The 72,089-nt window shown below is 41.3% G+C and overlaps 2 protein-coding genes across 4 annotated transcripts; one reads left to right on the top strand and one right to left on the bottom strand.

The window, feature by feature from the left end:
* Positions 1 to 29,619: 29,619 nt before the first annotated feature.
* On the top strand, positions 29,620 to 41,563 carry LOC143488756 (globoside alpha-1,3-N-acetylgalactosaminyltransferase 1-like). Of its 3 annotated transcripts, XM_076987640.1 has the most exons (7): positions 29,620 to 29,708; positions 37,247 to 37,282; positions 37,410 to 37,454; positions 38,149 to 38,193; positions 39,830 to 39,862; positions 40,197 to 40,331; positions 40,637 to 41,563. In XM_076987640.1, the coding sequence occupies exons 1-7, from the start codon at positions 29,647 to 29,649 to the stop codon at positions 41,325 to 41,327; spliced, it is 1,047 nt and encodes a 348-aa protein (XP_076843755.1). In that variant the 5' UTR covers positions 29,620 to 29,646; the 3' UTR covers positions 41,328 to 41,563. The 3 variants fall into 3 exon arrangements, with proteins under 3 accessions (XP_076843755.1, XP_076843757.1, XP_076843756.1); XM_076987642.1 differs by lacking the exons at positions 29,620 to 29,708; positions 37,247 to 37,282 and having other exon boundaries at positions 37,417 to 37,454; positions 38,149 to 38,191; XM_076987641.1 differs by lacking the exons at positions 29,620 to 29,708; positions 37,247 to 37,282; positions 37,410 to 37,454 and having other exon boundaries at positions 37,886 to 38,191.
* Positions 41,564 to 52,622: 11,059 nt separating this feature from the next.
* Positions 52,623 to 56,626, bottom strand: LOC143488763 (uncharacterized). Its single transcript, XM_076987656.1, has 2 exons — positions 56,589 to 56,626; positions 52,623 to 54,524 (listed from the first exon to the last, which is right to left on the bottom strand). Exon 2 carries the CDS (start codon positions 54,496 to 54,498, stop codon positions 53,170 to 53,172), a length of 1,329 nt encoding a protein of 442 aa, XP_076843771.1. The 5' UTR covers positions 54,499 to 54,524; positions 56,589 to 56,626; the 3' UTR covers positions 52,623 to 53,169.
* Positions 56,627 to 72,089: the final 15,463 nt, after the last annotated feature.

Below are 72,089 nucleotides of genomic sequence, written 5' to 3'. Positions count from 1 at the left end.
TCTGTACGAATATAACCGTCTCCCACAAGGTTTGTGTAACAGCCCGGCGTCATTTATGAGAATGATGCTCAGCATCTTTGGTGATCTAAATTTTTCCAGTCTGCTATGCTACCTTGATGACTTGTTGGTGTTTGCACCCTCCGAAGGGGAGGCCCTGGAAAGGCTAGAAATAGTTTTCCGCCGTTTGAGAGCCAATAATTTAAAATTGGCGCAGAAAAAATGTCACTTCCTCAGACGGTCGGTGCAGTTTTTGGGTCATGTGGTGGATGCGAGTGGAGTCTCTGTTGATCAAGGGAAAATTGAGGTCATTTCCAACTTCCGGAAGGAAGATCTCATGGATTCAGATGGCTGCACCCCGTCACAGCGGAAAGTGCGCTCCTTCCTTGGCATGGTGTTATTTTACCAGCACTTCATCCCGGGGTGTTCTCAGATTGCCAAACCACTGTATGCACTGACAGCGGGTCAGAAGAGGAGAATTAGAGGATATGGAGGCGGTAAGGCTGGTACATATCGGGTGTTGTGTCCTCATGACTGGACTCCGGAGTGCGAAAGAGCATTTGAGGAGCTTAAGTCTGCGCTTTTGAACTGCGTGGTCCTGGCTCACCCTGATTTTGGGAGGCCTTTCATTCTTTCAACTGATGCTTCGCTGCAGGGGTTGGGTGCTGTTTTGTCACAGGTTCCACCTGGTGGAGACAAGGCAAGGCCTGTTGCCTTCGCCAGCAAGTCTCTCAGTCGCAGCCAAACAAAATACCCAGCACATAGGCTCGAATTTTTGGCCTTGAAATGGGCTGTGTGCGAAAAATTCAGCCACTGGCTTAAGGGCCACAAATTTACTGTGTGGACCGATAATAACCCCTTAACTTATATTTTGACCAAGCCAAAACTGGACGCCTGTGAGCAACGGTGGGTTTCCAAACTCGCCCCGTACTGTTTTGACATCAAATACGTCCCTGGCAGACACAATGTGGTTGCGGACGCACTGAGTAGAGTTCCTTTTGTGAAGCCTCTGTCCCAACGCCTCCTGTCAGAACCGTACTCTGCATTGCTTGATCAGGTCTGTGATGTGGGAGACGAGAATGTGCAGAGTGCGTTTCATTTAACCTGTCAGCCTCAATCCCTGGAAAATCCACCTGACTCGAATGCTGGTGAAGTCACCATGTCAGAAGGTGAAACCTCTGCCTTAATGTCTTCTGTTAGAGACTGGGATGCAGGTCCCTCACAGCGTGCTGCGTCTCTGGTTGATCACCTGTCATCAGTGGCTCCACCTAGTCAGGACGTTTTCTCTGAGTTGCCTTTGACTGATCTCCTTTCCCATCAGGAGTCAGATCCTGTTGTTTCCAGGGTAGCCTTCTATGTTGGGAGGCGACGCCGACCTTCAAGGCGTGAGCGTTGTGGTGAATGTGTGCAGACCCTTAGGATTCTGAAACAGTGGGATAAACTCACATTTTTGGATGGCATACTCTACCGAGTCACGAGAAACCCTATGACTAAACACAAGAGGTTCCAGTTTGTTGTACCTAACTCCCTGAAATCGCTGGTCCTGTCTGGTGTTCATGACAACGCGGGTCACCAAGGTCAACCACGCACACTCTCATTAGCTCGCCAGCGCTTCTTCTGGTATGATATGGAGAGGGATATTCGTGACCATGTAAGAAACTGTCACAGATGTGTTCTCAGTAAAACTTTAGAGCCTGCAGCAAGAGCCCCTTTGGAGAGTATTAAGACCTGCGCTCCATTGGAACTTGTATGCATTGATTTTTGGTCAGCTGAGGACAGCAACAACAAATCTGTAGATATTTTGGTGATCTCTGATCATTTCACTAAATTGGCACATGCGTTTCGATGTCAAGACCAAACTGCACGGACCGTTGCAAAGAAGCTTTGGGATGAATTTTTTTGTGTTTACGGTTTCCCTCAGCGCATTCACTCCGACCAGGGAGCAAACTTTGAGAGCGAGCTAATCGCGGAGCTCCTTAATTTGTGTGGTGTTCAGAAATCTCACACGACTCCTTACCACCCTATGGGCAATGGACAAACGGAGAGGTTTAACCGTTCTCTCGGTAACATGTTGCGGTCTTTACCTCCAGGATCTAAACAGAAATGGCCGCAGATGATTCAGTCGATGACGTTTGCATACAACTGCACTGCCCATGAGACCACCGGATTTGCACCATTCTATTTAATGTTCGGTAGGGTTCCCAGGTTACCGGTTGACCTCCTGTTTAAAAATGTCCTTCATGATAGCGACGTCTGTGATTATAACGCCTATGTTACATCTCTGGTGGATAATTTGCGTTCTGCCATGCTTTTAGCGCAGCGTAACAGCATGAAAGAACAGAAACAGCAGTCTGACCAGTATAACAAAAAGACCAAGGGTCTTCCTCTCTCTCTTGGGGATCAAGTACTGGTAGCTAACAAAGGGGTTAAGGGGAAACGGAAGCTTTCTGATAAGTGGGAGCCAGTTCTTTACACGGTGGTAGCCTCAAAGCCTAATCTGCACGTTTACAAGATCAGGGACCGAGAGGGAAATGAACGTGTGGTGCACCGCAACCTACTTCTTGATGTGAGCTTCTTGCCTGTCACCACAGACACAGACGGTTGTGACTTTCACCCTGCTGGTGATTTTGCTAGTGATGTAACTGGCTCTGATGCACGTGAGACTGAAGTGACTGTTGTGGACACTGGAGCAGCCACTGCTGCATCTTCTCTAGCCGCTTCTCCCTCTTGGTGCAGTAATGATGACCGCACAGCATCATGGGTTCAACAGCAACCTTCTGCTGTGTCGAGCTATACTGTGGAATCAGATTCCTGTCCTGAGTCCTGGTCCTCTGTCCCTGAAGGGCCAGTTGATTCAGATGCTACTGTAGATCACCTGCCTGTTCTCCACTTCATTCGTCCTTCTGACGAGCACAGCACCGACTTGAGTAGTAGGTTCACCTCACGTTTTGGTAGGGTGCTCAGACCTGTTTGCCGTTTGATAGAGTCTATGACTCAAAGAGAGTCGCTATTTGACACTGAGAATGTTCGCTCACCTTTAATGAATGTGTGAATTTTTATATATATTATTATTATTATTATTATTATTATTATTATTATTATATATACTCTTTTCTCCACCTGCTGTTTGATGGATAGTTGTTTGCTTGTTTTTTTCTCATGTGTTTTTATTTCCACTTTATTGGAGGACAGCTCCTCCTAGGATTTCCCAGTAATTGTATGTGACATGCATTTTGAGGTGTAAATGGCACCTCTTTGTGTCTATGGGGTATCTGGGGCCTTGCCGGGCGCCAGGCGGTCCTCAGGTCTCCTAGCCCTTCATTTGGGTAGCGTTTTGCTGACATATGTCACCGTTTTCTTACTGGTTCATGTAATATTGCTGAGTGTTTTTGTGCGTCTTGTGATTTTGTGTAATTCTGGGGGGTGAATGTAACCAGGTTGATCTGTCACTTGTATAATTACACAAAATGTACTGTATTTGTTTATCTGTTTATCTAGTTGTGAATATGTGGGATCCAGACTCCTCCCCTTTCTGTTTTCTTCTTTTGTGGTGTTTCCCCCCAAGTATAAATAGCGACCACCCATCTTAACTCCCCCCTTTTCATTTTAATATCGTGGGAGAGGTATGTCACTATTTGTTATCCACCCATTTTATTTCAGTTATGGTGGTGATGGGGAAATGTTTTACAAATCTGTTATTTGTGCTTCACTCACTTTTCTTCTATTATGTTTTTAGAGTGCTGGAGTGAGTTTGTCAGCATTGTTCAATGCACTTGTTGTGTATTAACAGGTATGTGCAGCAAGGCATGCGCGTTGCGCGCGCGGCCCTTTTCATTTTAATATCGTGGGAGAGAGTGCTGGAGTGAGTTTGTCAGCATTGTTCAATGCACTTGTTGTGTATTAACAGGAGTGGCTGATCGAATAAAAAGAAGATCGCCTACAAAGATTGCATGTGGCGGATAATTTTTACACAACGCAGAAACACACCGGTCACATTTAATCTACCCTCCTCACATCTGTTTAGATACTTTCAGATCAGGCACTGCGCTCGTTCCCTCTTCCCAGATGTTTTAAATCCTCCATCGACCCAAACATGGGAGGCTCTGTTGTCTCTCAATCCTTCATTGAAATCCTTTATATCCAAGATATATTTACGCCTGATGGACTGGGAAGGTTCACATGATAATAAATCGAAAACAGCCTGGGAGGGTGAATTAGGTCTTTCTGTCTCGGATCTATGGTGGGACAGGGCATGCCGTATGGGGCGTACTTGTACACCTTGTGCAAGATTTAAATTAATCCAATTCAATAACCTACACAGACTTCACAGATCAAAATCCCAGCTGTCAAAATTTTATCGCAATACAGTTCACGATCAATGTAACAAGTGTTTTATGTCTCCCTGTGATCTGAGCCACATGTTTTTTCACTGTCCCTCGTTGCAGAGGTTTTGGTCGAACTATTTTGATATCATGTCAAATGCTCTGGGTGTTAAGTTAGAAGTTTGTCCTCTGCTGGCAATTTTCGGCCTTCCGGCCCAATCATCCACCTACACCAGAAGTCAGTTAGAGATTCTAGCTTTTACATCCTTAATGGCTAGACGTCGTATTTTACTTTTGTGGAAATCTTCTAAACCACCGCCAACTTTATCATGGGTCCAAGATGTTATGTCTTCTCTCAAATTGGAAAAAATTGCTTGTACTCTAAAAGGTAATACTAATTCCTTTTTCTCCAAGTGGAATTTGTTTATGGCGTATGTGGATTCACTAACACTACCCACCAACTAAATATGAATGCAATCCCCCTTTTTTTTATATCAATTACTTTTAATTTTTGTGGTTTTGTTTTCTTTTGTTTGGTTGTTTTATTATTTCCCTATGTGTAGAAACGCATGTATAGACGATGATGTATATGTACCTTGGTATTGTCTTTTGTTATTGTGTGTGGGTGGGTGTGTGTGGGGTGTGGTGGGGGGGGTTATTTGTTTTGTTGTTAAATGTTATGTTAAATTGGGAGAAAACAACAAAATCTAAAGCAAGTACTGGAACATCAGTGTTATCATTTTGTGTGTCGTGATTGATGCTTTTGCCTTAAAAAAAAAAAAAAATCGAAAATCCAATTTTTAGGATACAATATTGTACTGCAAGGGGTTTCCATGGACCAGACCAAGGTGAAGGCGGTCGTGGAGTACCCTCAATCATGCACCAAAGAATTAAAGAGGTTTTTGGGCTTTGCTAATTTTTATCTGCGCTTTATTAGACAGATCAGTTTGGTAGCAGCCCCTCTCACTTCTTTATTGCAGGGAAACCCCCGTACTCTTACATAGAACCCCACAGCATAAGGTGCTTTTCTAGAACTCAAAAAACGTTTCACTACAGCTCCACAGTTACAACAATCGTACCCCTCCCTACCATTTGTGGTAGAGGTAGACACTTCAGAGTATAGCATAGGGGGAATCCTCTCCCAGTGACATGGCAGCCCTGCCAAGTTGTATCCCTGTGCTTTCTATTCACGGACACTCGTGTGCTGAGAGGTATTTTGACACTGGAAACTGGAAATTCTTGCTGTCAAATCAGCCCTGGAAGAGTGGCATCACTGGTTAGAGAGGGTCCTTCACCTGTTTCAGATCATTACGACCATAAAATCCTGGAATATATCAGATCTGCAAAGTGTCTCAATGCTAGACAAGCTAGATGGTCCTTCTTCTTTACACGATTCAACTACACAACAATTCAACTATCACCTTTCCCATTATTCCTCCTGCGATGATTGTAGCAATGTCCGGGGATTTAGCCCTATGCCACCCTTGGTAGATGTGACTTGTGTTAGCATTGCATTTTATTGAATATTTTTTAAATGAGATATGAATTAATATAACAATAACAGCAAAAATAATTGATATTCAATCAATCAATCAAATTTTATTTATATACCACTTTTTACAACAGTTGTTGTCACAAAGCAGCTTTACAAGTGCCGAGTCCTAGCCCCCAGTGAGCAAGCCAAGGGCGACAGTGGCAAGGAAAAACTCCCTAGTTTGTTGCATGAGAAAGAAACCTTGAGAGGAACCAAGATTTAGGGGGGGGGGGAAACCCATCCTCCTCTGGCCGACACTGGTCACCATGACAACAACAACAACAACAATTTAGACAGAAAGAAATAAAGAAAAGGAAAAGATGTAGTAATGTCCATCATGGTGTAGGCTTATCCGGTCAGGCAGTAGGTGGCTGGCACTGGATGAATCGCTTGTCTCTCCTCATCTCATTTTTCCTCGAGCAGGCGAGCAGCCATGTGGAGAAATGAAACAGGGAAAATTAGCTATGTATGAGGACATATACAGGACAGATGAAATTAAACACATTTCTGGAGTGTGGCAGCAACTCCGGCATTAAGGTAAACTATTACAGCCTGGCTGAAAAGGCAGAACCAGAAGGTAACATAGGCTTTGGGGCATTCTGAGACAATGGCATCCATCCACTGCACTGTCAACAAACTTGAGTGACCACGAGCAGTGACAGGACGACAGCACCAGCGCCCCAGTCTACCATAAAACCCTTCGTCTATGAACCCCTGGATCTGTACCTTTATCTAAGCGGGGATGTTAATTATCAAACGCTAAACCAAATAGGTGGGTTTTCAACCTAGACTTAAAGATTGTGACTGTGTCAGAGTCCCGTACGCATTTTGGAATGTTGTTCCAAAGCTGGGGGGCCTTATAAGAAAAGGCTCTTCCCCCTGCTGTTACCTTATTAATTTGTGGAACTAATATAAGACCAGCACCCTGTGATCTTAGTTGACATGGGGGTTCATAGTAGGAAATAAGTTCCTGGAGGTATTCAGGAGCAAGCCCGTGCAGTGCTTTATAAGTTAATAATAGAAATTTAAAATCAATACGAAATTTAACTGGGAGCCAATGCAGGGCTGATAGGACTGGTCTAATATGCTGAAATTTTCTAGTTCTGGTCAGAACTCTGGCTGCGGCATTTTGAACTATTTGAAGTTTATTTAGATTCCTATTTGAACATCCTGACAGTAGTGAATTGCAGTAGTCTAGTCTAGAGCTAACAAAGGCGTGCACCAATTTTTCGGCATCATCCTGTGATAATGCATTTCTTAACTTGGCAATGTTGCGGAGATGTAGAAAAGCTATCCTAGTAGTATTATCTATTATCACTAGTGTGTGTGTGTGTTCTGACTGCACAGATGGGTTAAAAGCGGAGGACAAATTTCGATTGGGGTGTAAAAATCACAATTGACAAAATATGGCACATTTACACATTTACATTTATGTATTTATCAAATGATAGGTCGGAGTCGAGTATGACGCCTAGGTTTTTGGCTACTGTGCCAGGTGTAATGGGATAGTCTGCAAGATTAAGCATTAGATCTGGAACTTTTTGTCTTGCGGCCTTAGGGCCCACAAGGAGAACTTCTGTTTTGTCCTCATTTAGTTGGAGGAAGTTTAGAGACATCCAGCATTTATTATCTCTTACACAGGCCTCAATTTTTCCTTTTTTTTTTTTTGTTTGCCTCAATTTTTCCTAAACTGAGTTTGTCGTCAGGTTTGGCTGATATGTAAAGTTGAGTGTCATCTGCATAGCAGTGAAAATTGACACTATGTTTCTTTATAACTGTGCCCAATGGTAGCATATATAATGTAAATAATAGTGATCCTAAGATGGAGCCTTGCGGGACCACATATTTAACTTTTGTACGTTTGGATGGAATATTATTGAGTTCTACAAACTGATGGCAATTTGTCAAGTAAGAGTAAAACCATGAAAGGGCTGTGCCTGAGACTCCAACCCAGCGTTCTAACCGCTTTAGCAAGATCCTATGATCAATTGTGTCAAAAGCTGCACTAAGATCAAGAAGCACTAACAGTGATACATAGCCTTGATCTGAAGCAAGGAGGAGATAATTTGTTACTTTGACTAATGCTGTTTCAGTACTGTGATGGGGCCTAAAACCAGATTGGAACTTTTCAAATATGTGATTCCTATGCAGATATAGGCATAATTGCAGGGCAACAGCTTTTTCTATAATCTTAGATATAAATGATGTGTTCGAAATGGGTCTATAATTAGATAGGACAGTCGGATCAAGATTTGGTTTCTTGATCAGAAGTTTAATAACAGCTAATTTACATGATTTGGGCATGTGACCTATTGTAATTGATGAGTTAACTATAGTTAGAAGAGGTTCAGTTACAGCTGGTAATACCTCTTTTAATAACTTTGAGGGAACTGAGTCTAGTGTGCAGGTAGTACAATTTAAGGAATAAATTATTTTCTCTAATTCTGATTGTGGGAGTGGATGAAAAGCATCACGTTTTTCTCCAGGTATGTAATTTAAATCAATATCAACCAAACCAGATGACATACCAGTTGTGTTGCTAATAAAAGGTTTTATATTTTGTCTAATATTCTCTTTAGAAATAGTATTAAAAAGAAATCTAGAATTGTTTTTATTTTCTCTATCAGTGAGGCTAAGTATGCTGAGCGTGCTTTAGTGAGAGCCCGTTTGTACTCAATAATGCTATCCTTCCAGGCACAGTGGAATACTTCTAACTTAGTAGATCGCCATTACCGCTCTAATTTACGTGCTATTTGTTTTATGTTTCTAGTTTGGTCAGTGTACCACGGGTCAAGCTTTATGGATCTAGCCTTTTTATATTTTAGTGGAGCTACTATATCTAGAGCTGATCTACAGGTATGCATAAAGCAGGATATTGCTGATGTATAATGGGTTTTTTTTTTTGTGATTTTTTTTTTCTGGTGTGGAGCCCTAGTTTAGCCAACTAGCTACTTTGTTTGCCTACTAGCTATCTAGCTTGTGAAGCTAACGCTAGCTGGCAGGTAGGAATATAACATTAGCATACAGCAAAAATATCAATTAAATTCACTAGCTATCTAGTTCAATGATTCATCATAAAGTGACTAATTTCAACTCGTTTCCATAATTTTATGCATGTGAGCGATATGACTGATTTATTTATCTAATGAAGCTCAGTCAATGGACCTGCTCACTTTCTGAAATGTCATTTTATGACGCAAAAGTAGTATTTTTGACAGTGAGGGAGTTTACTGAGTATAAAAGGTCCAGCAAAGTCCCATTATTACTGTAAATGACGACAACAAGCATGAATTTTGAAAGCATTGTACTTTTTGAAGACAGACTTGTATCCCACTACACAGCAATGTTCCTAATTTCTGTGTAGCCCTTGATGACATACAATCCAGAGCTTAGTGATGGTGGGTGAGGTGAGATGAGGTGAGGTGAGCGAGACATCGAGAAGAGAGCAGTGTGTAGTCAGCTGGTTTGCGTAGATTTGCATAGATAAGTCTCACATACATGCACAAAGTCTACATTCTTATCACATTATGCACCTGGGAAATTTCCCTTTAATGCCTGAAAGAGTCAAAACAGTAACCCTCTCTCACTTCTCACCTCTCTCACTTGTCATTGGTCTCTCTCTCTCTCTTTCTCTCTCTCTCTCTCTCTCTCTCTCTCTCTCTCTCTCTCTCTCTCTCTCTCTCTCTCTCTCTCCTCGCTCCTCCAGCCCTCCTCGCTCTCGTCATTGCCTGCTACACGGCGTTGCTATGCCTACCCCACTCTGCTGCAATTCACCACGGGTAACGTCGTGTGGAAGCCAGTATGTTATTAACTAGCCAGTATGTTAACTATTCTTAGCCGGACACTACGTTGCCCGCAATGCATTGCGCACAAAATGTCAAACCATTTCTGTCTGGTGATACATGATTGAAGCGGTACCACAGAGAATACAGGAGGGAGGAACGTTCTCTTGTTGCGTTTCAAAAGAGAAAACAGATGTCACTCAGTTTCAATGGAAAACAAATTCCAACGTTCATTTACAGTGATGTCTGACATTCATGACACATAATGTGAACTAATTGTTGCGTTCAGTTCAACGTTCACGAGAAAACGAGCGTGTTCAATGAACGCGTTCTTTTGAACTCATTCACGCACAACACTGATTTGTATCCCACGAGTGACAAGTCAAGAGAGAGACGCCAGTTGCACACTGACACTGCTGAGGGTCTAACTCATCATGTGATCCCTCCGCCACACGGTTCACACTACTGAAACGTGAAAAAATAAGTCTGCGTTGCCGTAAAGATGGAGCAGTCTAAGCCAGGCTTTAAACAAACTACGAAAATGTAAAGGTGGTAGCTTTCCAGTTGTTTTTCCCCTGTATTTTGTCATTTTGTTATGCCACTATGTGGCTTTGTAATCATATTATTGCTGGAAGTAATATTGTCCATATGACAATAAAAGCTGTCATATACATTACGTGCCATGTATAGATTCATAAACAGCATATATATATATATATATATATATATATATATATATATATATATATATATATATATATATATACAGGGATGCAAATAACTGGTACGCAGGTATGCATGCGCGACAAAAATTAGCAACGCGTACTGCCACTTGGGTCACTACCGCACTCTTGCGTATTGACAATCCCTCCTGAAATATTTCACATGACTGCTCAAGTCGCCAGTGTACATCAGTAAATGTTGGTAATTATAGTCAAACATGTCTAAGAAGAAACAGACAACAGTAAGCAGCTTCTTTGGAGTTTCGCCCCCAACTAAGGAACAGCAACTGGAGCCAGAGCCGAAGAAAAGACTTTTTTCGGAGAAGTGGCTGCAAGAAGTGCCGTGGCTTGAGGCTAATGATGAGCGAACAGAAATGTGGTGCAAGATTTGCCGTGCCCATCCACAGCTAGCAGACAAAACAGGTGCATTTTATAAAGGGTACTGGGAAGTACAAAAGGGGGGAATTGTGATGGAAAATTCCATGTTGCCATTTTACTGATAGACATTTTTTGACAGAATGAGGAAGTCAAGGGACCCAACAAGAGGGTGGAGAAATACAAAGACAGGAATATTAATGAATTTCGGTTCTGTCTGTAAATGGCCTAGCCCTCAACATATGCAAAATGTGAAAAAGACTAAAGTGTTTGGTGATGGGACAACCTGCTTGTGTCTGTCGCTTTCACGAAATTCTCTGAGTGCTTGAAACTGTCCTTGAAAGACCCTGGATGTTGTAAAGGAGAATTTCCATGACAAAGACAAAATATTTTAAACAAGATAGTGTATTTGAAATGTATTCATGCATTTCAGGTATGTGTACACTTTTACAGGTGAATAGGGTCAATGGGGTGAACAGGTTTAGTGAACCTGTCACACTGCTTCTGCAGGTAACAAGACTGGTCACAACAACATGTGATTGTAAGATGTCAGTTGTGTAGGAGAGATGGCAGTCCCACCAGGATTTCGCGGGCCTTTTTTGTGATTGTTGCGGGCTAAAATGTTTGATGTTGTGGGTGTTTTTCAAAAAAATTGCGATGGAAGTTGCGGTGTGTTTTTGCTTTTTTGTGAGTAGATTACAATAGGGAGTAAATGTTGTATGGTTTCCTCTATTTAGTAGTCCATTTTAATTATCTATTTACCTATTTATTCAGGGTTGCCAACTTTTCAAGATCGCTTGAAGTGAGATTTGAACCTGGAGGGGGTGGCGAACATTAATTGTTGACGGGGAGGCGGGGTTAGCGAACGTAAGTTGTTAGCGGGCGGCCTGTAAAATGGACACAAATTAAGTATTATATCGAGATCGATCGCCAGTGGTTGGCGCCAGAGCGAACTAGTAACTCATAGATATGGATCAGAGATAAATAAACTTTCTCAGTTTAAAGTTTAAACTTATAAACTTTATCTCAGACCCTCGCCACTTGCGTGCGCTGCAGTGACTTCGCGGGCTACCGTTGCATTGTGGGGAATGTAGTGTTTGTGCGTGCAAAACACCATCGGGCGGCTGTGGCCTGCGGGCCGGTTCTAATAGTAATTAAATATCATCCAGGGGGCCATAGATAATCAATTCGCGGGTCGGATCTGGACAGTTTATCCCCGCTTTCATGTAGTGTACTGGGATACTGCTTTTCCCGATCTTTTTGCCGTTATTTTCGTCGCTCATGCTGCTTTCAGTCTGCTCCTCTTGAACGTATATACGGAAGTAAGGCGGGAGTTTGTCAACGTCACATCAATACGACATCAGTGATTGGTCAAATTTGCGGGAAAGTTGCGGTGATTGGCTGAAGTTGCAACACCGCCCTGAATTCGTGGGGTTTGCTTGAAGTTGCGTTGAAGTTGCAAATTGCAACATCGCGACTTTCTGGAGGGTCTGAGATGGGAATCACTTTTCACAACCAGTTGATGTGCATGTCTAAGCTCATCATTGTGAAGTGATGAAAATGTATTTTTTAGATAGGTGGACATGTTTGGCCATGTTTTACAGCACACCTTCCTTTAACTTATGTTTTGCTTATTTTACAACAGGCATGAAAATCGGTCAGGGGTCAAAAAGGTGAGAAGACGGGGGGGGGGGGGGGTGCTGCTGATATGGTGACAGGTGACTTGGGGGGGGGGGGGGGGGGTGCGCGCGCTAGTGTACGGCAACAGGTGATGCCACAGGGGTACGGCGATAGTACGGCCATAATAGTAAAATAGTAAAAATACCAATATTAAAGCAATACTGAAACGTGGCTATTGGAATGTAGACTGCGGATTAGTTTACTGCTCACTTTAGACCCTCGGGGACGCTAGCGAACTCCAGGCCAAGCGAGTAGTAGCTACATTTTGTGAATGTATTGTCTATGTATCTGTCTGTTAATGTGCTGTGTGATCTCATGATTTGTATTGTGTTTAAAGGAAATGGAAGAACAGAGTGAAGACCCTCAGGCCTCCACGTCCAGAGAACAAGTAAGTAGTAGTTATGCAGTTCAACATATAATAAATGTTGATGTCACTCCTCTCCACTAGAGGGCGCCGCTCTTGTATTAAGTGCTGGCGTTCTGACAGCCAAGTAAGAAATATGGCAAGACGGCTCATGTGGCTGAGACGGCTAAACAACTAGCATATTTAAATGCAGTTAAAATTGCACACAAAAGTTAAAATAACATTGCCCCAACATTGTAAGTGATTCGGTTTTATATTAATCATCTGTTAGTTTCTGTGTTATTCTGCCTGAGTGTTTTATATGAGATACGTCGCTGTATTTAATTAGAATGTCTGTGAAATGTACGAGTTTGGTTTAAGTTTGTGTTTAGATATGTAACGACCTCATATTATGTGTATTTATTTGTATTATTCTGAATATTATATTTTCATTCATTTACAGTTTAACCAGCGATTATAGTTAATGCTGTGTATAACCAGAGGGCAATAAAAAACAAGAAACAAACCACAACAACGAAGTTTATGTTATTCGTAACATAAAGTTAAACACGCGGGTGCATCATGTCGAACCTAGAAGAGTCTGAGGGAGAAGTAGACCTTGTGACAGTGAGGAGGAAGCGAGGACAAGCTAAAGCAGCCATAACTAAAATGATAACAGCTGCAAATGTACATATGAGAGAAAATGAGCCTGAAAGTTTGAAGGCAGCACTGGAGAGCCTCGACCTAGCTGTCACTCAATTCCAGGAGATACACAGGCTTTATCATGATAGGCTCGTTGATGACAATGACAAAGAAGAATCAGAAGCCTACGAGAAGGTAATCTTGATGAGTGTTCACGATGTGCGTCACGATGCTCTAAGCTGGCTGCAAGAAGTAAACACTCCTGGTGAAATTGACACCATAGATCCAAATTATCCAGTCAAGGAAGCTCCAGATAACATAGATGATGACAACCCCATGTCAGCTGAGCTAGAAAACCTACGTGCCTTACGAGAGAAAGAACGAGAGAAATTTGAACTACTGCTTAAGCGCAATGCAGAGGAGTTAGAACTGGAACTCCAGCGCATGCATCACAAAGCAGAGCTAGACGCACAGATGTTGCACAACCAACAAAAGATACAAGCTACAACAAATCTTTATTCTACACCCAAGGCTGGCAAGAGCCCATTAACAATGCGACCATCACTGTCACCGACATCGGAAGATTCGATCTCACAACTGCTTGAATTGTCAAGGCTGCAGTGTCAAGCCCAAGTAGACACTCTCAGGCTCCCACCAACTAATCTAATTAAGTTCAATGGTGACCCCCTTCAGTACTGGAAGTTCATTAGACTTTTCACCACAATGGTGGACAAAGAGTCTGTTGCTGCAGAAGAGAAGTTAACTCGTCTACACCAGTACACTGAAGGGAAACCTCAAGATGCTATTAGTCACTGCTTATACAATCCCAATCCCAGTGCAGGGTTCCAGGAAGCAATGGAACGGCTGAGAACAAGATTCGGAAATCCTCATACCATCTCCCAGGCTTGGGTTGAGAAGGTTTTGAACTTTAAAGAGATAAGAGATAATGTGCAACTGAAAGATTTTGCAGACCAACTGAGAGGCTGCAAGGAAACACTTTCTGCCATGAAGTGTGAGGAGGAGCTCAGTGGTCGCCGCACATTAGTTGAAATAATCAGCAAACTACCACCAGATCTTAGATCCAAATGGTTGAATATAAACTACGATATCACTAAGGCGGGACGTCTACCAAAACTCGAGGACATTGTCAACTTTGTTGAGACAGAGGCTGAGAAGAGAGCTGATCCAGTCTTTGGTAGCATAGTGAATTACAAGAAGCAGGATAAACCAGGCAATATTATGTTACACAACAAAGGATCAAAGAAACCTCATCCAAACTACTCTGCAAATGTTAAGGCAGCTGCAGTTCAAGAGAGCAAGTCTACACCTACCAAACGGCCAGCTAATTTGAAATGTCTGAAGTGTTCAGAGCCCCACTTCTTGAACCAGTGCCCAGCTTTTCGATCACTGACCGTGCCCGAACGCCTCATGTTTGTTCAGGAGAAACGCCTGTGTCAAAACTGCTTCATGATGGGGCATAGGGCTGAGGAATGCACACGAAATTGGGTATGCAATGTACCAGGTTGTGGACAGAAACATAACAAATGGCTACACCCAAACCACACTAACAAGCAAAATGCAACAGCAAGTCAGAATGCCACAGGTGACAACAAAACGACTCAACAAAAACAACCTACCCAATCACCTAATGTCACTTGTGGATTTGCTGGTGCCGGAAATGGTAAAGTTTGCTTACCTATTGTTCCTGTGGTAGTTAGAGGCAAGGCCAGCAACATTAGTTCTGTCACCTATGCATTACTTGATCCTGGAGCAAACACAAGCTTGGTGTCAGAAGAGCTCACAAAGAAACTCAAAGTTAAAGGTAAACCTTCAAGGCTGGATCTTGATACTGTAGGAGGCAGCCAAGAAGGTATATTCACTCGGTGTGTGAACCTTGAGATAGACTCTCTGTATGATGGCAACATGTATACACTCAATGGTGTGAGAACACTAAGTAAGTTAAACATAGGTCTCAGCTGCCTCGCCACACCTGACGAGGTTGCTAAATGGGATCACTTAGCAGACATTCCTATTCCTAGTGTCAACTCAGATGATGTGCACCTTGTCATTGGACAGGATGCTCCACGCCTTCTCAGAGCTGAGGAATATCGTGTAGGTAGAGACGATGATCCATACGCCACAAGAACAGTGCTTGGTTGGGCTATAAATGGGCCAATTGATCATAAGGAAAGTGGTAAGAAGGTCAAAGCCTATTTCCTCAAATCTGATCACATTCTGCAAATGCAGGTAGAAAGGTTTTGGAAACTTGATGACCCCACTCAAAAGGACGATCTATCAATCAACGACCAGAAGGTGATTAAAGAGTGGGAGAATTCAGTCTCTAAAGATGGCTGACACTACATCTTAGACATACCCTTTAAGGACAAATCAGTAGCACTGCCAAACAACATCAACTTGGCAGGACACAGACTACAACTCCTGAAACGTAGACTGACAAAAAATGCAGACTTGCGAATGAAGTATGTGGAGGCAATGAAGTCAACCATCGACAATGGCTATGCAGAAGAAGTCCCAGCTTCATTCTCTGACCGTGACGATGGCAAGGTATGGTACCTCCCGCATCATCCGGTGATTCATCCTCGTAAACCAGGAAAGGTACGGGTTGTCTTTGACTGTGCAGCTAATTACGATGGAGTATCGCTTAATGATGTTGTTCACCAGGGACCAGACCTAACGAACAAATTAATAACTGTGCTAATTCGGTTCAGACAAGGTCCTGTTGCTATAATGGCAGACATCGAAGGCATGTTCAACCAGGTTTATGTAACGCCAGACCACAGAGACATTCTGCGGTTCCTGTGGTGGAGAGACCATGATCAATGCAATGACGTAGTTACTTACCGTATGACATCTCATCTCTTTGGTGGAGTGTGGTCTCCAAGTGCAGCAAGTTTTGCTTTAAGAAAATGTGCATCTGACAATGTGCAGTTGTATGATGCAGACACCGTCTCCACTGTTGAGAAAAACTTCTATGTGGATGATTGTCTGAAATCTTCTGACTCACCTCAACAAGCCATCCATCTAGCAGCACAGCTGATCGACCTACTCAAGCAAGGAGGTTTTCACCTGACCAAATGGACAAGCAATTCTGCAGAGGTCCTAAAGTCTATACCAGAGCATGAACATGCAAATCACTCACCGTCGCTGGACCTGGACCGAGATCCATTAATGGAGAGAGCTCTGGGCGTGTTATGGGACATAAAAAATGACCAGCTCACATTTAGTGTGAATGTAAAAGACAAACCCAACACAAAAAGAGGTCTGTTGAGCACAATAAGCTCAGTCTATGACCCCCTGGGATTAGTGGGTCCATTTATTCTGAGAGGAAAGGGACTATTCCAGGCACTGTGTCGTATTAAGATAGGCTGGGATGAAACCATCCCCAGTGAGATTGCTGAGCAATGGGGCCGGTGGTTGGATGACTTGCCAAAACTATGCAAGCTGGAAGTTCCTCGATGTCTCAGACCGACAGTCTACATTGTACCTTCAGTCACAATGCAGCTCCATCACTTCAGCAACGCGTCTGAGTTGGGATATGGTGCTGTCTCCTATCTCAGGCTTGTTAACCATAACGACATGCACTGTAACATCATCATGTCCAGGAACAGACTGGCTCCAGTCAAGACAACCACCATCCCACGACTAGAACTGGCAGCTGCAGTGGTAGCAGCACAGCTCGATCAGAAAATCCGCCAAAGCTTTGAGCTGCCCTTACTGGATTCTGTCTTCTGGACTGATAGCACCATTGTGCTGCATTACCTGAGAAACGAAGATAAAAGGTATCAAACCTTTGTCGCAAATAGAGTTTCACAGATCCGTGAAGTCTCAACAGCCTCACAATGGAGGTATGTCTGCACAGAATACAACCCTGCAGATGATGTTTCTAGAGGATTATCAGCTGAAGAACTTGCAAGCAATGAGCATTGGCTCAAAGGCCCTGCTTTCCTTTGGCAGAAGGAAGAGTTTTGGCCTCTCCAGCCTGAGCTAGGTAGCTTACCTCCAGAAGCAGAGGTCAAGAAGTCAAGTCAGACGTATACAGTCTCATGCAAGGTTACTACTCATTCAGCAACTGATTGTTTCATCCAAAAGTATGCCTCCTGGTACAAACTCAAGCGGGCTGTGGCATTGATCTTACGAGTGAAGGATATTCTGTTGAAAAGGACAACAACCAAACTATGTGAACCTATATCTCTTAATGACCTGAAGCGGGCAGAGATTTCCATCATTGACTATGTTCAACGCTCCCAGATCAATAGTTCACTGAGGCTCGATAACTTGAAAAGGTTAGTACCAGTACACCTTAGTGATGGACTACTTCGAGTCGGAGGCAGACTCAACAATGCTCCAATACCGGAAGCGGCAAAGCACCCAGTGATCTTGACACAGAAGCATCATGTCTGTGAGCTCATCATATGGCACTACCACAAACTCACAGGTCATTCAGGAGCTGAAAGGGTCCTCTCTGAAATTAGGCAATCCTTCTGGATAGTCAGAGGACGAACTACAGTAAAACAAGTTTTAGCACGGTGCGTACCTTGCAAAAGGCACAGAGCTCCAACCAGTACTCAGTATATGGCCGACCTACCAGTTGATCGTGTGACACCAAGTCAACCACCTTTCACCAGCGTTGGAGTTGATTACTTCGGCCCCATTAACATCAGAAGGGGACGCAGTGAGGTGAAGAGGTACGGCTGCTTGTTCACTTGCCTAACTACCAGAGCCATTCATTTAGAGGTATCGCACAGCTTGGATACAGATTCTTTCATAAATGCTCTACAGCGCTTCATGGCTCGCAGGGGAACACCTCAACTGATACGCTCAGACAACGGATCAAATTTTGTTGGTGCCCGTAGCGAATTAAAGAAGGCGCTAGATGAATGGAATCAAAATAGGATTGAAGAACATCTGCTCCAAAGAGAAACACAATGGAAGTTCAACCCCCCAGCAGCCTCACACATGGGAGGAGTCTGGGAGAGGCAAATCCGTACTGTGCGCTCAATCCTGTTGGGTCTTACTGGTCAACAGTCTCTGGATGATGAAGGGTTAATGACACTCTTCTGCATCATTGAAAAAATTGTCAACGGACGACCACTAACAAAGGTGTCAGAGGACCCAAGAGATGGTCAGCCTCTGACTCCCAATGATTTACTTTTGCTAAGACCTGAGTGTTCTTTACCCCCTGGTCACTTTGTGAAGCAGGATCTGTACCGTTGGCGCTGGCGTCAGGTCCAGTACATGGCGGACATTTTCTGGACTTGGTGGATGAAAGAGTATTTACCTAGTTTACAGCAGAGACAGAAGTGGACCCACCATTCCAGAAATTATCAAGTAGGTGATCTTGTACTAGTCCTTCATGAATCAACACCTCGCAGTCAGTGGCCTCTCGGCTTGGTCATTGATGTCAATGCTGGAGCTGATGGACTGGTACGTTCAGTACAAGTAAAGACACAAACAGGTATTTATACTCGCCCCATCCACAAACTATGTTTGCTGGAAGGAAATATGGATGGGTAGGCTCTGCAGACTCTCAACTTGTGTTTCACATGGACTGTTGCAATGGCTGTTAGCATTGTATTTAAGATTGATAGTTGTTGCTCTTCTCAATGTCTTGTTCTGTAGTCGTTCACCAATTTTATTTGGATGACCATCTGTTGAGGTCATCGGGGCCGGGATGTTGGTGTCACTCCTCTCCACTAGAGGGCGCCGCTCTTGTATTAAGTGCTGCCGTTCTGACAGCCAAGTAAGAAATACGGCAAGACGGCTCATGTGGCTGAGACGGCTAAACAACTAGCATATTTAAATGCAGTTAAAATTGCACACAAAAGTTAAAATAACATTGCCCCAACGTGGTAAGTGATTCGGTTTTATATTAATCATCTGTTAGTTTCTGTGTTATTCTGCCTGAGTGTTTTATATGAGATACGTCGCTGTATTTAATTAGAATGTCTGTGAAATGTACGAGTTTGGTTTAAGTTTGTGTTTAGATATGTAACGACCTCATATTATGTGTATTTATTTGTATTATTCTGAATATTATATTTTCATTCATTTACAGTTTAACCAGCGATTATAGTTAATGCTGTGTATAACCAGAGGGCAATAAAAAACAAGAAACAAACCACAACAACGAAGTTTATGTTATTCGTAACAATAAATACTTCTCAATCTTGACTATACTTCTGTCTTGAAGGAATCCGAGATTCGGGAGATCTACAAAATGTACTTTTGTCTATTGTAATATGTCTATTTATCCAAGAAATAGAATGTAAAAAAGCAGATCTGCAATACAAAACAAAAATAAAATAAATACGGAAATTGGAGCTTGAAATAAAGAAAATGGAGAAAGATGTGAGTATTTGCAAAAATGTCTCACTTTAATATGCTTGTTTTTGCAAGTAAATCAAAGTTTCTTCTGTCCACAGCGTCAGCAAGACAATCAAAAAATTTCTCTTTCCAAAAAATTTCTCTTTTCCACATATTTTTGTGTTAATAATATATTGTGTTAATGAACCAATACAAACAAAATATTCCATTAACCAAAGTAAGTGTTTGCACACATGTCCCTCACAGCTCTACCATCCATGTGGTCTGACATTATAATGTTGTCTTCCTGTTGCTCCAACTGCACTCTTGGCATCGCTTCTTTCTGCAGTATTGCCACATTGTGCAAAACTGCACAGGCTGCTACAATATCACAGGCTCTCTCAGGGGTGACTGAGATGGCACAAGCAGTTAAATCTGTTCTTTGACTGTCCAAATGCCATCTCAATGCATGCCCTTGTCTTGGAATGTGCACGATTGAACCTCCTCTCTGCATCTGTTGTAGGGTCTGCATATGGGGTAAGGAGAAAAGGTTGGCAGGGGTAACACCTATCCCCAAGCAGTAAGCCAGGAAAAGCACCTACGATTGTAAGGAGTAGAGTTAAACACTGAGGGCAAATCTGCACTATTTTGTGTGGTTGGAGTATTTAATGTAATATAATTCATATGGTTTTATCTGCAATAGTACAAGTACTAAACAAAATATAGTATTGATTCAGAAATTTACTTTCTCACCTCAAAATCAGTTTTTACATGCTAGTATCTGCATGTGCCTGTTAGCCTTGATATTCACCATGTGGGATCAGGGAGGAATTGGGTAAATACTGAAATGATCATATGACTCCTATCTTATTCGTGGTCAGTGGAACTGATGGTGTTACAACTCTCCCCATGTTACAACCATACCCCGTCTCCCTTATTACATTTCATACAAACAATGAATATTGTATGTTAAACAATACAAGGTACCCTTCACATTGACATTTATTGAGTTGTTATTTTCACTGAGAACCTTATACTCTTGATTGAAAGTGACCTTTGGATCTGGTTATGTGAGTCTCTTTCTTTGTTTCTTTGATTTATGAACTAATGTTGTCCTTTATTCTTCAGGTCCTTAGGACAATGTCCTTGAGTCTTTGAAGAAAAAATTCAAAGTTTCTAGTTTGGTCAGTGTACCACGGGTCAAGCTTTTTGGATCTAGCCTTTTTATATATTTATCTATATTTATATCTAGAGCTGATCTACAGGTATGCTACAGGTATATTAAAATTGCTAAGTATATAACATGTACCATGACATTAAGCAGGAGATTGCTGATGTATAATGGGTTTTTTTTTGAGATTTTTTTTTCTGGTGTGGAGCCCTAGTTTAGCCAACTAGCTACTTTGTTTGCCTACTAGCTATCTAGCTTGTGAAGCTAACGCTAGCTGGCAGGTAGGAATATAACATTAGCATACAGCAAAAATATCAATTAGATTCACTAGCTATCTAGTTCAATGATCATAAACTGACAAATTTCAACTCGTTTCCATAATTTTATGCATGTGAGCGATATGACTGATTTATTTATCTAATGAAGCTCAGTCAATGGACCTGCTCACTTTCTGAAATGTCATTTTATGACGCAAAAGTAGTATTTTTGACAGTGAGGGAGTTTACTGAGTATAAAAGGTCCAGCAAAGTCCCATTATTACTGTAAATGACGACGACAAGCATGAAACTTGAAAGCATTGTACTTTTTGAAGACAGACTTGTATCCCACTACACAGCAATGTTCCTAATTTCTGTTTAGCCCTTGATGACATACAATCCAGAGCTTAGTGATGGTGGATGAGGTGAGGTGAGATGAGGTGAAGTGAGGTGAGCGAGACATCGAGAAGAGAGCAGTGTGTAGTCAGCTGGTTTGCGTAGATTTGCATAGATAAGTCTCACATACATGCACAAAGTCTACATTCTTATCACATTATGCACCTGGGAAATTTCCCTTTAATGCCTGAAAGAGTCAAAACAGTAACCCTCTCTCACTTGTCATTGGTCTCAGTGGCGCAAAAAGGGGGTATGCAGCGTATGCGACGCATAGGGGCGCTGCACTAGAGGGGGCGCCAAATCGATGCCAGAAAATTATTTGCCGAGTTGGTGGGGGTGGGGGGCATACCTGTCAAGTGTCCCGTTCTGGCCGGGACAGTCCCGTATTTTACCGCTCTGTCCTGGCGACGTCCCGTATTTTAATTTTCCCGTATTTGTCCCGTATTTTCAGTTTTCAATTTTTATTTTAAAGCATTCATGTGCCGCTCCAAACAGAATTCTGTCACTAGCCTCGCGAGAACTGCTACCCAGACTACTGCAGGTAGCAGTTCTCGCGAGGCTAGTGACAGAATTCTGTTTGGCGCAACACATGAATGCTTTAAAAAATATATAAATTAAAACTCGCGGGTTTAGTGTCGACAGTGGGAGCAAACGTGGAACAACAAACCAGGATTTAACGAGAGAAGGCAGTCCTGCCTAAAAAGCTAAGCGTACGTGTAAGTACCTTGACGAATGCGACAGGGAATTTATTTTCCTAAAGAGGAGCATGAAGGGGCACAGCTACTCATTCTGTAAGATATGTAGCTGTGATTTTAGCAGTGGTGGACAGTAACTAAGTAAATGTAATTCGTTACTGTACTTAAGTAACATTTCCATGTATCTGTACTTTACTCAAGTACTTTTATTTGGTAAGACTTTATACTTTTACTTCACTACATTTCAAAGCGAAAATTTATACTTTTCACTTCGTTACATTTACAGAAACATCTCGTTCCTTTTTCATTTTTAAATCAACGTTTAATAAAATACCGAAAGGTAAAAGTGTACCATGTCACAGACTATAACCAATCAGCGCTCAGTAAGAGATTAAGATTTGTACGCTAAATGGCTGAGTATCTGACATGGCTGCAACAGATGTCTTCCCCCAACACCCCTGGCCTTATTTAGCCGAAGTGTTTGTATTCCTCGAAAAGAAGAATTATTCGTATTCCTCCTCTGCATTCCGAAGAACACATCGCTGTCATCATTTATGAACTCGCTGTCAAACTTGAAAAAACACATCGAAGTAAGTTCACCATTAGATTAGTAGGTTTATATACCCCGGTTAATTATATCACATTGAAGCACACTACATTTAACAGATGCTTTTATCCAAAGTAGTGTGCTAGTACCCGAATTGCAATCTGTGGAGATGCTAAGCGCCAGTTTAACACAGGAGACTCCCACATCAAACGTTAAAGCCGGGGACACATACACGCGAATTTGGCCAAGCAAAGCGAACTTCGCAATTTATTCCTATGAGGGAGGCGAAGGCAAGTAAATATGGGCGAAGCAAAATTATTAAAATTATTATTTAAATTATTATCAGGGTTGGGGGGGCGGGGTGGCGGCATGTGTGTAAAATGTTGGCGGGGGGTGGGGGGTGGCGGCGAGTGTAAATTGTTGGACACAAATTAAGTATTATGTCACGATCGATCGCCAGTGGTTGGCGCCACAGCGAACTAGTAACTCATTGAATCATAGATGTAGATCAGAGGTAAATAAACTACATTTTTTTTCAGTGTGAGAAATCGGATGTATGTGAAGTGTTGTGCGAGTGAAAACGGTCTCTGGTAAAGACAGTCAATGCGTGTGTCTCATGCTCATTGCGTGAGAGTTGGCAACTCTGATTATTATTATATTAATTATTCGGCCAAGTTTAATATTATGAGTTCAGTAGCTTCTAACTTCCCTGTCCCGCCATGTGGTGGACAACATAGAACCTCAGAAAAAGTCCCCCAAGCTAGGACTGAAGTGGCTGGTTCGAAATTACTGTTTGGTGGTGAATTATGTTTTCATATTAAACGGTTTGTCCACTTGTCTACCTTTCTAGTGTGAATTATTAATATGGATAAAGTTTGGAGATGAATGTTGTGAGGATAATATAGGCTAGTTTTGTGTATTTTGTGTTTGCTAGGCAAATGTAAGGCACTGTTTCCTGTTCACTTTTTGATCGAGTAGGCCTAGGGGTTTTGATGTGATGCTAAGAAAAAAAAGGTTTTTACTTTTACTTTTAATACTTAAGTATTTTTGAAGGCAGATACTTTTGTACTTCTACTCAAGTAAAAAATTGAGGTGAATACTTTTACTTTTACTTGAGTAATATTCAATGCAAGGTAACTGTACTTTTACTCAAGTACATAATTGGTGTACTTCGTCCACCACTGGATTTTAGTGTCTCTCATGGGGGAAGGAACGATGTCCGTCAGCACGAACAATCTGCCAAGCACAAACGCGGGCTAAAGGCACAGAAGTATGCCCAGGAGATGTCCCCATTTGTAGCTAGAAATACCACTAGAAATTTTTTATTTTTTTATTCATTTGTAGTTCAAAACATATTTGGGGTGTTTTTTCTTCACTTTTGCCACTCCAAAGATGTTTTCGTTTCTCCTACAGCCTCGATTGCGGCTATATGCAAATAACTGATTATGCAAATTAGGCGATGACGTCATATACGGGAACTGTCCCGTATTTTTAAATACAAAACTTGACAGGTATGGTGGGGGGTGGAGTGTGGGGGCGCTGATAGTATGTTTGCATACACCTCAGAAAGTATGTAGTTGGGGGGGCGCTGATAGAATGTTTGCATACACCTCAGAAAGTATGTAGTTGCAACCCTGATTGGTCTCTCTCTCTCTCTCTCTCTCTCTCTCTCTCTCTCTCTCTCTCTCTCTCTCTCTCTCTCTCTCTCCGCTCCTCCAGCCCTCCTCGCTCTCGTCGTTGCCTGCTACGCGGCGTTGCTATGCCTACCCCACTCTGCTGCAATTCACCACGGGTAACGTCGTGTGGAAGCCAGTATGTTATTAACTAGCCAGTATGTTAACTATTCTTAGCCGGACACTACGTTGCCCGCAATGCATTGCGCACACAATGTCAAACCATTTCTGTCTGGTGATACATGATTGAAGCGGTACCACAGAGAATACAGGAGGGAGGAACGTTCTCTTGTTGCGTTTCCAAAGAGAAAACAGATGTCACTCAGTTTCAATGGAAAACAAATTCCAACGTTCATTTACAGTGATGTCTGCCATTCATGACACATAATGTGAACTAATTGTTGCGTTCAGTTCAACGTTCACGAGAAAACGAGCGTGTTCAATGAACGCGTTCTTTTGAACTCATTCACGCACAACACTGATTTGTATCCCACGAGTGACAAGTCAAGAGAGAGACGCCAGTTGCACACTGACACTGCTGAGGGTCTAACTCATCATGTGATCCCTCCGCCACACGGTTCACACTACTGAAACGTGAAAATATAAGTCAGCATTGCCGTAAAGATGGAGCAGTCTAAGCCAGGGTCTATACAAACTACGAAATGTAAAGGTGGTAGCTTTCCAGTTGTTTTTCCCCTGTATTTTGTCATTTTGTTATGCCACTATGTGGCTTTGTAATCATATTATTGCTGGAAGTAATATTGTCCATATGACAATAAAAGCTGTAGATTCATAAACAGCATATATATATATATATATATATATATACAGAGCCAGAGTGGCTAATCGGGAGATTCGGGAGGATTCCCGATGGGCCGGCTCATGTCAATCTCTAGTTTGGGCCGATTGGGAGGGAAAAATAATTTTAGGCTGAATTTGGGCATGAAACTCCCGGGCTGAAAAAGTGTCCCACTCCGGCCCTGTATATATATATATATATATTAGGGGTGGGACGCGATTAAAAAAATTAATCGAATTAATCGGAAGCTTTGTAATTAATTAATCGAAATTAATCGCATTTTAATCGCATTTCAGTATTTAACATGAGAAATATTAATTTAAGTTTGAATGATGAATGAATCAATGAACATAATCAAACTTCAACATCTTGTTTATTTTTCCACCAGTCTACTACACAGACCAATATATGAGTGCAGAAAACAGTTCAGAACATTGGAAATTCTGACCAAAAATGTTGTTTAATTTTGGGAGTTTTGCTCAGGATATTGGAAGAATTGAAGTAAATCAGAAGATGTTTTTTAATACCATTTTAGATGGTATACTTTTCTTAAATTTCCCAGGCCTCTGCCACAGGCATCTCCATAGTGCCTAGAAGTGGTCTTCTCTATGCTCAAAGCAAATGACTGGATCTTCCATTCATCATCTATAATATGAGCTGTCACACCAAGATCATTCTTGTTGCTAACAGAGGTCCAGTGATCCCCAGTCAGAGCCACATTTGTGGCGCTCTTCACAATAACCTGTTTTACTTCCCTTTCGCAATAACCTGTTTTTTTTCCCCTCGTTCTTACGTACGAGGTTAAGAAGTACTTGGTGCTAAGAACGTTTTGGGAAACTCACCCCTGGACGGTAGTTCATAACTTGCATCAGTTGACGCAATGTGCAGCGCTTCTTGTAAGCCTTTATCTTCGACCACAGAGAGCGAACAACACAAATAATATGACGCGTCATGTATAAACGCGTGCGGAGTCGCGCGCTACGGTCACTCGCGAAAGTTTAATCCAGTCTTAATGGTCCAATGAAGGTACTTTAAAAACCAGGACATTTCCTCACCGGGACGACCGGGACAGGATGTGAAATGCGGACGTTTAGGTCACCCTATCGTACTAGGAATACATTTAGCAGCTAAGTTATCATTGCTGACCTGCGCGTTAAGCTGGGCGTACACTGTGCGATTTTTGGCCCATTTTCAGCCGATTTTTCACTCGTTTCGGCTCAATCGCGTGTCGTGCATCGTATAGTTTACACAGGTAAACGAGGAGCGATTCACACCTCACGACCAACTCCCGATCAGAAATCGCAGCGTCGCAAGAATATCAAACATGTTTGAAATTCAAATCGCTCCTCGTGAGAGTATCGCACTGTTGAAGCAGCTCCACGAGCCGACTCTCCGCAACGAGTTAGTCGTACAGTTTGAGCTGAAGCTGAGTACACGATTTAAAATATCGCACAGTGTACGCCCAGCTTTAGCTCCAACATGTTTTGCGTTGAGGTGGTAACGAAGGGTGGAAGTGCTCCTGTGATAAGCGAACTCCTTCCTACATAAAGTGTAAATAACATTATTTTTGTTTGAACTTCCATCTGGAAGTTTCTTATATTTAAATTTCCCATCCACCAGCGTAGCCTCTTCAGTCATCTGCATCATGCTCATCTTATCGTGCGTCCATATAATCTGTACGCCTGGAACTCGTGCACTGAGAAACATTCCACGATGCAAAAGTGTATCGTGCGTTAAAATGCGTTAATTTTTTTTAGTGCGTTAATTTTCCTGTAATTAATTAATCGAAATTAACGCGTTAAAGTCCCACCACTAATATATATATATATATATATATATATATATATATATATATATATATATATATATATATATATATATATATATAATATAGTGGGCCAGTCTGTCAGGACTCATATGGTTTTTTCTGCAATAGTACAAGTACTAAACAAAATATAGTATTGATTCAGAAATTTACTTTCTCACCTCAAAATCAGTTTTTACGTGATAGTATCTGCATGTGCCTGTTAGCCTTGATATTCACCATGTGGGATCAGGGAGGAATTGGGTAAATACTGAAATGATCATATGACTCCTATCTTATTCGTGGTCAGTGGAACTGATGGTGTTACAACTCTCCCCATGTTACAACCATACCCCGTCTCCCTTATTACATTTCATACAAACAATGAATATTGTATGTTAACCAATACATGGTACCCTTCACATTGACATTTATTGAGTTGTTATTTTCACTGAGAACCTTATACTCTTGATTGAAAGTGACCTTTGGATCTGGTTATGTGAGTCTCTTTCTTTGTTTCTTTGATTTATGAACTAATGTCCTTTATTCTTCAGGTCCTTAGGACAATGTCCTTGAGTCCTTGAAGAAAAAATTCAAAGTGGAACGTCATCTGATTAATGACAAGGAAGTGGCCAGGATGAAAGCAATGCTTTGGGTCTCCACCTGGCATTGTCCAAATACCAAATGTACAAAGAAGGCCTTCTTTAAGTATGAGAGAGCCCTTCCATACAGTGATGTATTGTAGTTCTTTGTCTGTTATGTCCACAAGATGATACAGACAAATCTACACAGCACTGAACAGATGGCTGTTCTGGTTTTACAAACAGCACCACCCTGCTCAGTAACCAGGCCGTGCTTTGATGCCATTAATGACTGCCAGGAGGGGTCGGTAAAAAGAGATAAGAAAACATATAAATATCACGGTCCTGCTGGTGTTATTAGGCTGAGATCTACAGCAGTTTGTAGCCGAGTGCCAGGTTGAGAATCAGCACCTGTAAATCTGAAACCATGGTACTAAGTCAGACAAGGGTGAAGTTCCCTCTCCGGGTCAGGAGTGAGTCCCCGGCCTCAAGTGGAGGAGTTCAAACATCTTGGGATCTTGTTCACGAGTGAGGGACAGACGGGACAGGAGGTCGAAAGGCGGATCGGTGCGGCGGCTGCAGTGTTGTGGACTCTGTATCGGACCGTGGTGGTGAAGAGAGCTGAGCCAAAAGGGGAAGGTCTCGATTTACTGCTCAGTCTACATTCCGACTCTCACCTATGACCACGTCTTCAGGGTAGTGCTTGAAAAGATGAGATTGTGGACACAGCAGCTGAAATTAGTTTCCTATACAGGAAGTCTGGACTCTTCCTTGCAGACTTAAATTGACTTTTTTCATGTCCTAATACCAGTGGAAGTGAGGAGGTGTCTTTCGCCTTTCAAAATTAAAAGTATGTTATTTTGGTTTGCATGGTTTAACCTTCATATCAAGTAATTTTCAGTAACATACATTAGAATGGATTATCCTTTATTCAGGGCAAAGATATGCATCACATCTCTTTGTACATATTTTTATACATGTTTTAAATTGTTTTTAACGTTGTTTTATTTATACATTAAAGGACACAAAACTTTGCTTTTTCAAATGAAATTAATGGCAAAAACTGTATTTGAGTTATGTAAAATTATTATTTGAGGTTACTTTTAATTATTTTACAGTATTTTTTGCTACGTCAGATAACGCAATATTCTGCTTTCCTTTTACAGTGTAATAAATATAACGGGGGCGAGAGGCTTGAGGAAGTTGCGTGAAAAAACACCGACGTTTATTGAGATCTCTGTATGAAGCGCTATTAGCGCACAGCAGGAACATGTAACAGACACACGTAGACTCAAAGACGAGCACAGCACGAGACGAACACACATTTATACGCATCAAACACACACTACAGCCACGGAAGTACACTGACGTTAACACACACCCGCAGGGAGGGGTGGGGAGCTGTATCGTGACATGTAACAGTTATAACGAGGACTACATTCAGAGGACGTTAAAATCTATTTCATTCCTGCGATCAAAACATAAATAAGTGATTTGCTCTGATGCACAACAGGCTCAATCCTATAAAACACCATCATCAGAATAAAAGAAAGCAAAGTACAATTTGCTAAATACACTTAGCAGTAGTCTTTACTTAAATTAAAGCGTCGCACTGTGCAAATCTAGCACTAAAACCTTCAACAACATGAATTAATTTGATAAATATCTATCCTGGGAATTCCAATGAAGGAGTGGAAACCTCACATGGACCGAGAGATAATTTGGGCAAGTCCATTATGTAGGGGTGGACAGTAGTTGATTTTGAATGAGTCTGCATCGAATAATTCCATGTGATGTACTTCAACTGATAATATGGTATTAGATAAAGAATAACAGTTGAGCTGCCTGTAACAAATATATTGTTTACTCATTAAAACATACATGATTTTAAAAGAGAGACCCGTACACCCCTGCAAGATGGCTTCATTCTGATGGTTACGACTGCTTTGTATGATTTAAAACTTCTAGTTGTATCCACCTGGGACAGAGAGTAAACATCACAATGAGAATAACACAGAATAACCATCTGTTTTTACTGTCACTCGTAGGAGTGATTCTGCTTGGGTATGTACCTACTTTTTATGCACACTATCAAGTAGTGGTAACTGTAACATGGTAACTGTAACAATCAATAGAAATGATGGGAATTCTGACTCATTCAGAATTACTCCAATCGAATGCAGGTTCAGTGCACATACTTGACGCTGAATGGTGAACGCATCTGTAGTTTCAGTTGTGGATAAAATGTCATTTTGTAATGTTAGAATTAATTTAATTTAATCTCAGGAAATACATAGACATTATATATGGTTGAATTAATATATTTAATTATACACACACACACACACACATATATATATAATTAAATATATTAATTCAGCTATGAACAATGAGAACTACTAGAATGTGTACATTTCTTGAGATTATTAATTAAATAAATGAGAGTGTCAGGGTTGGACCCAGGCACGTGCCTCCTGCCGCCACTAGGCGGAGCCCGCGAGCTGGTACCAGGGGCAATCAAGCCCGATAGGTTACACCTGTTCGGCTGCCTATTTAAAGCAGGCGACTTCAGCAACGCATTGCTGAAGTTGTCTGTTGTCACGTACTCTTACAGCCTAAGCCAAGTTCTCTCATCTTCTTACTATGCTCTCGTTGCTCTCTTTCTCTCGTTTTCCCCCTGAGTGTTCTCAGGTTGGTTTTGTTTTTTTGTCTTCTCCCTCTGTTCTTCGTCGGCTGTCCTCCAGTGTTCTGGTTGACAGTCTGGCAGGTAACCTGGTAAGAAGCCGTAGGTCTTGTACCAAAGCTTCGTCTTCTGTTTTGTGTATATTTCTCCTTTCTCCAAGCATTTGAAATGCCTGTTTTTTTTTTTTTTGTGAAGGACCCTTGTTGCTCAATAACAAGAAAATCTAGATGGCAAACAATACAGAGCAGACAAGAGTGTTTAACTGGACAAGAGAAGCAAACACACACACATTCCACAAAAGGTTGGGTTAAAAGCAGCCCATCATGGATTATGTGGTAATCCAGGACACAGAGGGGGTGATGGATGAAGGAACATTGAGAAATCTTCCACTCGACACGAGTCAAATCAAAGCAAAATCTGCTGATGCAGTAAGAGTCCAGAGAAAACACAGCAGTGGTGGCAGGTGCTTTCAGAGCAGGTACGGCAACAGCTGCTTGGCACAGGATGACTGGCAATGCGAACCACACGGATCTGTGGGGCTTCACAATTAGAGACCCAAATGAGGAGAGGGTGTGTTCACTAATGAGTGGGAGATGGTGAACAGGGAATATGGTTTGTGTGTGTGTTTGTGAGTTGTGTTAAACAACTAATTTAAAAACTAAAACAAATCTGCAAAAACATCAAAACATTTTGCACATTAATGGCAAACATTACACTACTGGGTTATTCCTTGCCAAATAACTTATCATGTCATGGCTGTCAGTGAAAGCATTTTTTAAAAGCTTATGTTACGACTACTCTAGGTGTTAGGTTATGTTTTCATAAGTGTATTATTTATGTTTATTTTATTATTGTTGTTCTTGTCAGACAATAATGTCTCCACTTGTATGCAATATAGTCCCATCTTATTAAGCACTTTTATTTTGACACGTAAGGACACTACAGAAAATAAAGTTTTTTGTGTGTGTGTGTGTGTATTTGGCTGTTAAAAAAAAGGGCGGATTGCTGTTCACTTGTCCTGCTGCTGCTGTGTAGTGAAAATGAGAAATAAATACACTACAACTTGAAGAGTGTCCAAATGATCTTCATTAAAATCTTTATTGGTTTATTGAGAAAGAAAATCTACTCCTAACCGAGATAGAAAGTGAAGAACACGTCCAAGAAAGCGCAACACTAGGCTATAGCCCTAGCAGAGAATGAGTATATTATGGAAAAGAGGGAGTGAGATAGATATGAATGAAATGACGAATTTATTCAAAGTATGGCCAAGGGATGTAACTCCAGGACACAACCCAATGCTCAAAATAATAAACAAAAACGTCTCTAACCAAAATAATATCAACTACCTAACCTGATGCGATTTAAAGAAACGAAAGTAAATAACAATAACCTACCCTAACTACCTATGACAAAACAAAGAGAACGGTATAACCAAAAGAGCGTCGTGTCCTTTCTTCCCGTCTGGGCCAAATTAACAAGCACAACTATAATCACAGATATTTACACTTATACACACTTTTTATATACATAAACACATACAATATATACATCAGCTACCAAGATCAAAAGGGGCAAATCCAGACTCAAGTACAGGGACGAAATAATTCAAAGTCAAATACCAGTAAATCAACCAAACAATCGAACGAACGCTATAACACACCAGACGCCAATCTGGAGAATAATCTCCTCGTCTTGCTGATTTGTCGGTCTTTTAAAGGCGGGACTGTGGGTCTTGGGCGGTGGACAGCCAATCCACAACAACCAGGAAGCGAATGACATACACGGTGGGAGGAGACACACATCTGGACCTGTAACGTCAGACACGAACACCACAACGACCACCAGTGGTCGTAACACTTAATTTAACTAATACTTCCCTGCAAAAGGCCCTTCATAAAACAGTCTAAAAGATACCTGCAGGGAGCAATCAATACAGTAATGCGTTTTTGTTTGATCGTTTTGAACAACTGATGAGATTCTACTGCTAATTCATAACTCAATTGTAATTGGTTAGTTAGCTAACGTATAGCTTTTGAAATCTCTTTAATAGATTTATTAACATTTAGATATAGCTACTGTCGTAACGTTTGGTATGCTAGCCACATACAACCCATTGGGGAATAATATAGCTAGGCTATCATTTAACCAGATTAACCAGACTATCAAGTTAACCAGATAAGCAGTATAGGCAAGGAACCTCAGTTTCTGTCTATGCTGCTCACTCGGAGTCCGTGTAACGTTTATCAGTTCGATTTTCAGACTTGAAACTAAATTGAAAAATGAGAAATTGGATGTAATTATTAAACACAATTATTACATTTTGCCTTGGTAGAATAAATGAAAAATTGGTTCATTTCCCTCATCTTCAGGTTTTTCATTTTTGCACCTTATATTTATTTTAGAAAAACACGAGTTCTTATCCAAGTTTCTGATTTTCTGTGTTTGCCTACTACTGTAAGATGAAGTTGAGACGCAACACCATACCTGCTTGTGATTGGTCGGTGTTGATGCCCGATTTGAACCCGAAACTCGGTTTTGACTACGGGACTACGCATGTGCGTAATTGTCATTTTCTACAAGTCTTTAGGCAGATGCTGCATACTTGAGGCTGCCAATTTTACGCATGCGTGAAACATGTTGGCTCGCTGGATTTTTTTTTTTACAATTAGACGTCATGGTTTGCACAGGTAACATTTATCACCCAAAGCCAAAGAAACGTTGAATGAATGTGTGACCACCACTTTTTTGGTTATTGCCACAACACCGTTTCAAATGTGCCGTTACAAATGTAACTTTGTGTGTGAGGAATATGGCATCATGTTCAAAACCAGAGGGCGCAAACGCACGGCGAAGCATATTAACGCGCAGGTTTAAGTGTTAAGCTTGACCATTAAATTATTACTGTAAGTTAATTCAACCCAAAGTTTGCTTTGAATCTTAATTCACCTGCCTATGGTCCTCGTCGTCTGCCATGTATATAAAAGGCTTTTGGCACCGTGCTGAAAATCCAGGACCATCAGGCTGGGTTCGCTGACAAATCGCAAACAAACGAGTAATCCAAGTCATATCTGGTCAAGCACAAAACAAAAAGAGAAGTAAATAAATCGAAATATCCAGAGATAGGTAGGCCTAAATAAATGCATAAATATGCAAAAATAAATATATGTATAAATAAGCAAAACGTTTAATCGATGTTTTGTCTCTTGTATTTTATTAATTAATTTATTTTACTTTTTAAATTGTATTATTTTAGTTTATTAATTATTATTTATTGTTACTGTAACCCGTTGTGTCCTGCGCTTAACCACCTCGCACTCAGTCCGCCTTGAGTTTCCCGCTGGCTCTGCGTTGTGTATTTTTTTTGGTTGTCGTAGGGGAAAAGAAGGGAGACTGGACACCAGAAGTATTCTTTTCAATCGCCGTGCAGTCGCAGCGGTTTTATTACCCGACGATCTCTCTCTTCATACGGCAATAATACAGCATCACTTCTCTCTGGCACCTTCACACAGTACAACACAAGACTGCTTTTACTACAGAATTCTCACTAGATGCATATCGTCACCGACTGCTCACTAACCACAAGAATACTGCACAGAACTACAAATTTTCAATATAAAACCACACAGCAATGTTTTTTACCCTGGGACATGAATAACGAACGTTAGCGAATTAGCACCGTGGTTGTACGTGACGACTCTTGGCGCTACACTTTCAATGTAATGCACTAAAACATACCATACAAAACGTCTTCAAATCAACAATATGATCTTTTATATCGAACCAAAACAGCTTTAGAACATAATAATAAAGATGTCTGAAGACGGATGGTTTATTTAAACAATTACATTTAGTTGGATGTTTCTCTTCACATCTTACCTTCACACAGTACAACACAAGACTGAGGCTCTTAGCCATTTACTACTGGCTGGGCAAAGCGCACCCTAGCGGCCAGGAGGGGGAGTGCCGGCTACATTACCATAAACAAATAAATACACATGAAATGAGCAATCACAAGACACAATTAATTCAATTACTGGAGGGGATTACACAGTATGCGACTAGACCAGAGGTGTCAAGCATACGGCCCGCCAGGGAGTTCAGTCCAGCCCGCGGAATAAACCTGCATTATTTAAGAATAATAAACTCCATTTTATTTACAATCAGCAGTTCCTATATTGTCCGCGTGTTTTAGTCAGTTCTATCGCTTTACCCGCTTTTCTATTGTCCCTGACATCCTCTTAAATGAAATGTATTTGTCAAAAAAGATAAAAGTGGACACAGAGTGTCAGATTTTTCAAGAAAAATGGAAAGTTCATGTGTTCAGAATTGCTTCCCAGAAGTGGAAAATGTCACTGTGTGATGTCGGGTGCAGCGTGAAGGACGAGACACAAATCCAGGCTTGGTCACAGATGTCACTTTTATTGTGACAACGAATAGCGCAGTACGCGCACGTATAAACACTAACAAACGTGAAACGTTCAGACTCAGACAACGACGAACACAGGACACTGCGCGAGCGCACATTAAATAGATAAACCACATAATCCCCGTGTGATTACGAGACGAGCCACAAGTGAGACGGATTATCCCAAGACACAACCACACCCACGAAGATCCACAGACGCAGACGAGTAGACGTAGACGACGTAGACACACGCCCAAAAGGGAGGGGCAGGGGTCCTCACCGTGACCAGTGTTGCCATAGTTACTTTGAAACAGTAATCCGACTACTGACTACTTCTTTAAAAAGTAACTCAGTTAAGTTACTGACTACTTGCTTTTAAAAGTAACTAAGTTAGATTACTTTTAGTTACTTTCAGCAGAGGCTGATCCCCCGCCCCTATAACATGAAAATCACTACCAGTTCTGCCAATACTCACTTTATTGACATGTATTTTAACCGGAACATCAAAAATGACACTGGCATTTGTAAACTTTTTCTTGAAATAGGCTTACATGTTTTTTAAATAAATAAATAAGACAGTCTTTCTGTTCAACTCCACCCACTTACAGGGTTGCTAACTCTCACGCATTGAGACACACGCATTTGACCGTCTTCACACGCCATACTTCCGATTTCTCACGCCGAAAAAAAAATCTAGTTTATTTACCTCTGATCCACATCTATGATTCAATGAGTTACTAGTCCGATCTGGCGCCAAACACCGGCGATCGATAGATCGCGAAATAATACTGAATTTAGTCCATTTTACACCCCGCCCGGTAACAATTTACATTCGCCGCCAACCCCCCGGTTTTTTTTTTTTTCAGGTTTGACGTTGTGTTTTTGAAAGTAGACAGCACTCTGTTACCAGCGCAGAGTGTACAACGGACCTTAATGTTGCCTTCCTTAGCCTAAATAAAATCAAAATAATGCCTGTATTTCCAGCTGCTAAAGGCGAACCTCAACTTCCATATTGTTCACATCTGACTTTGGCGCCAGAGCAGATATGACGTAACCGCGTAAGAAACGTGTAGCCAAAAAATAAGAATGAATAAATATAACCTACATTCCCCCGAAATGCAGAAATAGTAACGCACGATGTTTTAGATAAGTAACTTTAATCTGACTACTAGTTTTTAAATAGTAGTTGCGTTAGACTACTCGTTACTGGAAAAAGTAGTCCGACTACAGTAACGCGTAACTAAGTAACGCGTTACCGGCATCACTGACCGTGACACACTGGCTGTGTTCGAAATAGCCTACTACATACTACTGGTGTACTGATTGAGCCCCAAATCAGTATGCCGTATGCAGTATGTGACCAAAATGAAATTTTCCAGTACGCGAAACATACCCGGATGACCTACTACTTCCGCAAAATATTCCAGTACGCGAACAGAGCTATCTTCGTGGTGTACTGCATCCCATCATGCAACGCTACGTTCACGTGACCCCGTAGTATGCTTTGCTTTTGTCGCATACTGGAAACTGTACTGCATTTACTATGAGGACCAGTATGCAGTATCCAGTATATACAGAGTCCAGTATGCAGTATCCAGTATGTAGTAGTCTATTTCAAACAGAGCCAGTGTGATCAGTTTTTATGCATAATGCACAAAACTGAGTAAAAGTGTTGTTGAAATTAACTGAGTAAAAGTGTTGTTGAAATTGCACATACTTTTCTAAAAAAGTAAAAATTAAAACTAAAAAGTTGTTCATAATCAGAGGTGTCAATTCCAGGTTCAGAAAGTAAAACTCCTTCCCAGGATGTTGCTCAAGCTTGCTAGATTTTCTAATTAGTGCAATCCAGGTAAAATTCAACACAATCAACACAATCCAAGAAGCCTGAGCAAAATCCTGGTGAGGACTTTTACTTTCTGGACCTGAAATTGACACCTCTGTTCATAATATAGGCCTATTTAGTAAAAGGACAATTCATTTCATATAAAGATTTTTATAATTTACTTCTTTGCACTAATACAAAGTAAAAAGGTGGACTTATTGTTCGTTCCATGTAATTTTGGAATGAGTTTACTGGTCTGGCCCCCTTGAGATTTGATTAAGTTGTATGTGGCCACCAGACCAACATGAGTTTGACACCCCTGGACTAGCGTCATGGAAACCAAACGAAAGTAAAAGTAAAAGAGTGAAGCGGGTACCCCATGAAGCTGATGAATCATTGCACCTCTCTCTGTTGGTCATTAGTCAAGACTTCAGAGGCCAAAGGCTTTAATTAGCCAGATATGCTACCCAACTGAGACATTTGTGTGTATAATATCTTTTCTGTGGTACTGATTATGCCCTGGAGTTTAGCACGGTCCTGTGAAGAGAATCCAAACTGAACATTTGTGGAGGAGGTGATGATGAATTCAAGTGTATTGCTGGAGTGTTCAAGAGTGTTCCAGGGTATTCCAGAGTGTTCCAGATTGCTAATGATCACAGTTCAGCTACTAACTTCATCCTTTCTCCTGTCAGGTGCCTTTACTTGGGACACAGTACCTCCTGGTTTAGGTGAATTCTTAACAAACACACACACACACACACACACACACACACACACACACACACACGCAAAACACAGATACAACCATACCTTTAAAATGTGCTAGCACTAATTTATATGTTTTGTATTTTACAGGGTGTATACACAACTAGAACAACCCAAATGGGACTCGCGTGTGAAGTGAGTACTGTCAAATTCACACAGTACTCCTCCATCATAGGCTACATATATAAACATGTATAAGATGCTATTTGTAAGGTTGTTTAGACAGACATGGCCTCTGTGATTGGTGTTAATCAAAAGACCCAACAGTATAATTTGTAAAACCCACCAGAGCATCTGTCCTAATTCATTACCTCTCTCTTCTTCTTCTGTACCTCTCTCACAGTTTCTCTCTCTCCTGTTTTCAACTCCCAGATTCATCTGTAATTTTCTTATTAGCAAATCAAAGCCTTCTTCATGTCAGCTTGATCCTTTCCCTACAGTTGTAGTTAAATCCTGTCTTTCCTCTCTGCTCCCCTCATAACTGCCATTATTCATTCTTCACTTACTACTGGAATTGTTCCTACACTCTTTAAAACGCATTAACCATATCACACTTGACTGGTTTCATTCATATCTCTCAGGCCGTACTCAGTTCATCCAACTCAAATCTTTCAGGTCTCAGTCTTCTATAATACTATTTTATGTTTCATGTCCTCTGGTGCGTATTGTGTTCTCTCCATAGTTTGTTTTATTTATTTCTTGTAAAGTGTCCTTGAGTGTTGTGAAAGGCGCTTATAAATTAAATTTATTATTATTATTATTGTTATAGTAATTTTACAGTGATGTCAATATTTCATGTTTGTTGGCTCATCAGCTTTTTTTTCTTCAGGGAAGAAGAACAGCACAAAATCAATAACATTCTCCTCCCTCAGGTGTATGTACACACACACACACACACACCCCTCACCCACACACACACACACACCCCTCACCCACACACATACACACACACACACACACACCCACACACACCCACACACACCCCTCACCCACACACACACACACACACACACACACACACACACGCACACACACACGCACACACAACACACACACACACACACACACACACACACACACACACACACACACACACACACACACACACACACACACACACACACACACACACTAACAAGATACAGTACATGCAAAGCAAATCATGTTTCCCCTTATTTGTAATCTCCACTTTGCTGCAATTGATTCAACCTGAACCACTTATAGATAAGATAAATTCATAGTATAGATTCATACGATGCAGTATAGATGTAACACGCGAGGAAGGCAGGATGCAGAGAAGAGTTTTCATATTACACACGAACGGTTAATGCACTATCCATTGTGCGGATAGTGCACAATGAACATTAAACACACAAATGTGCAGACTCAGAAAAAGACGAGCACAGGACACTGTTTAAACACACATTATATAGGTAAACTAAACAAGACCCAAGTGAGCCACAGGTGAAACGGATGAACACAAGCCCACAGAACCACACCCAAGAAATGCACATATGGACATAACCAGATGTAGACTACACCTACACACACCCAAAGCGATGGGTCCGGGCCTTTATTGTGACAATAGATAGTATAGAATGCATACAAAATATAGATTCCATAGCAACCAGTAAGTAACTGTGTAACAAAAGCATAACAGGCTAGAATACCATAGTAATTGTGTAGCAAGCACCTACTTCCAGTTCACCTGCATTATGCACTTCCTTCAGAAAATGCAAATGTAATTACTATTACTTTTGCTTGTACTTGTAACTGGCTTCACAGGGAAACAAGACAGCGCCAGTATGAGTGACATGCCATCTCTCGCTCCTACCTTTGTTTGCCCTTGATGGGTTACCGGTAATTTACTACGAAATATGCAGACTCTCTTCTGGCAAGCACACATTTTATAAAATGGCAAAGCAGTTAGCTCCCGTTTTTGCTGGAGATGTAAGAGGCTATCTCTTGCCTTTCTTGCCCTGAAGGGTGATTTTGCATTTGGTGAGAATGAAATCGTTTCTGAGCTGGTCTGCTGGAATTAACTCCTACATTACTCTAGCAGAGTTCCTTAAGGAACACAAGGTGGACTACCCTTTTGGCCAGAGTGGTTGGCGAACTCTCGAAAATACAAACATCAGGACCCAGTTTTCCTCGCCCAGATTAGGGTTACCTGAAACCTGGAGCCATTATCAACAATTAACGGCTTTTAAGTCACATTTTAAGACAAAAGTCAGATCACTTGGCTTTTACCTCAGTGTGAGAGCTCTTATTTCTATTTCATTTATGTGCTACTGTGTCTCTGTGTCAGTCCTCTATGTAAGATTGTTAATCCAGTGCAAATATACAGTACTTTGGTCAACAATTGTTATCTTTAAATGTGCTCTATAAATAAATTTAACTCAATGATAATTTAATTATATGAGTTGCTTTATATGTTGTTCATTGGCTTTTATGTTGTCTGATCTCTATTAATGTATTTAATATAGTTTGTTTGCTTTTGTATGTTTTAGGATTTTGTATAAGCAACCCAGTGTGCTAAATGGGTAAGTACATATGGATGAGTAAGGGTGTATTCATAAATGTGTGTGTGTATGTGTTTTATTTTGGTAAGTACTGTACATATGGGTGAGTAAAAGTGTGTTAATTCTTGTGTTCAGACACTGTTGATCTGCTTATTTGGTGTGCACCAGAACTTGAAAGGAAGCATTCACACTTACTCAAATTATTCACACTAATAGAGCAATCACACCAGCGTTAATTTTCATGGAACCAAAGATACCAAGTCTGAACACACCTTAAGTGTGTGTGTGTGTAACAGCAGGACAGATGTCATCATGGTGACCCCATGGTGTGTGTATGTGTGTGTGTGTGTAACAGCAGGACAGATGTCGTCACAGTGACCCCATGGCTTGCTCCAGTGGTGTGGGAGGACACATTTGACACGACTCTGATTGACGCCATCTACAAAACCCAGAACATCACCATAGCAACCACTGTGTTTGCACTGGGGAAGTAAGTATCTACCATAGGCTGGTGTTTATTGTGGGGAGTAGTGTGTGACAAACTTTAACATTACATTGAAATATATTTTGGGAAAATCATCTTCTCAGGCCAACATGCCCAAATAAGAAGACGTGTTCATTTCTGTATGTAGTCTAATATAGTCTGTATGTAGTCTAATATAGTCTGTATGTAGTCTAATATAGTCTATAGTAGTCTAATATGTAGTCTAATATAGTCTGTATTATGTATGTATGAAGTCTAATGAAGTCTATGATGAAATTAGCCATAACTCTCATCAATATTCCCAATTCCAGATATGTGCGGTTCCTGAAGGACTTCCTGGAGTCAGCAGAGAAACACTACATGCAGGGTTACCGTGTGCATTATTACATCTTTACAGACCAGCCAGAGGCAGTTCCTATGGTAACACTGGGTGCCAACCGTAGTCTGACTACAATGAAAATACCAAGTTCAAACCGCTGGCAGGAAATCACATTACGCAGGATGGAGAAGCTGGAGAAACTCATTGAGAACCAACTGGCCAATGAGGTCGACTACATCTTCAGCCTTGATGTGGACACCAAGTTCTATGACCACTGGGGGGCCGAGACTCTGGGTGATATAGTTGCCGTGATACACCCTGGTTATTACAGTACAACACGTGATGAATTCCCATATGAGAGGCGTCCTGAGTCCCAGGCCTACATTCCTCAGGGGATGGGAGATTATTACTATGGTGGTGCAGTGATTGGTGGTCTAGTGAAGGAGGTGCACAAACTGGCTAAAACCTGCCGGATACAGCTGGACGTGGACAAGGCCAATTCTATTGAAGCGGCGTGGCAGGAGGAGTCCCACCTGAACAAGTACTTCCTGTACAACAAGCCCACCAAGGTCCTGTCACCTGAGTACCTGTGGCAGGACTTTAAATCCAAAACTGATGATATCAAAATCATTCGCTTCTCCCAGGTCATTAAGAACTATGATGAGGTGCGCCCCAACCCCTGATTGCACCCCACACTTTTTAATTGTGGATTATGTTTTACTTTTATTCACATACACCATCACACACATGCACATTTTTTTCTATATCTTTTTACTAAGTAAAAAATATACTAAATGATTTAAATAATCTATTAAAGTTAAGATTGATTGCTTTGTTTGTTTGGTTTTGGTTTTCCAATTGATCCAATTGAATTTACATTATGATGAGAATAAACTTGATCTAATTCGTATAAAATCTGTTCATGTTTGATGATCGTGTTTGTAAGCATTAAACTGAACCAGGAGGAACTGTGTCCCAAGTAAAGGCACCTGACCGGGGAAAGGATGAAGTAAGTAGCTGAACTGTGATCATTAGCAGCATTATGTATAGATGTCACAGACATACAACAAGGTTGCTCACTGTGGGATGAAATAAACATGACATGGGAATGTGGGTAATAGTTCGTGATAAGGAGAGTTTGTTGGCATATTCACATGCTCTTTAAACATAAAGCCATGCGTGTGGAACAAAGGTTTTGTAGATTGAAGAAGTGTTTGCAGAACTTGTACAGTCTTCAAATTTGAGCTTAATTTATCTGGATTTAAAACGTCCAGCTTTGTGAAACAACCCTACCACCATGCTGATGTTCATGTAGAGGGTAACAGACACAGCATTTCAAACATAAAACTCCACATCAGTCTGTGTTTACACAGGGAGGCAGAATGATCGGAGTGAACAGTCTCAGTTCACCACTCTAACTCTCCTGTTCAAGATGTTTGGAGTAAGTCATTCATTAAACTGTTGAGTTTTTTGAGCCAGGACTTAGTCTACTTACAAGCAACCACAAATATATTCAGGTAGTTGTTACTCTTATTTAAACCTTCATGTTTCAAGATACACAGAATTAAATGTCACCTCTATATGGGTGTTTGTGTTATTAGATATAGATCATAACCTTCAGGGTTCACAGGCAGCATTATAAGTGTGTTCAGCCCTCAGTGTCCAGTAGCTGGTCAGGAGAACAAATTCACAACACACGGGTGTCAGGAAAGAGTTCTAGAGTTTAAGAAGAAGACATCCAGGTAAATACAGAAGAAATTATTTATGTCTAAAGAGAATTGGGTAAGAATAATATGTATTGGTGTTCCCATACGTAACCATACTTCCCATACAGACTGAATTAACTGAATATTGTAAATGAAGGGCAGTTGAATGTGTGATCCAACTGTCTGATTTTTTTTTCACCATCCCATATTTATTAATTTATTAACATCCCACACTTCCCCATACATCCCACACTTCCCCATACAGACTGAATTAACCGAATATTGTAAATGAAGGGCAGTTGAATGTGCGATCCCACTGTCTGATTTTGTTTTTTAAATGTAACACAGATGTGTGTGTATTCATAAATGTGTTTTTGATGTAACAAATAAATGCAACAGTACAACCTGTCAGGGCTGGCTCGGATGCCATGCCTTCTACCACCACAAGAGGCACCCGAGTCAGCCCTAGACTGAATCAGCGTAATCAGCGATGATCCGTTTCACCTGTTGCCATGGCTTCTTAAGGAAGCTTGTGGAGACTGATCACTACTGATTCGTTGTGGCTTGCCTGTTACGCTCTCAGCACTGTCTCTGGTCTGCCGTTGCTCTCTCTTTGTGAAGGTGTTTTACCTCTCTCTCTCTCTCTCTCTTTTACTTATTCAAGTGTCTATCTCCTGCGCCTCTTACTGGCCCATCTCAAGTTTTCCTCCAACTATCTCTCTTCCTATCGGTTACTCTTTTATTTTGGGAAGGGTTTTGTTTGTTTTGTCTGCTGCCACTCTTCCCCTGGCGTCCTTAGGCTAGAAACATACTTGCTGTTTGCCCATGCGTTCGCGTAGACAACCGGTGGCGTTGTGAATGTTACTGAGAACATACTAGCCTATGTGCAACGCGTGAAACTGGAGGCTTCCACTAGAGGGCAGAACGTAGAAAGGGCTTCGGTATTTTAACGATGCAAACATGGCAACACTCGATGAGATTAACCTTTGGGTAATTTTACGGTCACGGCAGAAAAAACGACGACAGCGATCCCTTCGTAGGTGGTATGTAAGGCCGTTAAATCAAAGACGTTGTGAGAATGGCGAGTTTGTGTCGTTGGATATCGTTGTCCATTTTGATGCTGGTTAGCGGCTACACTGCCCCTATCGGTTTTGTGTGTATTGCACCTCGCGTACGCGTCGCGTTAACTTTTGGAGGACGTGCAAGACCTACGCGCCAAACCGACGCAGGATACGCGAAGCAGCCATGATGCGTACGCGAACGCGTAGTTAACAGCAAGTATATCTCTAGCTTTAGTTCCGTTTTCACGCGTTGAAGTTATTCCGCGATCTTTCCGTTGTCATTTTTCTCTCCCGTGTGTTCACGGTATTGTTTATTTTGCGCGTTTGAGTTTTCCGCGTCCTTTTGAGTTTGGTTTTTCTACAGTGGGTGCGTGCGCGTACGTGCACGCTGTGGGATTTATTTTCTGTTGATCTGCATGTGGGTTCATTGCACGCACGCAGTTTTCAGCGAGTATCTCCTGCCTGCTTCATAGGCGCTTGGGTCTATCTCTCTGCACTTTCTGGCGCGGTGTATACCGATCGTACAAACGTCCCTCAGAAAAACCTTAAATCAGTATTTTAATTTTTTTGGTATTTTTAATTTAGTTGTATTAGTCCAGGGGTTCTTAACCTGGGGGTCGCGACCCCCCTGGGGGTCGCGACGTACTTCCAAGGGGGTCGCGAATGTGACACAAAATAAGGTGTTTTCTGAGTTAAATGTGCGACGAATCAGGTTCGGAGCTAAATTTTGTTGTTCTTTACTCAGCCTGGACAAGCGTAGCCACAACGTGCATGCGCGAACCTGAATCAAGACTCAGAATGAGGCAGGTTGATTCAGTAAAGTTTATTGAATCAAACTGCCTCATTGTGGCTCCGCTCGTCCAGGCTGGATTAACATGGAGCGTTTTGTAGAACGTCGAACTGAAAGTGGGGATGCAAAACGCCCACTTCCAGGAACTTCAGAACAGAAAAAAACGAAGAAAGTGAGAAAATATGAAAAGTACTTAGAATATGGATTTACGCAGACAAGCGAAGGAGGGGATGCACGACCGCAGTGTGTTCAGGGTTGCCAACTTTTCAAGATCGCCTGGAGTGAGATTTGAACCTGGAGGGGGTGGCGAGTGTAAATTGTTACCGGGCGGGTGTACAATGGACACAAATTAAGTGTTATATCGCGATCGATCGATCACCGGTGATTGGTGCCAGAGCGAACTAGTAACTCATTGAATCATAGATATGGATCAGAGGTAAATAAACTAGTTTTTTTTCGCCGTGAGAAATCGGATGTGTGGCGTGAGAGCGTGTGAAAATAGTCAAATTCGTGTGTCTCAGGCTCAATGCGTGAGAGTTGGCAACCCTGGTGTCTTGTTTGTGGCGAAGTGCTAGCCAAGGAAAGTCTCAGGCCCTCCAAGTTGCTACGCCATTTGCAGACGAAGCATTCGAGTTTGCAATCAAAAGCTGTGGAGTGTTTAGAACGTAAACGGGGGGGGGGGGGGTCGCGAAATTTACCGGAGCCTAAAAGGGGGTCGCACAGTGAAAAAGGTTAAGAACCCCTGTATTAGTCGATTAGATTAATCATTATTCATGAAGATTAACACAATATCAAAGTACTAATATATGTATTTTGGGGGGGGAATTAAAACGCATATGTGCAATGCTGTGAAAGCAAGATAAAATGTAATTATTTAACCAGTTTATTTTAACATTTAAGCATGGCTGAAATAGCTTGAAACCGAGAACTTGTGAGCTTATGTGTTTTGCCCGAAGGTGGCACTTTAAACATGGCTGTGGTTCGGTGAATCTGTCGTGCACACGACGTTAGTTCTATCTTAACGTCCATCTGTAAATTTTTTTTTTTTTTTTTAATCGAAACGTGACTAATGTCTTCAGTAAATAAGGACGGGATCCCCGCACGGGATTTACTGGAAGATACTGGTGTCAGTCGGTAATATGATTAATTTGCGTAAAAACGGCGTTAACAAGTTGACGGCGACAGCACTGTTAATACATGGGAATCAGGGTGGATGCGTTCTGTGCTCCGTTGACAAATGGTTGCTTTCAGCGTTCAGAGAACGCGTTTGCTCTGTATGCTTTAATCCCAGTTAAGATCAGGGTTTGTTTGCTTCAGTTTGGGCTTGATGTTATGGTTTCAGTTCTGTACGGTTTGCCTTCAGTCTCGCATGCATTTGTTGTGACAGTCAATGAAAATTCAGTTAACTCCCATAGACGTATGTTTTAAACTAAAACAACAAATCTTTTCATAGCAACATGCTTTTAAAGTAGAAAACGGTGAATCTAGATGTACCTGTTCTCTGCAGCAGGAGTCCTTCACAAGAGCCTTTTCACCAAAAACAAATATTTCAATGGTTTGAATGTCTCCCTCTCTCTCTCCCTCCCTGTGCTAAATGACTGTTTTATTTGTTGTGACTCGTTGTCAGGTTGTACGTCACTCAAGTGACGTCATCTGAATAAATTCATAAATGTAAATTTGGTTTTTTTTTTTTTTTTATGCAAAAATCTTGCTTTACATAACCATGGGTCAACTTAACTGGACTTAGACACCAGTTTTATGTTTTTTTTTAATATATTTTTTTATGATTATGACCATTTTAAATCAGTTATTGTGTAATTATTTTCTGGTTATTAATAAATGATAGAATATTCTGTAACGATGGCAGCAATGAGTAAGCTAGCTAGGGAAGTTTTAATTATCAATTAAGACATTTAGACACAAAAAGCCAATCACAGTGCAGCAAAATGTATGTACAAAATGCAAAAAAAAAAAAAAAAAAAAAACTAGTCACTTTTTGCATAAAAGTGTTGTCTGAGGTAAAATGTAACTGATTTATTTATTTACCTATCAAACTTCATGAAGTATCAAAATGTCAAGATTAATTTTTTTTCAGCATAGCCTATATTCGGGTGATCTGCAATAGTCGCTGGTTCAACTATAGTCGACTATACCCCTAGTCGACTATGAATGTCATGATGGAATGTACCATTCTAACTGCACTGTAAAAAAACAACCTATAGCATCTACTCAATAAATGTGAGGTAACAATTTGCACTCAGTTTGTTTGGGTATATTTTACCTCATATTTTGAATAAGGACTACCTAACAGCTGTGACACACTAAAAGAAATTGGTTAAAGTCTACACAACATTTTCAATACATTATACCACCAGTTACTTATAAAAATTGAGTAGCATTAACACTTTTTTGTTAGTAGTCAATCTAATTATTAAATTAAATATTTAATTAATGAATTTAATATTATTTTTTTTGTTATTCATTCAAGGAATTTCAATTTTACTTAGATTGCCAGGCACAAGACAAGATTGATCATGTATATTTCTTTTAATTAACTATTTGTTCAAAACATAGAGGTACAAAAGACCCGACTTCACTCTGCATATTCAACTGAAAGTTTATTCAGCGTTTGAACACAAGATTTTTTCTGCTTCCAAATAAAAACAATGGTCCAATGTTCACAGGTTGTTGTGGTAATAGAGATTGGTCAAATAAAAATAACAGGTATAAAAAGAAAAAAAAATGCATCTCAATTATATGAATGTCATCTCAATGTGTGTATCTGCAATTCGCAAAGTGCTTATCTACTTCACAATCACATGCTTCAATATAAACAATGAGGTACATATTTCAGATATTTTGTACTACCATTCCACCACTGCTGAATTACAGAAGCAATGAACTTGAACTTGGGTGCAAACATTTCACTCCATTAGTTTATTTTTAAGGCTTTGGACCTTCTTGAGCAGCTTTGCTCCATCAAGTTCCAAAAAAAGTTTCTGGAATACCTCAAAAGTGTACTTCAGCTTCTTGGGGTACTCAAGATTGAGGGCATAGATCAATCCCATCAACAGCATACATACAAGGTAGTCAATGAGGCAACATACAACTGCATCCCTTTTTTTCTCAATACTCTGTGACTGTAGGGAGATGCATTTTAGTGACTTGTTTCTGCAAATTTAGTTTTTGCACTTTTGTGAAAGTAAAACAATCAATACCTCATTTACAGTGTTTAGGAGAGGAAACATTCTAGTGCCAGCAGCTCCTCCTTTGGCATCAGCTGCAGAAGACGTGCCGTGTACCCGTCAAATTTCAGCATGAATGTCTCTTCCAAGGCAATTGTTGTAATTCGTCGGAACTCTTCTTTGATCTAGTACATGAATAAAGAGACAAAATACGAATATAGCAACATTCTCAAATGATAGTCCAAATACAATAAAGCAGTTAATTTATTGTATGTGTTTAGTATTATAAACATGTGTACAGTATTAAACATAAATGTTACCATTTGATATACTGTACCAGTTAGTTGAAAGCTTATATTTATTACTATTTATTTAACTTACATTTGGAGTCTGACAGGTTTAGTCATTAAACCGGTACGCTTAAACCAGAGCCGTAGAAAGAGAGAGTTGCGACACTCCCATAGACTCCTATTGTAATTCAGGAATGCGGAAGTAAACGTGCCATGGGGAGACCAATAGTTCCAAACATGCTATAGTTCCAGCATTGAACTGCGTATATTTGAAGCATTTCCGTGGATGTTTTTCTGGTAAGTTAATGAATTATTCATCGTTTCCTATATAATCCTCCATAAATGTGATTAGTATTACTGTTATAGTTAAGTGGTCACTTGTTGTTAGTTTATTTCTGCATTTTAAATACCTTTAGCTTAAATTACACTTCGCTAGCATTAGCTCTGCTATTAAAAGCAGGAATCGCTTAGCGGTGCATTAGCCTCAGAGTATTCAGTCATTAGGATAGTTAAATTCAGTAATACCTATATAGATTTGATCATATTGTAATTATTGGTAACTATCTGAAGTAGAAAAGATGGTTGGATTGTAGTGAAGTTACTCTTTGGTTGATTAATTAATTAGCTAGTGTTTCAGTGACAGGTGATAAAACCAGCAGCTTGTACATGGATGACCACTATTTATACAGGATGCAACAATCAACAGGTCTATATATAATCTCAACACAATTTAGTAACCACATTTTTTTATTTAATTATGTATGATGCTTAGGATTGTCATTACCATCATAACATTTAAAATATTTTTTTAGGCCAGTGGTGTGATGACCAGACCAGTGGAGCAATGCAGATTGGTGATTACTGCAGTAGCTGGTGGAGTGGGGATGAGAAAAACAGATCCTCCATACCTACTGAAGTTTAAGTAACACTGGGTGGCAGGACAGGCCAAGCACATTCATGGTAACATTAAATGTTTTCCATTAAATGTTTTGCATTAGGGAGTGCCATAAGTGAGGCACTGGTCCTAGTTCGAAACAATTGCTCGATTTTCCGAACTAGATCAAAAGCCTCCTGTGATGGCCGACAAAGTGCACCTGACTTGAATTCCTTCAATTTTAGTAAAATACTGTGCTCTTCTTCAGGGCTCTCGTTACTGTGCTTAATTGCAATTTGACATTCATTACAAATTTTGGAATATTTGATTACTTGATTCAAAATGTAGCCTGTCAGATGATAGAGAGCACAGGTCTCCATTTTTGTGTAGTCAGGTGAGGGTGTAGTCACAGGCTTGTGCTCCAACAGGTCATCCACTCTGATGCCAGGACTGGGAAATTCCTCTTTAGCATCCAGGAAGTCTGCCAATAGGCTACTGTCATCCTCCTGATAGCTTCCTGATTTTAGTGTAATAAGAAACTGTCCAACTGATATTGATCTTAGTTCCTGGTGAAACTCTACAGGAGTTGGGACTGAATTTCTCTGTATTATGCAGCTAAACAGGTTTTCAAGACAGTCTTGTGTAAACCTGCTTGTCAACACAAAAAAGTGTCCCGGGGCCAGCATGTCTTCTTGGATTGACAATATTGTGGATGTTTCCATAATGATGTTATTTTAGTGTTGTAATGTGGCTAATGAATTAATTCATGTATTTAATGATGTTATTTTAGTGTTGTAATGTGGCTAATGAATTAATTTATGTATTTAATGATGTTATTTTACAGAATAAATCTATGTTAAATGTGTTTTTAGTGTTGTTTTGTGGACTAAATAAATCTATGCCTGAACCTTTAATAGTGCAGGCTGCTTCAACAGGCTATTTGTAACTCTAGTTTTGTTCAAAGATACGATACTATAAAAAATATATATTATTAAATATTTTTATCATCAAGTTGTTAGTATGTGGAAAATGATAATTAATGCATATTATGTTGTAATATTTACCAGAAATACAGTAACCGCTGATGTCTTTCACGCTTAAAACCATTCAGTGCTCGTGTTTGATTGGAACTATACGGGCCTCCATGAACCATGTGACCTCTGAGCGGCGAGATCACAGAGTGTCGCAACTCTCTCTTTCTAAGGCTCTGGCTTAAACTTACACTACGTGTGTGAACCCTAATAATTTCGACCATCACTTTTAGGATGTTAACAGAAGATCCTTTTCATGTATTCACATTAAGTTAGTAAGTCTGAAAACACACTTTCCCTTTACATACAGCATTTTACACTGACAGTTCATAAAATATTTAACCAGTTATGAGGAGCTTGTTATCTTGACCAAGTCAGCTTAAGCATAATCTCACTGTACATTTGTTAGAATACTGCACCCTCCACAACTTCGCCGAGTTAGGCGGTTGAATACGCAGCCTCTAATTTGACTCCTGTGCAAAACAAAACGTATTTTGTTCTTATTGCAAAATAAATATATGTTGAATAATGTTGCTTCGTTGCAAACACCAACTCACATTCCCGTAACTCACAAAAATATTCCAAGCAGTTTTGCCGGAAGAATATAGCTGTGATTTAAGTTAGAATAGGACTATGTGTATGCGCGGTGTCTACTAATAACTGATAATAAAAACGCTGTTTTCTCTATGCGGCACACACGCGGCTTAATCATTTTTACTGATTGTGATTTGTGACTGATGTCAATACACCTACACCAGAATATATAATGCTTCTTTGCGGAATGCACAACATAGCTGCAGCTTCAATGCTTCCGTCACGTACTTACATACTTTAAAACAAAATGCTGTTCATCTACGATACTGAAGAAACCTAACGCGGATACTAACAAACTAGCCTGCCAACATGTGCTTCACGCCATACTCGTCTTAAGAAAGAAATCCAAAATCTGATTTTCCATTTACAAACGAGCAATAAACAATGAACTCTGGTGTGGTCCTAATGAAAAAGAGGATAAAGTAATAAAGATTAGGTTTACTTACAGCTGGAAAAGCTCCGACAGTGCGATCTTCGGCCATGGTCTTCCGAATGGTCCTTTTACAAAACTGGCAGAAAGACGCGCCTCCCAATGACCTCTGATATGTTTTGTGATTGGCCAGATGCAGTTCGATTAGCTCTGAGTTTGTTTGCTCATCCTAAGTATCCCGGATGAACCACATTTCAACCTGAACCTGAATTTCGACCCGAACCTGAATTTCGACCCGAACCTGAATTTCGACCCGAACCTGAATTGCGACCCGAACCTGAATTGCGACCCGAACCTGAATTTTAACTCGAATTTTTGCATACCTGCGAGGATTTTACAGACTGTTTTTTCAAGTAATAATGATTTCAGGTTCAGGTTCTGGTGACACTAAAATAGCTCCATAGAGATGGTCATAGACTTCAGGAGGAAGTTACCCCCCACAGCACCAGTGAACTTCCAGGGTAAGGACATTGAGACAGTGGTGATATGTCCCCTGTGTGTTTGGGGGTTGTTTTGTTATGCATGTGTGTTCAGTGTCTCTTCTAGACAGAGTTGTGCTGCCCGGACGGGGGGTGGTTTGCAGACGGAGACCTTTGTTGCGGAATGCGGAAGTAAATGGAATGCAGATGCCATTGGAACATGGAAGAACGCTCCAATAAAAGCGGATCATTTGTTGGTTCTAATAATTATGTGACTCGTTTGCCGTCTGTTTTGTCGATATGTGATTGTGCTAGCTTCGGACCATGGTTTAAACCCTAAATAGTAGATTAGCTTTCTGTGGACTTTATTTCTGAGGCATTCTGTCGTGGCTGTTCGTTGTTTTTTGTATATATCATGGTTTTGTATGGCGTGTGTCCAGGTCACCCCTGGGTAGGGTTGGTGGCTGTTTGATTTGTCATTTGGTGTAGTGGTTATTCTTTTTGTTTTGGGTTTTCAGCCTTAGCCAACCTGAAGACAGTGGGTTTTCACATTTATGTTTATGTATATATATATATATATATGTATGTCTATCACCTGTATATAAACTCATATCACTATGCGCTCTTGGTCGTATGTGTAGTTGATCATATGGATTAGCTGTCACTAGAGAAGGTTCACCATTTTTCATCACAGTGTTATGGGCCCAATCTAGACCGGGACGTAACAAGTGGTTTCTTACAAGTACCTGGGTGTTCACCTCAACAACAAGCTGGACTGGTCTTCAAACACAGACGACCTGTATCAGAAAGAAAAGAGTCGACCTGCTGAGGAGACTGAGGTCCTTTGGAGTCCACAAGACCCTGTTAAAGACGTTTTATGACTCGTTTTATGACTTTAGGACAGACAAACTGGTGCGGAGGTCGATCTCTGTGCTGGGATGTTCTCTGGAGTCGGTGATGGTGGTGGGTGAGAGGAGAAGGTAATCAAAGCTGACATGCATTATGGACAACCCCCACGATGGTCCCATCAGAGACTGAAACATCCTCCCTACAGAAAGGAGCTTCTGCAGGTCATTCACCCCAACAGCAGTGAGACTGTATAATGCATCATAATGTCATGAGTCACTTGTACACTTTACTGCCATCACTTATGCACACAGTGTAGTGTATATATAGTGTACATATACATTTGTATTTATCTACATTCCCACCCATAATGCATACTGTGTGTGCTGTTTACAAATTGCAAATCACCGGCTACAAATGTATATAGTGTTTTTGATGTATATATGCATTGATATATAGATTTTTATGTATATACTGTTTTATATTATATTTTTTATTTTATTTCATCCTTACCTGTACTACTGCTGTAATTAACAAATTTCCTCTAGGTGGAATCGTTAAAGACTTATCTTATTAAAAACCATAGTGTAGCTGTTATATATGTGGGGTGAGTGATTCAGTTGTTGGGGGAATTGTTTTTTGTGAGATGTATATTTTACAGATGTCATACCCACATACACAACAAAGATACAAATTCATTACATGAATCAATTGTTGGTGTCTGATCTTTTCAAGATTTTTTTAGCATCAGCAGAAGTTTACATACACAGTTCCTAATTCAAGCAGACCATAACAAAACTGTAGTGGCTTAGTGACAATGTAATGTAATACAAGACTAAGACTAAGAGGTAACAAGACTAATCAGTGTATGTGGACCACCTTATGGAGAGACCGTGGTAGTTCAAATATGGTCTGTGTATTAAACACAATATATACAGATATTTACACAAATATGTACACAGCTGGTGCAACTGTCTTCAGGAGTGACCCAGGGGCAAAGTAATAAACAAATACATACTGAAAACAAAAACACACTGACTAAAACTGCCCAGAGAAAGAAACAAGCACACATGATAACACTAACTCCCTAACGCACAACAGTGACAAAACCCACAACCAGTACACAAACCAGTACCAGTAGCAGTACCACCAGTACACAAATCAAAAACACCACTCTATTCAAATATACAACAGCCATGAAAGGTACAAGGGAAACATAACCTCAGTGTCCAGGTGGGAATCAAAGTCAGAAAGGGAAAAAAGTCTCACAATCCACTAATACACACACAAACAGATCTATTAGTTAGTCACACCTGATTTTTCCAGAACTTCATTGATTTCTGGCACCAGCTGGTTCCCAAAGTCCCAGACCCTGTAATCCATTGTAAGGTTCTCCTTTGCCAAGCCTCCAAGTTCCACATCACTGAACTTCAACACTATGCCCATGTTGTTAGGAACACGCAAATCTCCACCATCCTTATGTAGGACATAAAACACAGCACTCTGCTTCACAGCTCGTGGGTTCACAATCATCTTGGTAGACTTGAAATCATCTGGCTCAACAGGAATTTTGTAAACATGCTTAAGGATGTTAACTCCTGGTACAGACCTCCATGTTGGATGATCAAAGTTCTGTTCATCATCTGAAACTGATATGGGGAAAATGTGGGTCTCAAAAAGAAATTCGGTGACATCAGAGTGTTGATTCTGCAGTTCTCTCAATAGCGATGGCAAGGTGGCATGTTTATAAGGCACAATGATCTGGTCCAGGTCAGCCAGCAACACGTAACGGGACTGGTCCATGTTTCTGTAGATGCAGTCATTCATGATGGTTAGCTGTCCATAGTTATGAACCTCACCCTTAAAAGACCATTCACCGTGACTCTCAATATACTCATCTATTGGCCATGATATCACATCTAGAGAATGTTCTTTTTGGTAGTATTGCAGGACCTTCTCCATCTCAGGGCCACAGCTGTTGTTGTAGATGAACATCTTCTGCACACCCAGAAGTTTATAGATCTCTATGATTTGGATCATCTGAAGAATATTGTTATTTTCACCAGAAAGTGCATTGGAAAAACAAACAGTAATGTCAAAAGGAAAGCCCTCGTCTCGAATCTCTTTATTTTGAAGTGGCACAGAGGGGAGAGCCAGACTTCCACCATCCACAGATGGAGAAACACTAACATGTGTTGCATTGCATGATGGTTGTTCTGGGCAAAAGATGCTGGCTGCTCTGTAGGGGAACCCATATTGTACGGTATGAAACGTGACCTTGGCTGCAGTAGATTGTACTGTGTCTTGAGTGCAACAGAACTTGCAGTAGAGTGGAGTTTGAAGATCATGGTTTATGATGCTAATGACATGTATAAATGCTCCTTCTCTGTGATCTCTGTAGGCTGAAACTATTAAACATTTTGCCTCCTTTATGAAAGTAAGACTCTCAGTAGATGTACGTTTGGGGCATGTGTTGTAGTAATGATAAGCGTTTGGGTGCATACCAAAATATCCTCTTAAAACAATCCACAAAATAATAATATGTAAAAAAGCCATAGCAAAAAGTTTCCTGTTCCTCTGTTGAAGTAGATTTTGTTGGTTGATATCCTGGTCTGATGCCTCCTGCATGTGGTGGTCTGATGTCTGAGGGATATCTGAGGTGATACAAAAGTAAAAGTGTGACATTTGGGCTATTTTTCTTTTTGATGTCTTTTTATGGATGGACTGGAGCTCATTGTAGCAATGGAATGTTTTTCCAGACCAGCCCACTACAATCACAAGGACTTTAATGTGAACTGGACCGGTCCACCCCTGGTTCAGACCTCTGCTCTCCCTCTATTCTGCTTTAATTTTTTTTATTTAATTATTTGTCCCAGTTTAGTTTGTGGCTTTGTTCTGTTTTAACTGCCTCTGGACACAGTTACCTTGTAATTACTTTACCTAAAGGGCACACATAAGGTATATTCCCCATGCTTTTCCCAGTAATTATATTTAATTAGGTATAATTAATAATTGTTACGCTATGTGTGACTGTATCTAGGAAAATAGGATTTACACATGGAAACGTCTCCTCAAAGCGATCACAATTACAGTGGACCAAAGTAACATGTCGCATGTCGCGTGTCGCGACGAAACGAGTGAGTTCCGAGAAGGTTTTCTAAAGACCTCCAAAACCTTCGTGATCCGAATCGAATCAGTACTCAGTACCGAATCAGTAGCCTACTCCCTTGGACCAGGTGGTGATCAGCAACGGTGGATTTTGTGAATAACGAAACATGTTATTAATATAACAGGGGCGGCATGTCCGTTCAAGCTACGGAGCACGTAGCTGTTAAAAATATGTCTGTAGTTTTTAAAAATATGTTAATTTATTTAAGTAGTATGAATATATTTATATTATGGTTCAACCGTATTCTAAATATGTCACCATGACATCGTGGGGTCGTAACAGTCACAATAAATCATATTTTAAAAGCAAACACACCCCATGTCCCTGTGGTACTGGTTTTTCCAAAAGTCATGTTGTCTTTGTTTAGTACTATTTATCTAATGTCAGCGTCTGTCCTTTGGTCCGGTTTGGTCCTTTGATCTTACTGCCCTGTTAGCTAGACGTGACTTGTGATAACATCTTATTAAATATTGTACGAGTGCCGTAGAAGTGAGAGAATAAATCAGTGTAATTTTCAATAACCATAACAGCCACGAAAATTAACAATACAATTAAATCACTAAATAAATAGAAAGGAGACCTGATATAAAGTGGGAGAATACCGAGGTACAAAAAGTATTTTTTATTAATATTTTTTTCGGGGAAGGATCATAGTTTCGACGCTTTGGACAATCGCACTCCAGAAGAGTAACACGAAATATAATAGATCAGCACAACAATTCAAAAATAATTCCTTCTTTTTCTTCTAGTTGATATTTTCTCATTTGGGTTGCCAGAAACCAGAGACAGTATAATTATCCCTTAAGAGTTTGAAACAGATTTAAGCAGATTTTTCAAATCATCAAATGTATGTGTCCAGTAACAAACAACACATTTAGCGAGACTACACTGAAAAACAAATTACATATATGTTGTATAAACGAATTCTGAATATAGTAATTGGTAAAGAATTGATATTTAAATATTAAATGTGCATAATGAGTTTGCCGAGCAATAGGAACAGAATGACCACATCTGTTTATGTAATAAATGTAATAAATATAATTACAAAATTTAAATAACATGTAATTATGCATGTTAAATTTTTACTATCATAGATCTTAGGTTTTTATTCAAAGTACCTTGCATGCTCTCTGCATTCTCTTAGGAAGGTATTATGTATATACATATGTATATACAATTTTTTATGTCTCTGTATCTATATATCATATGAAAGTAATATGCAATTACTTGCATATATAATATATATATAAACAAGTAACTGCATATTACATATTACTTTAGTATGATACATGGATACATAGAGATATTTAAAATTGTCGTGAAGTACACAACGTTTCCAGAGAAAAGGACGTTTTCAGAGTAAGAGGAGGAGGTTTGTATTTGGAAATTAGATGTATATAGCCTACATACAGATGTAGAAATATCGTAGACAAACTGGTTCAAACTGGTTATACGTCTATTAATAACAAATAACCATCCATTAGATTATACACTGTTAGGTGTCTGCATACGTTTGACAGTGCATTTGAATCTTATCGTTACTTACCGTCTGTGTTGTTTATTAGTTGAGAATATGCAGCTTTGTTTCACCCACCGCGGTCACGCCATCTGAATTTAGAAAAAACTGGGACGTGCTATTTATATTGAATATTTGGTCCGTGTCTACGTCATGCAATACGGTAGTCGATTTCATTGCCGTGAAATGTTCACGCTTTCAAAACAGAAACTCAACATTTCAATTAAAATGTTATGTATACTGAACAGACATATAAGACATACAGAGTAGGAACTGTATACTGTAGTAGCAGGGTTGCCAACTTTTCAAGATCGCTTGGAGTGAGATGGCGAGTGTAAATTGTTGACGGGGGGGGGGGGGGGGGGGGGGGGGTGGCGAAGCGAACGTAAGTTGTTGATCGATCGCCACTTGTTGGCGCCAGAGCGAACTAGTAACTCATTGAATCATAGATATGGACAGTGGCGTGCACACATAGACCTCCACCAACTCTGCCCTTTATCAACGAAAGTGCCCTTTTGAAACTTTTAAAAAAATATATTATTATTAACATTTTTCTGAGGTATGGGTGGTTGGTGCTGAAAGTTTGCACCTCCATGGCTGCCATATGAGACTGTGCAAGATATTTTGCAAGAAGTCTCCTCATCTACAGAACCATATGTTTGAGATTTGATTTGTGAAAGGTTGAAATAATGTGAAATTGACACAAACATAATATTTGAATTATAATGGCATATAAGTGGCATATTGATTAGTCAAAATGGCTCTGATATTTTTAACCTTATTTTAAGTAGTTTTGTCTTTTGAAAAACTGCTAATAGGTAAAAAATTTTTTTACATAAATGTATACAAAAAACCCTCAGCTACTTGAAATAGAATAATATTATTGAGCAATTTTAACTTTTAAGATTTTGCAGTGTGTCTCTTCCAAATACAGCCATAACCAGCAAACAAAAATAGGAAATTTAGGAAATCTTACCAAAAGAGATTTCAGAGTCACTACTCTCTGAAAACTAACAATGTGTTGTGTTTGAGGTTTGTGACCTTAGGCTTGAAAATTGCTTCATATGGGCTTTTCAAACTTTTTTTTTGGCCCACCTCCAACCTTTCACCTTTGGAGGACAACTTTGTTTTCATGTAAGGATCAAAAGAAAACAATTCTGTATAATACAGTACAATAGTGATAAAAAAATTGGGGTTAGGTGAACCATACAGGACAGGAGAGAAAAGAGGGGGAGAGAAAGTAAAAAGGGAAAAGACAGAAGAGCAGAAAAAACAGCTCAAATGACCACTGCAATGATTCACCAACTGCTGCTACTAAATGAAGAGCAGAAAGTAAGACATACAGCACAAATGACTGATGTATGTGTGTGTGAGTGTGTGTGTTTATGTAAGTGTAACATAGGATAAATGTATGGAATGTACTTATTAGCAAGGCCCCAGAGGCCAGAGGCAGGCAGAGAAAGACCAGGGAACCCCACCCGCCCACGGCCCCTCCAGGATCATGTCCAAAGCCTGCTGTGTACTGGAAACCTTTGCTATCCTTGCTTCTCAGTCAACAGAGTAAGTGAAATGTGTGGTGACATGAATTTTCATCCACATGTAGGTGGCTACAGTCATCTTTCTCTTTATTATAAAACTGACACAGACATTATTTGAACTTTAATTCCAAAACATCTCAAGTCTGCCTCCTTTGTACTCATTTTGGATTTTTTTCTCACTGCAAAAGGTGACATGATTATTGGTCAAAATAGCTAAAGTTCAGATTTCTCTGAAAGGGTCTTTTCTTCTCCATCTGAGTCAAACTGTAAGCTGGTCCTGAGTGTGTCTGCCCATCCCCCAGCTGCATTGTTGTGCAGGGGACATGCATAAGGTGAGAGAGGCAGTCAGAGGGCCTGGCTGAGAGCATCAGCTACAGAGGACATGATGTAAGTTTAGAAATATATACAATAAAGTTGAAATGTTCTCAACAGAGCACTCACATACAATTATCCACTCAGTCTGCCACTCCCTCATTTGGGGAGAAAGCTACACTATTGTGGCTATTCCCCACTTGAAAGAAAAACAAAATGGGGTCACTAAAGTGGGAATAGCCACAATACGGTATCTTTCTCCCCAAATGAGGGACTGGCAGACTGGGTAGATAGTTGTATGTGAATGCTCTGATGAGAACACTCATGAACAATTGTGCAAATGTGAGATGTGTGGACTGCTACAGATACACGTGTGGCAAATGTACCAGGGAGATACCCTGGCAGTGCCAGGCATGTTCTGACAGACTGCTGATTGACTGCTGAAATGCTAGTCAAACAAGAAGATAAGTCAGGTTACAGTCAGCTGTTTACCGGGAGCCAGAGCGCCGGACATTAGTGGCAACCTTAGACTGTTAGCCCATAAACGATTCTCTAGGATAGTTATACATGTAGGGGCCAACGATATACGTCTGCGGCAGTCAGAGGTGACTAAGGCTAATGTTAAAGAGGTGGTTAAATTAGCCCAGACGATGTCCGATGCCGTAATCTGCTCTGGCCCCATCCCAATGCGGCGCGGCGATGAGCAGTACAGCAGGCTCACGTCGCTAAACCGCTGGATGTCCAAGTGGTGCTCCGAAAATCAAGTGGGCTTTATTAATAATTGGGAAGAGTTCGAGGGCAAGCCTGGTCTTTTAGGCAGGGACGGTGTCCACCCCACCCGGGATGGCGCTGCCCTGTTATCTTGCAGCATAGCCCGTAGTCTGTTAGTTAGTGGGCAGTGTAGTACTAGGAGCTGCTGACTAACCAGAGTGGCGACCAGGCCGCAGACTAACGGGCTAAACCGTCTGTCTGCGAGCTGCTTAGAGGCGTCACCAAGATCCCATAGGATTGAGACTGTGTCTGTGCCCCGGGTTAAATTAAATCATAAGAAAATAGTCCGCCCTAAGTTTCTAACTAATATTCAGACTTCACATCAAATTATTACAACCTATATGACCGATCTGAAAATTGGATTAATCAATATTCGATCGCTCAACTCAAAAGCAGTTTTTGTAAATGAACTTATAACAGACCAGAAAATTGATATTCTATGTCTAACTGAAACATGGGTTCAATCTGGTGATTATTTAACTCTAAACGAAGCCACTCCTGTGGGATATAGTTATATACATAGACCTAGACTGTCAGGCAGAGGAGGTGGAATATGTATAATCGTGATTGTTTAGAAATTCATCAGAAATACTTAGATATCTCAAACTCATTTGAGATGCAGTCTATTAATGTAATTAGTCCATCTGAAAATAAAAGTACATTTTCCCTAACCAATGTATACAGACCACCAGGGCCTTACTCAGATTTCTTAAATGATTTCAACGATTTTGCAGCAAATTTAGCAGTATGTAGTGACAAAATAATAATGGTAGGAGACTTTAACATACACTTTGATAATGCGGAGGATCCACTGACAAGGGCTTTTACTTCTATATTGAACTCTGTCGGCATTAAACAAAACGTAGTAGGACCTACACATTATCGAAATCATACCCTAGATCTAATATTAACGCTGGGTATTGACGTAGATAATATTAACATACTCCCGCAAACCGTAGCAATCTCCGATCACTATTTAGTCCAATTCGATTTTCACCTTAACATAAATACCTGCCCGTCTCCTCAGCAGTGTATAAAGCGCTCGATAAATTCATCAACAGCAACACAGTTTATTGAAACCCTCCCTGACTTAACTGCTTTAGCCCACTCGCCATCCGATCCAGGAGAGTTAGATAGTCTAACCGACTACTTAGAGAATACCTGCAGATCAGCTCTAGATATAGTAGCTCCACTAAAATATAAAAAAGCTAGATCCAAAAAGCTCGCCCCGTGGTACACTGACCAAACTAGAAACTTAAAACAAATAGCACGTAAATTAGAGCGGAAATGGCGATCTACTAAATTGGAAGTATTCTACTGTGCCTGGAAGGATAGCATTATTGACTACAAACGGGCACTCACTAAAGCACGCTCAGCATACTTAGCCTCCATCTTAGGACCACTATTATTTACATTATATATGCTACCATTGGGCACAGTTATAAACAAACATGGTGTCAATTTTCACTGCTATGCGGATGACACTCAACTTTACATATCAGCCAAACCCGATGACAAACTCAGTTTAGGAAAAATTGAGGCCTGTGTAAGAGATATTAAATGCTGGATGTCTCTAAATTTCCTACAATTAAATGAGGACAAAACAGAAGTTCTCCTTATGGGCCCTAAGGCCGCAAGACAGAAAATTCCAAATTTAATCTTGCAGACTATCCCATTACACCTGGCACAGTAGCCAAAAACCTAGGCATCATACTCGACTCCGACCTATCATTTGATAAATATATAGATAATATTACTAGGATAGTTTTTCTACATCTCCGCAATAGCCTATTGCCAAATTAAGAAATGCATTATCACAGGATGATGCAAAAAAATTGGTGCACGCCTTTGTTAGCTCTAGACTAGACTACTGCAATTCACTACTGTCAGGATGTTCAAATAGGAATCTAAATAAACTTCAAATAGTTCAAAATGCCGCAGCTAGTGTTCTGACCAGAACTAGAAAATTTCAGCATATTAGACCAGTCCTATCAGCCCTGCATTGGCTCCCAGTTAAATTTCGTATTGATTTTAAAATTCTATTATTAGCATATAAAGCACTACACGGGCTTGCTCCTGAATACCTCCAGGAACTTATTTCCTACTATGAACCCCCTATGAACGTCAACTAAGATCACAGGGTGCTGGTCTGTTATTAGTTCCACAAATTAACAAGGTAACAGCAGGGGGAAGAGCCTTTTCTTATAAGGCCCCCCAGCTTTGGAATAATCTTCCTAAATGTGTCCGGGACTCTGACACAGTCACAATCTTTAAATCTAGATTGAAAACCCACTTATTTAGTCTAGCATTTGATAATTAATATCCCCCTTAGATAAAGGTACAGATCCAGGGGTTCATAGACGAAGGGTTTTATGGTAGACTGGGGTGCTGGTGCTGTCATCCTGTCACTGCTCGTGGTCACTCAAGTTTGTTGACAGTGCAGTGGATGGATGCCATTGTCTCAGAATGCCTACACCATGATGGACATTATTACATCTTTTATATTCTGTCTAAATAGACATTATTGCATCTTTTACATTCTGTCTACATTCTGTCTATATTGTTGTTGTTGTCATGGTGACCGGTGTCGGCCAGAGGAGGATGGGTTCCCCCCCTGAGTCTTGGTTCCTCTCAAGGTTTCTTCCTCATGCAAAAAATTAGGGAGTTTTTCCTTGCCACTGTCGCCTTTGGCTTGCTCACTGGGGGCTAGGACTCGGCACTTGTAAAGCTGCTTTGTGACAACAACTGTTGTAAAAAGCGCTATATAAATAAAATTTGATTTGATTTGATTTGAAGGACATGCCACTCACACACACACACACACACACACACACACACACACAGAGCCCTGCAGCCTATTGTAAATATGTGTGAAATTGTTTTATTCCTTGTATTTTTTGTATAATTTTTATGGCAATAATAAAAAGCATGGAACATAAAAAAGCCTCTAAGCCCAACCTGAAATCATTTTCTTGTGCTGTAAAATGTCTCATACAGCACCAAACTACTAAGCATTTTTAGCCGACTGGTCACCTGATAAACTAGTCGCTCTAGCCCAAATCAATGATAGATAACGTGAGGACGACCACATACAAATAATTAAGGTAGAGTTTGCAAATCTATGTGTTAAGCTGCACGTTTTCTGTTGTATACGTTTTGTTAGGCAACATAAATTAACACATTCGTTTGTGAAAGAAGAAACGGGAAGTTCCCCATTACCTGTGAAAAATGCCCATCTGCATTCGTGTAATGACAACACTCAGTAGTCTATAACTCCTTCTCCTACTTTACGGTCTTTTACTGTCTTAATTGTAGGCCTGTATTGATTTACTAATTGCACAATATATGCAACAAGGCCTGAAGACAGTGGAGGGTAAACAGAATGTGACGGTGGGGTGCTGGAGCAAGGACGAGACACGAGTCCAGGTCTCCGATCCAAACGACACGGTTTTATTACGAATATTGCGCAACGGCGCACAGAAAACATTCACAGGCACACAACGTGCAGACTATAGGCAACGACGAGCACAGGACACTGCGCGAGCGCACGTTAAATAGACAAACCACATTAGCCCCACGTGATCACGAGACGATTCACAGGTGAGACTTATTAATCACACAACAAAACCCTACCCACGTATATACACTGACGCAGACAAAGCACGTGGACTACGTTGACACACGCCCAAAAGGGAGGGGCCGGGGTCCTCAACGTGACAGACGCCCCCTCCAAGGGCACTACCCGTCCCGGGGTGCCAACAGGACCGAGTGCCCCGAACCCACGACAATGGGCGGATCCGACGCGCTCAGTCCTGCGTCTGGGAGGTGACCGCCCTTGGTGAAGCGTCCGCCACGGACCGCCTAGAACACCCTCCCTGGGAAGACGGGGGAAAAGACGGAAGACACATTAAAACGGAACGTTCACAAACACACACACAGGCACGTTCACACACAGTGGCACAAGAGGGAAAAACGGGTTTGGTAAACAAAGGGGAAGACTGACAAACACGGGAACACACACACACGACATAGGTACCAGGCTGCGCGCCAGGAGAAGGGCGAGTAGGGGAGAAAGACCGGGAGCTACTGGCGCGGCAGGCGCTGCGGTGGGCGGTGTTCCTCCTGCTCCCGCTGCATACCCTCCACCGGGCGCAGCGCGGCTGGCGGACGTGCCCGGAGCAGCGCGGCGGGCGGACGTGCCCGGAGCAGCGCGGCGGGCGGACTCTCCCCACAGCTGGTCGTAGGGGACGTCCCTCTCGCCTCGCGACCGCTCTCCGGAGTCGGCTGTGGGCTCTTCCACCTCCATCTCTTCCGCCTCGCTGCCCCGACTCCAACTCATGGGCTGCTCCGGGCTGCCACCCCGAGAGCAGTCCATGTTTTCTCCTCCGGAGCGACCGGAGGGTGTACTCCACCCTCCCTTTACCGTCCCAACCGAACACTCAGAGGGGGGTGGACTGACCTCCTGCTCGGAATATATGTCGCTGTCCGTGCACTCGGAAACACCCAAGTGCACGGACAGAGGACGATCGTCCTCCTCATACCCCTCCTCCTCCTCTCCGTAGTCAGTGGGGTGTGCAGAGCACTCAGACGGCGGGTAGTCCTCGTCGTCGTCCTCCTCCCCCTCCTCTACGACGGAAGAGGGACCTACGGGCGGAGGGAGGTAGTCCTCTTCCTCTGACTCCTCCTCTTCCTCCCCCCCGTAGTCTATCGTGGACGCGTCGTCCAACGAGGGAGCGTAGGCCTCCTCCCCCTCCCCACCGTAGTCTACGGTGGAGGCATCGCACAGGGACGGAGGGTATGACTCCTCCTCTTCATCCTGCTCCTCCTCCTCCTCGGAGTCCCCCTCCCCAAACTCCGCCTCCGGGGTCGAGTCAGCGACGCAGATCTCCCCGGGATTTCTCTCCATCGGCGCGAGGGCGCGGGATGGAGGGGAGTGTCGCTCCCTCCAAATCCTGACCGCTCCCTGGCGGAAGAGCTCCGCCAACTCGGGGTCTCTGTCCTCAACCTTCTGGGCTGAGGTCAGCTGGAGGGCGCATACCGGGTCTGACAGTAGCTGATCGCGAGTCGGCGGGGTTATGCGGCGCGGGGGAGAAGAGGAAGAGCGGTGATGCCTCTTGCTGGAGCGTAACACCTTCTTAGGCCGGGTAGCGTACCCTGGCATCTTCGGGTGTCTCAGGTCGGCTCGTCGTTCTGTGACGGTGGGGTGCTGGAGCAAGGACGAGACACGAGTCCAGGTCTCCGATCCAAACGACACGGTTTTTATTACGAATATTGCGCAACGGCGCACAGAAAACATTCACAGGCACACAACGTGCAGACTATAGACAACGACGAGCACAGGACACTGCGCGAGCGCACGTTAAATAGACAAACCACATTAGCCCCACGTGATCACGAGACGATTCACAGGTGAGACTTATTAATCACACAACAAAACCCTACCCACGTATATACACTGACGCAGACAAAGCACGTGGACTACGTTGACACACGCCCAAAAGGGAGGGGCCGGGGTCCTCAACGTGACACAGAAGTTAACTGAAGGACTTAACAATGACTGTATTTAATATTGGATATGGATTTTATCAGTTGGTGGTGTGACTTTTTTCCATAAAATAAAAAATGGATGTTACAAATAAAAGTCAAATTTCATTCAACATGTGCGTGTAATTTGTTTTATAATTAAGTGTTCCACGTGTGCTAAAAAGTGCCCTTTTCCCCCCCTGAGCACTTGCCCCCCAAAATGTCTGTGCAGCAGTCAGGTCTCCAGTAGTCAGGTTCATGTGGGTAGCAGTTGTCCATGCGACAGTAAGCAATCCGAGACATCCTATGTTTTATTACTTTAAAATGTGTCATAATCGTGCAGTTTATATCACATCACATCAATATAAATTTATTTATGTAGTTCTTGATTATTTTAAGCAGTTTTATCTCGGTCATCAGGGAGCCACTACCCAGACCCTCCAGAATTTCGCGATGTTGCGATTTGCAACTTCAACGCAAATTCAAGCAAACCCCGCGAATTCAGGGCGGTGTTGCAACTTCAGCCAATCACCTCAACTTTCCTGCAAATGTGACCAATCACTGATGTCGTCTTGATGTGACGTCGACAAACTTCCGCCTTACTTCCGTGTATACGTTCAAGAGGAGCAGACTGAAAGCAGCATGAGCGAGGCGAACGTTTCACACTTGCCGACGAAAATAACGGCAAAAGATCGGGAAAAGCAGTATCCCGGTACACTACATGAAAGCGGGGGTAAACTGGTTTTTTTTTGTTTTCAAGGAGATCCAAATAAATAAATAAATGGACAATAAATACATGGGTAAATAACAAGGTTGCCAACTCTCACACATTGAGCGTGAGACACACGCATTTGACCATCTTCACTCGCTCACACGCCATACATCCGATTTCACATCTATGATTCAATGAGTTACTAGTTCGCTCTGGCGCCAACCACTGGCGATCGATCGCGATATAATACTTAATTTACATTTACATTTACATTTACGGCATTTAGCAGACGCTCTTATCCAGAGCGACTTACAAAGTGCTTTGCTTCTGATCACAGAATACATCCTAGGAAATAGTACAAATAGGGCAGAATTCAAGACACCATTGAGTCAAACTACTACTAAACTACAGGAGTCAGTATCATTACCTAGTGTTTTGCAAGTTAGACATTTGCCTAGAAGCACAAATAACCATAAACAGACATACAATTTAAGAACAACGGCAAGTGGTATCAGCTGAATTAGTGCTCTGGTAAGAACTCAACAAACAGGTGAGTCTTCAGTCTATGCTTAAAGATAGTAATAGACTCTGCAGTCCTAGCAGCTAATGGAAGATCGTTCCACCATCTTGGAGCCAGGACAGAGAATAGTCTGGAGCTTTGTCTTCCATGAGACTTTAAGCGTGGAGTTTCAAGTCGAGCCAAGCTTGAGGTTCTAAGTGTTGTACAGATTGGCTTTTTACCATGGACATCATGTAGGGAGGGGCCAGTCCTTTTTTGGCTTTGTAAGCAAGCATCAAGGTTTTATATCTGATGCGTGCCGCTACTGGAAGCCAGTGAAGAGAGTGTAGTAGAGGAGTCACATGTGAGAACTTGGGTAGATTGAAGACCAGTCGTGCTGCAGCATTCTGAATTAGTTGTAGAGGTCTGATGACCCGTAGAGGAAGACCTGCAAGTAGGGAATTGCAGTAGTCTAGCTTAGAGATTACTAGAGACTGCACAAGCACTTGAGTAGCTTCCTGTGAAAGGAAGGGTCGTATTCTCCGTATGTTGCAGAGGAGAAATCTGCAGGATCTGGTCAGCTTTGAAACATGTGTTGAGAAGGACAACTCGTTGTCCAACGTTACACCCAGGCTTCGAGCAGTTTCTGATGGTGTTAACAAGATGTTCTCAAAGGAAACTGTGAGGTCGTTGTGTGGGTTTGGGGTTCCTGGAATGTACAAAAGCTCAGTTTTACTAGGGTTGAGCTTCAAGTGGTGAGCAGTCATCCATGAAGCAATATCTGTCAAGCATGCCGAGATACGCCTAGAGACCTGGGTGTCAGAATGAGGGAAGGAAAGAATTAGCTGGGTGTCATCAGCATAGCAATGATAATAGAAACTGTTAGGGCTTTAACTTCTATCAACCACTTTAGCCCAGCGTGTTCGTTTGATGGAAAAGAGATAGCAGGAACAACATACCAAAATTATAGCAATACCAAAAAGGCCTTTATTAAAACAGATATCTCTGGGGATCTCCCACATTCCAAACAATTCTCATTTACATCAGAGAGATCCGAAGTAAACTGGTAACAAGCAGGTTTATATACTACGGCTCCACCCCTTCAGTCCACTTGCATGGTTATAGTTAGAGTTCTCAACGTACATGCATGACTCTGCATTATTTCATGTCCACTGTGTCCCAACCTAATAGGGTGTCCTTACAGGCAGTTGGTGCAAGTCACCTTCTGTGGAGCTTATCAGTATAGAACATATTCTACAGACACTTCACTCCCTATAGACCAAACTGTTCTCTGATGAACATATTCTACAGACACTTCACTCCCTTTAGACCAAACTGTTCTCTGATGCAACAATATGCTATATGGCCCCTTGTGAGGCCCTTCTTAAGATTATGTATAAACTAATAGTTTAAGGCAGTGTGGTGCCCCTAAAAATGTCCCCACATTATTTTGTGTTTTGTGATACTTAAGCATTTGTTAAATGCAATTTATACTGTCTTCAAGGGAAGAAGTGAGCAAATTACATTTTGTTTAAATTTTGGCGTATTAATCTGCCTGTATTCAGTTCTGTCCTGATATGAATTGAAGAGAGATAGTGGCGAAGCGGAACCTTTGCGTAATGAGCGTTGCGCTGGATTGGTCTGGGGGCGGACCTTCCGTCTGCCTCAGACGCAGTCTGGACGTTAACGGTAGTGCATCGGTTGTCATCACTCTCTCCTGTTTTACTATTCTTCAGATTGCGCACATCACTGTTGCAGTGATCCTGATACTTGGGACCTGTAACAGCAGCAATTATTTATCTAATTAATAATTATATATCTAATTTTAATATCCATTTCATTGATGAGCAAAATATACTTTTGCTAATGTTATTGCTAAGCAAAAACGTATTTTCTCAACAAAACCATGAGACAAAATAATGTCACCAAGGGAACGAGTATATAAAGAGAAGAGAAGAGGGCCTAGGACCGAGCTTTGGGGGACTCCAGTAGAAAGTTTACATAGATTGGATGTAGATCCTCTCCATGTTACCTGATAGGAACGGTCTTCAAGATATGACTGGAACCATTTCCAAGCAGAGCCAGTCACACCTAGGCTAGAAAGAACATAGAGGAGGATGTTGTGGTTGACAGTGTCAAAGGCTGCAGAAAGATCTAGAAGAATTAATACTGATGATAACTTTTTAGCCTTGGCATCATGGAGCTTCTCGGCCACTGCTTTGAGGGCAGTTTCTGTTGAGTGTGCCCGTTTGAAGCCAGACTGATTAGGATCATGGAGTTGGTTCTGGGTGAGGAAGAGAGATAATTGGTCATAGACTGCTCGCTCCAGAGTTTTTGATAGAAAAGAAAGAAGTGATACCGGTCTGTAGTTGTTCATGTCAGAGGTGTCAAGTGTTGCTTTTTTCAGGATTGATACCACCCTTGCCATCTTGAACACGGTAGGCACAAGACCTAAAACTAAGGAGTTGTTGATGATTGCTGAGATGAACAGAAGGAGTTCTCTTGACATATTCTGGAAAAGAGTGGAAGGAATTGGGTCCAGTGGGCATGTAGTAGGATTGCTAGAAGTCAGAAGTTGATGTATCTTGTCTGAGGAGAGAGGGGAGAAAGAAGCCAAGGAGTTGAGTGTTGGGTTATGGGTACTAGTAGGAAGGGTGGGAACTGGGGAGAAGGACTGACGGACTGCTGCAATCTTCTCTTCAGAGAAGATGACAAAATCCTCAGGAGTGAGAGAGGATGGAGGAGGGGGTGAGGGAGGGTTAAGGAGTGAAGAAAAAATACTGAATAGCTTGCATGGGTTGGATGCAGATGATTCAAATTTGTGTCCATTTTACACCCTGCTCGGTAACAATTTACGTTCGCCACCCCCCCTCAACAATTTACACTCGCCACCTCCTCCAGGTTCAAATCTCACTCCAAGTCATCTTGAAAAGTTGGCAACCCTGAAATAAATAGGTAAATAGATAATTAAAATGGACTATTAAATAGAGGAAACCATACAACATTTACTCCCTATTGCAATGTAATCACAAAAAAAGCAAAAACACACTGCAACTTGCATCGCAATTTTTTTGAAAAACACCCGCAACATTAAACATTTTAGCCCGCAACAATCACAAAAAGGCCCGCGAAATCCTGGTGGGACTGACTACCGAAATGCGGGAGACTCCTACAGCTTCAGGGAGACTTGGGATATCTGCATTTTGTAATAAGTTAGGCGCTGTTGGGTTATTTAAAGGTGAACTTGAGAACTCCATGCCATGGAGGTGTTTTGGTAGGTGCAAACTCATTACATTTTGATGAAATTCTGTGGCCTGAATGCACAATACGGCATTTCTGTGATTCATGCAAATCTGCAATTAAAACATTTCTTTCTTGGGAGGAAGGGGGGGGGGGGGGGGGTGGGTCAATGTGCTTCGCAAGCTTAGTCATGAGTACAAATCACTTTGTTGGAGTGTTTTACAGACTCCGACGCACGCATGGAAACATGAATTCATTACAGTCTATTGAATTGCCTCAATGATCCAGACATTTTATAGGTTGTCATTTGTAGGAAAATTTAGTGTTGGCCAGTAATGATGTAAAAAATTTCATACAGTAAACTGAGCTGTTCAACTGCAATCAACTAAACCAAACCATTGTTTGAATTCAACAATTGAATTGAGTCAAGAATCAGTTATCTAATTTGTTAGCTAGTATTAGCCGAGTGACTGCTTTTTAAAGTACTAAATTTACATATTGGCTTGGATTACAAAATTGAATGTTAGATGTTTAGATGTTAGATGAATGTTAAATTTTTTCTCACTTATATCCTTTTTTTTCCAGGTACAGGTACCTAACTCTTAGCGTATGTTTCTCCTCCTGTCCCATTTTCTCAATTCCATGTGGCAACATTTAGTAAGTGCAATTTAATAGATGTACACATCAAAATGTAGTTCACAGACATCCCAAGTCTCCCGGAAGCTGCGGGAGTCACCCGCATTTCGGTAGTGTCTCTCTGATACCCGCGAGTCACATATAATCTCCCGGAATTCAGAACGAGTGCCCCACACAAACGCGCACACAGGCGACAGACTTTTTTTTTCTCTAATCGCGAGTAGGAAGGAGAGAGAGAAAACACAGAGAGGGCTCTGATTGGCCTGTTCTCTGCAAAGAGTCACCAACTTGGGATGCCTGAGTTCATATTCATTTATACTCCATGTGATGTTAAAATTGTTTACAATATCAAACTAAAATGTTTAGAGTAAGCATGTTAAAAGTAAGATTTGAGGGATACCACCCCCCCAGACACCCCCCCCCCCCCCCCCCCCCCCGTCAACAATTTACGTTCGCCACCCCCCCATCAATAAATTACACTCGGGGCAAGGTAGCTCGCAACCTGAAAATTTGTGGGCACCCCTGGTCTAATTTTAAAGCAGGTGTAGTTAAAATCAGTGTTCAGTCTAGTCCAGCAAAGGAAGGGCCCGCATTTACTATGGACATAGATTGTAGTCTGTCAGATGCAGATAGTGATATTGCTAATTCAGAGGACCTTCCTGAAGTTGTAGGACAAAAACTTGGCTCTGTTCTATTGAAAAGTTCTGGGTTATGATATTGTCACTGTAAATGTCTGTTGATGAACGCCAGGCTTTCATTCCGCGTTGGAGCAGCGATGCTGGTATTGTAGGCTCCGACTGCAATGTTACTCTCCAGGTGAACCTCGGAGAAAAGTTACGAGATGTAGTAAATATGTAACAGATTAATCAAAGGCCAAACTAAACAGATGAGTCTTTAATCGAGTTTTAAACATTGAGACTGTGTCTGAGTCCCGAATAGAGGCAGGAAGATTATTCCACAATTGTGGAGCTTTAAAAGAAAAGGCTCTTCCACCTGCTGTGATCTTTTTGATCCTAGGAACAGTTAATAACCCTGCGTCCTGCGAGCGAAGTGAACGCGCTGGGTTATATTGTTCAATAAGTTCACTAAGATAGTCTGGAGCTAAGCCATGCAGCGTTTTATATGTTAATAAAAGTATTTTATAGTCAATACGGAATCTAATTGGCAGCCAGTGTAATGACGATAGTACGGGACTAATGTGATCAAACTTTTTAGTTTTTGTTAAAACTTGTGCTGCTGCGTTCTGAACCAGCTGGAGTTTGTTTATCGATTTACCAGAACATCCAGCTAGGAGACTGTTGCAATAATCTAAACGAGAGGATATGAATGCATGGATTCGTTTTTCTGCATCACTAATATAGGGCAGTCATGGCCTGGTGGTTAAGGAACTGGTCTTGTGACCGGAGGGTCGTGGGTTCGATCCTCAGACCAGAGGCCATGACTGAGGTGCCCCTGAGCAAGGCCCTTAACCCTCAATTGCTCACTTGTATAAAAATGAGATAAAATGTAAGTCGCTCTGGATAAGGGCGTCTGCCAAATGCTGTAAATGTATATATATATATATATATATATATATATATATATATATATATATATATACCGTGGGGAAAATAAGTATTTAGTCAGTCACCAATTGTGCAAGTTCTCCCACTTAAAAAGATGAGAGAGGCCGGTAATTGACATCATTGGTAGACCTCAACTATGAGAGACAAAATGTGAAAAAAAAATTGAGAAAATCATTTTGTCTGACTTTTAAAGAATTTATTTGCAAATAATGGTGGAAAATAAGTATTTGGTCAATAACAAAAGTTCATCTCAATACTTTGTTGTATATCCTCTGTTGGCAACGTTTTCTGTAAGTCTTCACAAGGTTGGCACACACTGTTGCTGGTATGTTGGCCCATTCCTCCATGCAGATCTCCTCTAGAGCAGTGATGTTTTGGGGCTGTCGGCGGGCAACACGGACTTTTAACTCCCTCCAAAGGTTTTTGATGGGGTTGAGATCGGGAGACTGGCTAGGCCACTCCAGGACTTTGAAATGTTTCTTACGAAGCCACTCCTTTGTTGCCCTGGCAGTGTGCTTGGGATCATTGTCATGCTGAAAGACCCAGCCACGTTTCATCTTCATTGCCCTTGCTGATGGAAGGTTTGCACCCAAAATCTCACAATACATGGCCCCATTCATTCTTTCAGGTACACGGACCAGTCGTTCTGGTCCCTTTGCAGAGAAACAGCCCCAAAGCATGATGTTGCCACCCCCATGCTTGACAGTTGGTATGGTGTTCTTTGGATGCAACTCA

Source organism: Brachyhypopomus gauderio, unplaced genomic scaffold (assembly GCF_052324685.1).
Source record: "Brachyhypopomus gauderio isolate BG-103 unplaced genomic scaffold, BGAUD_0.2 sc54, whole genome shotgun sequence".
Taxonomy (NCBI): Eukaryota; Metazoa; Chordata; class Actinopteri; order Gymnotiformes; family Hypopomidae; genus Brachyhypopomus; species Brachyhypopomus gauderio.
The sequence above is the reverse complement of the archived record's forward strand: the minus strand, read 5'-3'. Positions and strand labels throughout refer to the sequence as shown.

Excerpts from the sequence above, each read along its gene's own strand:
- LOC143488763 (XM_076987656.1), bottom strand. The coding sequence starts at position 54,498 with ATGCAGGAGGCATCAGACCAGGATATCAACCAACAAAATCTACTTCAA.
- LOC143488756 (XM_076987640.1), top strand. The coding sequence starts at position 29,647 with ATGAGAATAACACAGAATAACCATCTGTTTTTACTGTCACTCGTAGGA. Across the intron at positions 37,455-38,148 it reads AAATGGGACTCGCGTGTGAA|GGAAGAAGAACAGCACAAAA; the intron begins GTGAGTACTGTC and ends TTTTTTCTTCAG. Across the intron at positions 39,863-40,196 it reads CAACCCAGTGTGCTAAATGG|CAGGACAGATGTCGTCACAG; the intron begins GTAAGTACATAT and ends TGTGTGTAACAG.